Source organism: Xiphias gladius, chromosome 19 (genome assembly GCF_016859285.1).
Source record: "Xiphias gladius isolate SHS-SW01 ecotype Sanya breed wild chromosome 19, ASM1685928v1, whole genome shotgun sequence".
NCBI classification, from domain to species: domain Eukaryota; kingdom Metazoa; phylum Chordata; class Actinopteri; order Istiophoriformes; family Xiphiidae; genus Xiphias; species Xiphias gladius.
Genome location: NC_053418.1, coordinates 21,607,923 through 21,680,011, shown reverse-complemented (window position 1 = coordinate 21,680,011; position 72,089 = coordinate 21,607,923). Strand labels below are relative to the sequence as shown.

The window sequence follows — 72,089 nt, the reverse complement described above, 5'->3', positions numbered from 1 at the left end:
TCAGCTGTGTGGAGACTGAACACATGGTAGGTTAAAGGCAAACAATCAAACCCTTATTGATAACTCAGATTCTCAGGCAGGGATATTGTATAAACATTTGTATTGATTCAGCAGCTGAAATAAGTGTCAAAGTTCACTTTGTCACGAGATAGCTGCTGTCATTTGACTGAAACAACTTTGGTGAAATAGATACCTGGCTTTTTTTTAATACAGCACCTTAAATTTGTCAAGTAAAATAACTGGGTGAGATTATGTATTTCTAGAAATACAGAACAGATAAACCACTTTCATTACACAATTAAGTAAAGCAAAATTGTACTTTCAAGCTTGTGAAGATAATTTGTACAGCGTGAAAAATCTCTAAGATGAATTTTTGAAACCGTTATAAGTGCTTTGACATTTTACTCTCTGAAGTTTCATCAGGTTAAAATAAAAGGGCAGGGGCAGTGCTGAAGATTTTTTCCACAAAAAGCTATTATAAAATGCTGTAAAATCAGAAATGAAACAAAATGTCAATAATGGCCTCCAACACCAGATCCTAATCTGCAGATATGAAATTCTGTTATTTAAAAAAAAAAAAAAGGGAAGACAAAAAGAAATTGTACAAATCTGTTTCACTGCTGCATCTGAAAATCAACTTGGCAACAGTACGCTGAAAGAGTGAACGGAGTATTCACAGCTGAGGCCATAGTGTTGCCGTCACATCGAATTTAGGCTGGGTGATGGACAGATGAGATGGACTGGGAAGATATTAGGAGTGGGAGTAGGATATGACTGGGATGCAGATGAGGCTTGTCAGAGCAGAGGAGGAGGGGGTGCTGGTGGGGATGGGGGTGTGATGGGATGAGAGAGGGTGGTAGCTGAAGGAGGGGAGGGTGGGTGCAGGGGTTCATATCCAGGGAGACTGGGCGAGCAGCAGTATGCAGGTGGTGGCTGGCTGGTGCTCCTCAGCTTGGCCTGCCGCCAGCTTGGCCCCTGGGTGCCCTGCTTTGAATTCAGCCCTTTGTGCTGCCCCTGGGAGGTCAGACAAATTCACATCTCATCATACCCTGAGATAGCAATGATACAGGGTAATGACTCAGCTGCAATTTCAACCCTGTCGCCTCTGCTGTAAAAAATGTTCATCAAAACACCTTATCTCATGTAGCTCAGTCAGCTAATATCGATTTTGTATGGGTGAAAGACATTCCCAGTTCACTTTTATGCATGTTTTTAGTATGTGGTGCTCTTTGAAATCACAAGCAACAGCATTTTTTGAATTATAAGTAACTGATATATTATATTATAAAGAAAAAAACGAAAAAAACCATTTCAGTGCTGTTCTGCCTGGTCTGTTGAATTGACAAGTGGATATGTTCATATGAAAGCAGTAAAATATGAACTCAGCTCTCTTATGCTTCCACATGCAAAGTAAACAAGTAAACTGTTTAATTAGTGGAATTCTAATTTCAGTAAAATAAGCATGCATGCATACTAATCTGACAGTACACTAAGATTTCTCTCATTTCTGAATTAAATACTGACATCTTAACCACTGATAAACCTGCTTAGAAACTCACACAGTAATACAGCGAGTATGCACACAGACACATACACACTAACACACACACACACACACACACACACACACACACACACACACACACACACACACACACACACAAACACACACACACACACACACACAATTTTATGTCTTTTGGAAGGACCAGTGCATCAGTGGCCTGGGTGGCGGCCTACTTAGACCCAGTCAGACTAGTGGACAGGCTCTAATGAGAAGCAGGAGCAGTGAGGTGGGAGTGGGACAGGCTCTAGGGAAGGGTCACATGGGGTTAACTATCAAAGATGAGTGCAAACCTATCCCTGTGGAAAAGACTCTGAAGAAAACATCACCCTGCACATGCTAAGCTCCCCAAACTGGGAGTTCCTCCGCTTAATTAATCCAAGACACAAGATCCTCCCCCTCCAAGCGAAAATGCTCGCTTCACCACAGAGGAGTGAATGCTAACACACTTTAATGTCACGGTCATTTAGCTTGTAGACAATTTTTTTTTTTTTTGCTATGCTGTTCATTTTGATTTACTTTGATTATGTCAGACCTGAAACAGGCTGTGTTTTAAGGCTTTAAAGTAATTCCATTATTAGTTGATCATAAGCTCATCACTGGTTGCTTGTCAGTGTAATTTATGGTTTCTACAAAAAAACAAAGCAAAAAAAGAACTGAAGCATATTTGTGTATTTAGATGTTGAACAAAAGAATATCTGGAAGAAAGACTATAATATATATGGTTAACCACAGAAAAATATGAAAGTAAATTTATTGTTGGAGTTGGAAAGATTTGTGTGGGTGCATTGAGAAACACCCAGCAAATTTTGGAAACCACATTGTGATGGACAGTTAAAACCCACAGGAAAATAAGGACAGATGTGGAAGTCTAGAATTAAGCTTGTCAGAAACAGGGGCAGCAATGAAGTTGTCTAGACAGCTAATTTTTCTGATGAAAAACTGTCTACTGTACATTAATGCAACATGGTGATTAAAACCAACATTTACCCCAATTTGTCTCCACTGCAAAAATTGTATAGTAACCCAGTTTTTACAATCTGCATACAATATGTGTTGTCATTTAAACCTTTTTAAATCAATTATAATGATGTAATTCATAACTCTACTGTTAGCTGTCAGCAGCTGTCAAGTGTTTCTTAGCCAAACATGAATGTGTATGAGCTACTGTGGGAATCTTTGTTCTGAAACACATCCAAACATCTAAAGCATGTACAACAAATCTGAGTCATGAGATGTTCATCAGCATTGTAAATGTGTTTGCAGATTGAAATTTTCTGCAACAAACGTGAACAAATCTAACTGTCACCACAATTATTCTGCTAACTACTTTCTAAGGAATGAATGTGAGAGTGAACCAACAAGCACACACCTAAAGAACAATTTTCTATTTTTTAATTATGAATGATAGAAGCTGAAAGCAACACACTCACTACACTCACAGCTACAAGCTTAATTTGCAACTGAGCCTATCTCCCCTGCTCGGCTTGTTGCAACCCTGACAATGAGAACCTTTCGTCACAGCAACACATTAGTTTCCCTCCACTTGTCCAGACAAGGATTTCACTGGTAATGGCCCTGTAATGGCCTACGGGTCCTTGGGCATGGGCTTTAAAGGCTATATTATTGAACATTCACTCTTTGACTGACAATTTGTGTACATCTGTAAAAATTGCCAGGCAGCAACTGGAACCGCCCGCTCAATCAGCCAAATTGAACAGAAGACCGCCAAGAATGAAACCGATGAAAGAGAAAGTGAATGCCTCGCAAGAAGACATGGGGCATGTCAGAGACCCAGAATCAGTTCAACAGACAGGATTCTGTCAGCTTTCACTATCTGGAGCATGCTGGCTTTCTGTTGCAGTTGTTGCCTCGGAGCAAACAAAGCTCTCTGTTCAGACATGCAGAATGTTTTTAGTTACTTATCAAAGAAATATAAAATGGCAGACAATGATAATTAACTAATTTAGAAAGAAAAGGAAGATATCTTGGATGTGTTTGTTCAGTTTTGTCATAAAAAAACAGGAACTCTCTTCTCTTTACACAATTGCTCAGTACTGACAGTTTACAATATACTTATTGATCTAGAAACGTGAATTGTTTCTACATACCTGCTTCAGATTAGTTTATTTTACACCAGGGCTCCTCCTGCTGAGATCATGTACTGTTTTAGATTGTTTTAGGCTGAAGTCGTGTTGAAATTCAAGCTCCCAGACATCACGTATTAATCCCGTCTGACCGCTGTGATGCCATTTGCTGGAGGATCTTTGCTGTAAACACTAAAGATGGCTGGCACCTGTCTCTGTAGATACAGCGCAGCAGTGGCACCCCAGTGTACTTTGCATATTTATGTTTTAATTGTATTACAACCCGCATGCTCTATTAATGTTGTTCTGTTCCAATTGCTGGAGTGACACAAATATGCCGTGTTCCCCGTCAACCCTGGTGAGCGTCTGTTTGCTGAGGCATGCAGCCTACATGAGAGAAAGAAGGACTGCGTGATACTCTGCAAAAGACATGAGTAAATAAAAACATTCCAGTGTTTTGCATTATGTAATCTATTTTTTTCAGTATGAACTGTAAAGACGTTGCATCATAGCGCTTTAAAGATCACTTAAAGACGCCAGAGTAATATACTTGGAAGCCAGGCTGCTTCTTTTTTTTTTTTTTTGGAATGGTTAATGTTCACATTGAGGATTAATGACTTTGTACCTCCCTTAGATGACATTGAAGTGGTTTCTATCTTCTGCACCATCCCAGACAGTTTGAGCACGAACTTTGGACCAAGAGGATGGATTCCAGTGTTCCCAAGGCAAGTTGACAAGAAATGTCAAGAAGAGACATGCACCTTCAAAGGGCAACCCACAGGCAATGGGGTAGGTTTCTGTTGTGTGCATTGGCAGATCTCTGTCAGGGCTTGCTGCCTCCTCCTGAGCCTCCAGTTCCCAAACACCCGAAGAAGAAAAATCAGGCCATTCTGTCAATCTGAAGGTTGACACCGCTGCTGCTGTGTAGCTCGAAATCCTCGTGTTGTCTTGGGATTTATGAGATAATGAAACCTTTTTATCATCATGCATGCTAGGACATTCAAATCAACAACTTAAAGCAGTAGTTTGACATTTGGCCGAGAGTTAGATGAGAACATTTATACCACTCTCATATTTGTCCATTAAATATACATAAGGCTACAGCCAGCAGATGGTTAGGTTCGCTTAGCATGAAGACTGGAAAAAGGGGGAAATAGCTAGCCTGGCCACGTCTGAAGTAACACATTTCACCTACCAGAAACCAGAAGAGGTCTCCACTGATTGTCGGGAAACCTCATGGTAATAACAAGATTTCAGGAGGTTACTACTCCTGGCCATAAAAGATTCAAGACACATAAGCCCCCTGTAAATCTACAACTTGTCAATTTTACACTTTAGAGGTGCTGGGATGAGGATTTTTGTTTTTTGTTTTTTTGTTTTTTTATATCTTCGGACAGAGCCAGGCTAGCTGTTTCCCCCTGTTTCTTGTCCAAAGCTCAGATAAGCTAACCAGCTGCTGGTGGAGGCCTTTTATTTACCATACAGACATAAGAATGACTCTCATTTGACTCTCAGAAAGAAAGCAAACAAGCGTATATCCCATAATACTGGACTATTCCTTTAAAACAGACTCATTAATTCACACAGGGATCTTTGTTGCATATTAATCATACATCACTACCCACTCTCAAAAAGAGCCCATTTAATCCAGAAAGCCACAGCGTAGCTATATCATGAATTTGGCAACGTAAAGTGTTTCATAACAGAGTTTTACTTATTCTATTTCAAGACCCTGCTCAGTGGTTACTTCTCAGTGCTATGAAGCTGGTCACGTCTCACTTGTCAGCAGAGGAAGTCAACAGAGAGCTTTCACGGAGGCGTACACAGCGAGTCCGATGACATGTCTGAGGGTGGGGGTGAAGAACATGTGAACTCAGATGCTGCCATACCATCTTTAGGGTCGGACGCTCAGTGCCCCCGAGGAAGCCCGAGTGTGAGGACTTTTGAGATTCAGGAGCCTATTCAGATACACCGCCGTGAAGGTCTCACTGCACCAAGCAGGAGCCCTGAGAAACCTGAGCCCGATGCAGAGCCGCACATGCTGATGTGCACAGCAGAGAGAAGTGCACCGGCTGGGGTGAGGGCAGGGCTGAGGCTAGGATTAGGCCAGATATTACTCCTTTCAAAAAACACCACAGTACATGGCTGTGTTCTGCTCCAGCGGCTCCATTTAGCTGACTGACTGCAGTGTAATCAATATTTACTCGTAACGGCCACACTGGGAGGTCATGACCTTTAGTGTTCGTGACTGGTTATAATCTTGGGTTAGAGCTCATAGATCCTGATCTATTGAAGAGGAACAAAAACATTACTCTCACTGAACAGTTCCAATGAAGTGTTCAATGATGATGCCATGGAACAGTAATATAGAACAAAAATCTATTGCTGATAAATTATGTTGTAGCTTTGCTCAGTTAAATTCACAATCAGTGAGAACCTGTTTGCATTTCTTAAAATCTTAAAGCATATTATTTGTCTGTTCAAACCATCAACATGTTTTTCTACCCACGGTAAGGCCTTAAAGGTCACGCTGTCTTTATTACACCCAACATTTCATCTCTAAATCCATCTTAATTAAACACTGAGGGAGGACAATGGCCTTCCTTGCACTCTCAACACTTAACCTCACCAGGCACAACAATATTGTAAAAGTGCAAATCTCTCTCCAAAATGGCCCCACAGTTAATAATTAAGCCATGACATTTGGGGGAGACACCAAAAAATCCATATGGTGAAATTTACTAACCTTTTGAAAAGCTAGCGAAAGGAGGCTGTTCATCTGCGGTTTATTTGGGCAGTTTTAGACCTTATAATAAAACTGTCAAAAACACACCAAAAGGCCAGGCGACGCACAAAGGATGGTTGTCTGCTGTTAACTGGAGGAGAGCATGAGGTTAATCATTGCACTCCAAATCAAAGCTCTATTAGAGGAGCTTGGTCTCTTGGGGGATTGGACAGAAAGACACTACTGACAAATGATATTCATATGTAACAATATGGAATATAATTGGCATGATGAACTGATAATCATGTTAGGTCTCGCTACTATCAAAAGGTCACATCATGGCAGAGACACACTGACCTCTGTCTTTTAAAAATACTGATTATCAAGTTAGAATGGGTCATGCAGGAGGTCAAATGTGGCCCAGTGGTCATTAAATGATCTCTGTGCAATAGCCAGTGTGGCACTCAGCAGATACTGATTTACAGTTTTATATAGGACTTTGGGAATTACTTAAAAGTGGACGTAATTTGGTATGTGATATAACAGACTTCTTTTACAACTTGTCATAACAGTGGTTAAGCTATATTTTCAGAACAAATGTAAGTATTCTAAGTCCCTGATGGTCTCCAGAAAGGCTCTCATTGGAGTCATTAAGGGTATATAATAAATAAGGCATACACGGCAGGAAGTGTGCCAATTACAGAATTCCTGACAGTTTGGTTTAGCTCTCACTGGCTGTTGACTTTCAGATTTACTGTCCACGCTCAACTCTGAAGGTACACTGCAAGTGATTTATCAGCCTCACAGGTGAGTTCTTTCGAAACATCCAGGGCTTAAATATACAGCTCAGGGCTCACCTTGTCCTGCGCCGTATCCCACATCCAGAGGTAATGTTTTTGAGAGCTGCTATGAATGGCAACTCTGCCCAAAGTCATGTGTGATCCAGAAGAGACCGCCCCCTCTCCTCTACAAGTTCATCCAGACAGGAAAAAAAGAGTTACAGTCAAGTCAAACTTTAACAAGCTTTTAGATTAAACTGATAAAATTTCTCTTTTCAATACAAACATGTTTTTAGGAAGAGGAGTAACACACGTAAAAGCTGATCTTTATTCACACGATTTGTAAATTGCCTGAGTAACTTGAACTGCAGTGCATACTCTCCTCCAACTCTTGTGGTAAATATGATTGCTGCCTTTACCTTCCTCAGTGACAGATTTAATTCTTTGTCTGGTTTGACAAATGCACATCCATGAAACACACTGACGAACAAAAGTTTGCTTAGTCAGTGTTACCTTCTATTTGTAAGAAGGTAACTTAAGTCAAGAAATAGTTATAAACTCACAGGTATCAGGTATTAGCTGTGCATGTCATGATCTGGAAAACACATCGGTAGGCTACTGATCATCATACACTGCTCATAACAGCTAAATTCACTTTCCGGACAATTAGAATGTTTGCTTTAACTTTAATTTCTTTGAAGGCCTTATAGTACTTACTATGTATTACTTTGCTAAAAGTTCTGAACTGAGGACTGATCCATAAATATCACCTGGACTACTTTTTTGTTTGCCATTTTTTAAACAATGCTGTAGCATGACACCAGTGCTTCTTGGTCAGTCCACCACTTTGGACCACTCAAGAACTATTGGATGGATTTCCATAGAAGTTTGCAGTGACAATCAAGGCTCCCAGAGGAAATACCCTAACAACCTTGGTGAGCCCCTGATTTTTTTTTTTATCTTGCACTGCCATGAGGTTGACATGTGTGGTTTGGAGTGAAAGCTCTAAACAACTATGGGATGGATTGTCATAAAATTTGGTACCCCCCCCCGGTGGACGAATTGTAAGAACTCAGCTCTACTTTGTGTTTAGCGCTGATTAACAAACGTTAGCAAATAAGAATGTTCACTTTGGATGAACATGATGGTGATCATGGTTAGCATTATACCTGCTAAACATCAGCAAGTTAACAGTATCATGGTGCACATGTTAGCATGCTGATATTAGCATTCAGTTCAAAGAACTGTTGTGCCTTAGTACAGCCTCTCAGAGCTGTGGCTGTAGAGTTTTAGTGTTGATATTTTATTGCTCTTGCTGCTGTATAAGGGTATAATGACACATATCAGTGGCAGTGGTAGGTAACATAAAAAACATATCAAAAGGAGTCAACATTAAAGTAGTTATCTCATTGTTTAAAGCAGAAAAATTATATTTTTTTTCCCTTGGGAAGACGTTGAAAAGACCACAAATGACATGTGTGGTATTTCTTTTGATTGTGAGACAAAAAAATTTTTAGAGCGAGTTTTTTTAAGTCCATCATCAAACCAGAAAATCTCATGACTGCGACACTGATAAATTGCCAGATGAAATGGCAAATTGCAAAGTCCGGGGCGTCTGAGTAAGGAGAGAGTATGGGACTTTAGATTCCAACTTCAAGGGAGAGGCTCCTGGAGGTTAGGAGTGCTGGCTTGTGTTAGACCTTAAGGTCATCATTCCTTCAGCTAATGCCCCTGGCATCACCTTCCTCCTTGACTTCAAACACTCTGGCTACATTCCTAGACCATGTACCAATAAGCACTAATAATGCAGAAAAATGAAAACCAAAACAGATGGGCTCCAATAGTGGTGGGGATTACTGAGCCCTATCCAGGGCTCTATCTGCACCCCTGGGCCCAGAGAGGTGAATCCCACGCCATCTTTTTCTCAGCACAGCAACAAAGGTAGGATGTGAAAAACCAGTTGCAGCAATACAGTATGTTTACATGTCCCAGAAATGTCTGTGGAGATGTTCAAATGGTCATTTGTTTTTAGACATGAGAGGAATGGATTTAACGGATTACACCTGAACTTTCCTTTGAATTGTGACTTTCCTGTTTTTTTAGTTATTTATTTTTTTACAAGATTTTGCATACTACCATTGCACTTTTCCTCTCTGATCAGTGTGTAGATGTCTGCATTGCATCACTTGTGGTATTTCAGTAAATTAGTTTCCAACTGTGGAATCAATAAAGTAACAGTAAACCAATGTCAATGTTACATCTATGTTGGACCTGTAGCATGCAATACAATGCCTCATACAGTGGCAGCAGTGTTTTGCGCTGCTTACTGACACAATAAGGCAATGCACCGCTGTGAGGGCATACTTGGATGTTTGGCTCTGACCCCTCTCTATGGTCAAAACCACAGCATAGTCTGCCATTTGATTATGCACAAGCCTTCGAGGCTCAAAGAATATGTGTCAGACACTGGTTAAAAGTCTCCTTTAACAATTAACCACACACCATGGAAAGTGCCCAACGAAAACACCCAAAAGCTCCCCCCTGCTCCCACTGGGGACTCGCTGTGAACTCCTGTGAACTCTGTGAAATCATGAGAAGAAATCTAGACTGTACTGAACCCACAAACGTCTGAGTGGTTTTGGTCCTGCTAAGCAACAATTAATTGGGCTGGGTTTATTAAAAAAAAATCTGTTATTGGGGTGTTGTAAAAGTGATGTTGAGAAATGACAATTGGGAATGCCAGTTACAAGTACAGTAAATTTAAAACAATGGCCATTTCAAAATAAAAGTGTTGCATGGTTTGAATGAGTCACTGCCTGACCGATTCAGTGAGATGAGGTGATGGTGGGATATGCTGCCTTGTTGCCTACTCTTCAGCTACTGTCTTAGGTCATGTTGTGCTTTTAAGGGGCAGCTGGTGAGACTCTCGTTTTAAATTAACCCGAATAACAATTCAATCTCCATATGTTTTTCATGGATTGGGCAAGAGAAGCTAACAGTTAAGAGAGAAAATGAATCACAAGCCTCCAATTGTGTCTCAGGTGGAAAATTTCAGGATTTTGGTTATCTAATGAAAATATTGTCACTAGACTCATTTCCTATGTGGTGCCAGAACGGCAGAGGAGTAAATGTGTGAACAGTTTACTGAAGGCTGACTCTTAACTCTCCGTGAGTTTGTGTATGTGTGCATGTGTGTCTTCAGCTCAGGTTTCAGCACGACTGTTTTCATATCGAGGCCACACTTACCTCAGCCTCTAAGAGTCTCCTTTGGCTTATTCACGTCTGAGTGGCAGCGAACAAGCAATGACATAGGTTATATTCACTCATTGCCTTTTACTGTTTGGCAAATTGGGGGCTTGAACTGCAGAAAGCGGTAACAAGGAGGTAAAAAAAAACAAAAACAAAAAACCCGGAAGGGCACGAGGCTGTAGAGTGTGGAGGTATAACTAGCCAATAAAATGCATCCCGGGCAAATTATATTTTCGTTTTCACTCTATCAACTCCAATTCATACTGTCTACCCAGAGCCTGGGTGGAGTGGAGTAGAACCCTGGGTGTTATTGAAAAATGGAGATACACACTTATAAAAATAAAGGAACACTTTAAAATTTTGGAAACTATGCTTATTTGCTTTCTTGCTGAGAACTAGATGAGAAGATTGATACCACTCTCATACCTATGTGGTAAATATGAAGCTACTACCCACCAGCAAGGTTACTAATTGGTAGTTGGATTGATTTCTTTTCTTCCTTTTTTTTAATCTTTAGATAGAGCCAGGCTAGCTGTTTCCCTTTGTTTCCAATTTTAATGTAAAGCTAACCTAACCAGCTGCTGGCTCCAGCTACATATTTACCGTACAGACACGAGAGGGGTATGAATCACATTTAAATCTCAACAAGAAAGTGAGTAAACCTGTTTCCTAAAGTGTCGATGAGTGATGAAAGCAGACCGGTGTACATACTTAACTACTTCAGTCTTATCAGAGATTTGTTATGCGACAAGAGGTTGTGCAACTAACATTATCCCCTTTAGATTCAGAACTTCCATTGGCAAAAATACACTTTTATACACCACAGTTTTCTAGAAAAATATTCCAGTATCCTTGAAGCGACAGCAGACTGAGGACAGTATTTGGTAAAGAAATGGCTAATAAATAGTCAAGCACAAATCGGTCTTGTCCCTTTTGTTTTTGCATGTGCTTTAACCTGTGTTGCTTGACTTAAAGATCTGCCATCTTACCATTTTTCCCTTTTTCCTCAGAGGAACACAATGGAAATTGGCTTAAAACTTTATTGTGTTTTTATCCTTGACTATTTAATTGTATGTCAGAACTGGATGACTGCAATCCATTACTCTAACAGTTACAGGAATGTATATATTTGCACAGAAATAAGTACAATGATATTTTAGCAAGAATTATCATGCAGGAGAAATTATGTTTTGGGAAGGTTTAGTCTCACATTTCCACTTCAGTGTCAGAGGCGGAGGCCTTCTGTCCTCCTCTACACCTAAACACCTCTCTGTAAGCTCACCTGGCCTGCCCTGAAAAGGGAGAGGTTCAAAACAAATGTACTGTCTATCCCGTGCAAACACAATGTGTGTGTTGCAACCCCATCCATGTTTACTGTAAATGGCAGCCTTTGTTGCATCTGTTTACTCAGTCTTTCACATCTTTCAGACTTTGTTCCACAAATATACTACAAACCTGACGCAAACCTGTTCATTGTCCTTATACATCTTGCTTATAGACACACAGTATTTCCTGTTTCCTGTTCAACTTCACATAGTTTTCTCATATCTCTTATGAAGAACCTTCAGGCAACGAGGAAAAGAACCAAGAAGGTCACACTACTTTGTGTGTCAGTTGGGAGTATGATTCATTTTTCAGTCATTTGCAAAACAAATCTCATCCAATCAGGTTCCAGACTGAGATGATGTCACTGTGAGGTGCTTCTAGGGATATTCACGTACTGGTATGACAAGTGAAGATAAATGGCAGTGTAACCTTGCCAACAAGTCCAACACCTGGTTGTCAGATTGAAGACCTGATAGCGGATACATATATATGTTTAAATACCACAATGCGCATACATGGTCACAGATTTTACAATGAGCTCCTTCAGCTCAGGAATAGCAGCCAGGTCTTTTAAAGCCTGACATGAGTATGACATTAGGAATACATTGAGTCATAGTAACATGGAATCATGAACAATTATCTGCATGGTCACGTTACTACACAGACCGTGGGTGGAAGCTTGCCTGGCCACACTGGGTAGCTGTCAGGGAGATGAAGGAGCACCCAGATGGTACTTCCAAAAAGCCGCCCGACAAGCCCTGAGGTTATAGGTGGGGCTCGCTCTCTAGTCGTGCAGCTGTACAGGTATGTCACCTGAACTTTACTCCAACCTCACCCTCTCTGTTCATGTTCCTGCCTCAGTGTCCTCATTCTCTTACAGATAAGTCATACGTTGGAAAGGTGTATATAAGTCAAAAAACAACCGAGATTGGTGAATAAACCGGATGGGCTCACAGTTTAGTTGTCTATTTATAAGACAGAGAGTCAACAGCCACGCTAATGGCTCTGGGAAACTGTGCTTCGGCACAGCTAAATACCAACATCAGCATGCTAACCAGCTCACAACGACAATGCTAACATGCTGACGTTTAATAGGTATGTTGTCCATCTTAGTTTAGCGTGGCAGCATGCTAACACTTGCTAATTACAGGAGCACTAAACACAAAGTACAGCCATAGGAATGTATTGAGTTCTGCTGTAGTTTGTCGCTAGAGGAGAAATCAGGGACCAAAGACTAAAGTCATGGGATTTCTGATGTCATGGGTTGAGAATACTTGTATAAGGCCGGAGACTGAAGCAGGTGATATTTGAAATGTTCCGAATGTGAATGATCACTGAATGGCATTTATTTAATGTTATCAGGAGAAAGACATTGTTTATTCATCAAACCAGTCAACTTTGGTCAATTAGCAACTTTAACATTTTGAGAATGCACATATGACAATGACAACAAAAGGTTTATGGTCTGTACGAAATAAATAGCAACATTGCTCATTTACAGCTTGGCTGAAGAAAAAAAACAAAAGGGTTAATCTTCATATTAAAAAGGCATACAGATGAGTTGTGACACTCATGAGCTCACTAATTGCGCAACAAAAAAATGCTCTCCTTTTTAAATAAAGCTTTTCAGTTTTAATATGTACCTTCAAGAGCCTGTTATAGTTAAATAAATAGAATGCTTTCCATTTTTAACATGCACATCCAATTTGCCTGGGGAAAGTATTTACACTTCACTGATCCTACTTGTCCACCAAATTCTCCACTTTTTTTCTTCTCTAAGCAATTCTTTCTCACCACAAACTCTCATACATACACAAATTTACAGTCACTCTTGCAGACATGCTGCACCTATTTACTATTAACACAATATCTAAACCTATTGAAAGTGATCAAAATGCTAACGGTGAACATGGAAATCCATGTAGTGTAAAGAAGAAACAGTCCAAACACCACATCTTAACCAGGGAGGGGAGGGCTTACAAAAAGTTTTAGTTTACAATTGATCATGCACTGTATAAATTCACTGTTATTTGGTTTTAGGGTGTGTAATCAGTGGCTTCAATATCTACTTGTTTTCTTTAAGTGAACAAAGAAAAGAGTAATATCCTCTGTGACAGAAAAGCAATCCGACCAAATAATCTCTAACAATATTTAAGTCTTTTTTCCCCAGGAATCTTCACTGTCCTACAACAAGTGGTTTTACTATCTTTGAGTAAGCTTCCGCACATAACCAGGAGCTACTGCAAGGTGGTGTTTCTTCTGTCGTGTCCGTAGTGTAGATACTCCTGGCCATCGCGCTTCAGGTTGAGATGGGCAGTTTATTCTGTGCTGATGTTTTTCACTCCTCTGTTTCACGACGCAAAATAAGAGTTCTGCATGGAGTAGAGGCGGTCGATGGGGTTCCCCACGCGGGCCTGCATGGAGTTGACTTCCGACGATGCCATGAAGCAGTCACTGAGGCTGGTTAAGGACGTGTCGCTGTCTATGTCATGGAAAGCAGAATCATTACCTGCGGAGAGACGTTACAAAGATTGACATCAGGATCCGGGAGGCAGAGGCGTCATTCAAAAAACCCAGGACCCACCTCTGACTATGAAATCAATGCAGTATTCTTGTATGTGAGATTTATAGCAGCATTGGGAAATCATAATTACTAATAGTCACTTTGAGAAATTGCTGTTGTGTGTCATCAGAATTGTGAGAACTGTTTTGTGAGATATCATCAAAGCTCACTTTTTGCTGCCCTCGCTGGGACAATTGCAGTCTATGAGGGAGCATGTAAACAAGGGGCATCCTCCTAAAAGATCTGGTTAATAGCAACTGCTTACGCCTTTCATAAAACCTCAACATGTTATTTCTCTAGAGGGAATAGTTAACTTTATTACACTCTGGATCTTAATGATAGTGTTGCACAAAATGGGGACAGTGTTTTGAGACATATCTTTTAATGCCTTGCCAATATTGTTCTTTTCCCCAAACCAAAGGAGAGTGATGAGACTGGGGATTTGGGTTCTTACTACCGAGAAGAACTAAATGGAGGCAAATTATAAGGAAGTTATGAACTTCAGGAAATGGTCCCTTTGGGGCTTGTTGAGGACATCACTCTGAAATGTGTTATTCCAGTTACATCCTGTGGACTAACACTTGATTGACTGTTTTTTTTTTCTCCCCTCCGTGTTTGCATTTTAATTCTTCCCTGTATCACACAGAAATCTGAGACTTGTTGTTTTCCCATTCTGATTCATTAGCTCACACAACCCTCCATCATTGTTGGGATCGCACTTTATCTCAAGCTGTCCACATTGACCACGTTTTTACCAACATTGGAAAACATCATCAGTAACGGGGCATGTCTCAGAACCGGAGGTGGAGCGTTAAAACCATATTAAAGACATTTGAAAATGAACTTCAAAACCCGCTAGCTTATGAGAAAGCTTGTGTTATCTCATGTGGGAGGAGAAGCTGCTCGTACGTCTCTGTGAGCGGCTTAAATCAGGAGGGCTGTGACCTAAACACATGTCCCACGCTGGGGAGCTATGAGGTTGATCAAGGGACAGGCACGTGTGCGTTTTGAGAGCAGGAGTGGGCGTTTTGGGGAATGGCTGGAGGGGGTGGGGGTAGGTGGATGCTCACCATATGGGTTCATGTGGTCCCCGGGCATCTGGGGGGGGGTGAGCCCCTGTTGGAACGGGTCTGTGCTGTAACCGTTCTGATCCATGGCGACCAGCTGCTGCTGCGGCGGAGCCAGTGGTGTGAAGGAGTTCATCATCCCCTCCATCCGATTGGACATCACCTCTACAAAGCAATGAGAACAAACAGGGAAAACCATTACAGAAAATGTAATTTAAAAAAAAAAAAAAAACTTGGGATGAGTCTGCAGACTGTAACTGCCGCCTCGCACGATGGGTACACACAGAAAGGTGGGGCTGAAAAGGGGAAAACCATCGATGACGGAAGCGTTGATAATGGAGACATGTTTCTTTCTTGTAGACTCCCTTTGAGACCTGGGAATTTCACAAGCTCACCTGAATCCGAGTTTCCAGTTTTGCAGAATAAAAAAACCCTACAATAATGATAACAAGAGAGGGAGTCTGGTACTTGTGAAATAGCCACAATAACCTGGATTGCTTTCCTGGTAGTAAACCTAAAGTAGTCTTTCCACGGGCTTCTCCCACAATTCCCTTCCCGAACACTGCTCTTGGCTAACTGACTGGAGAGAGGGACACAAAGGTCTTCTGGCTTCATCACTGGAGCCCGTCCCTCAGCACTTTCCTTTGCAGTGCCTTTGTGAAATGACGTCTGCCGTTCATTTAAGAATTTCCAACTTTCTTTTGATGTGAAATGTTCTTGTTTATACAGTGACCTATTTGTAATCTGTTATTCAGTGTAATTATTGGATAAACTCGTATTTTTTTGATTCAGTGTTTACCATGGCATTGCAGGCATGTTTAGAAGTCACCAGAAAGAAGTAGTCATGTACAGCTTCTAACTAGCTTGGTGTCTACATTTAAAATAATACATTGCTATGATACAAAGAAAACTTAAAGACCCCTAGCAGACATGTTTTATGACATGTAAAAATTCTCTGTTTTAACAATTTTTCTGTTTTTTTTTTTTTGTGCAAAAACATTCAATTAGCTTGTTAAAAACTTCTTAAAATTACATCTACTCCCTCTCCCTCATTGAAAAAATCCAGAATCAATGAACATGTTTCACATTGGACAGTGATTGGCTGGCTAGTTGTGATGTCACAAAATCATGCCCGCTCATACGCGTCTTAAACTGAGATTTTAGGCGAGCAGAGAGAAACTTCACCCCCTTCAGCAGATGAATGTGAAAACAGCCTTCTAGTGTCAGAACTCTGCACATCATGTTGCACAGTGAAAGTTAAACGTCCAGGTGAAAGAAAAATAAGCAAAACATGTTTTTGAGTGGAAGGGGACTTTAAAATTCAGAGAATGTAAATGAGAAAAGAAATTGCAATGCAGTAAACATGCCGCTAAAAATTTCCCTGAAAAAGAGCTTTGAGACAATGAGCCTCCATTGTGTCTGGAGGGTATGTACAGTATCGTACCTTGGCCAAGTCTCTGAGAATTCTGTTGTTCTTGTTGTTGCTGCTGTCTTCTTGCCAACTTCTTCATCTGAAACGAAGGAGTCAAAGTTGTGAGGAACTCCCAAAACTAACATGCACTCTTTAATTTAAAAAGGATGCTCCTCGCCGTTCACCCTCGAATGAACTGCATAAAATCTGTATCTGAGTGCACTTCATTGTCAAGTATCAAAGGTTTTCACAAGATAATAATCAGATGAGGGGAGAGCGTAGACATTTAATGCAAGAGTGAGCTAGAGTTGCAACTCCTTGCTTTTTTTTGCATTTGTGAAAGGAATGCAGTGATAAACTTAACACACATAGTTGTGGTGATTTATTAGCTGGACTTTAAGATGGAATAAGGCTGCTGTATTCAGAGACAAAATATATTTTATCCTGCGTTAGCTGCTCTCACCTTAGCTCTCTGGTTCTGAAACCACACCTGGACCACCCGAACACTGAGTCCTGTCTCTGCGGCCAGCGTCTCCCTCACCTGAACATATCCAGACAAAAGATTTCCAGCGTCACACAGAGAAAACAAAAGACTTCACAACACCATGAACTCCTTTGCCTCCTTAACGTATCTGCCACATTTCCTAACAGGCACATTGCCTCTTTGATTTCAGTGAACGTTGAATGAATGCAGTGGTCTTTTTGGACCTCTTGGTTATTGCCTCTTCAAAGCTTTGGACCGGGTGCAGCGCCTGTTTTAGGGCCCGGGATATGGAGGCAGTCCTCCTATCTCAGTATGACATTTGATGCAGGCGGACTGCGTTACACCAGCCTGCCTCAGTTAACACAGAACAGAATGCTGCTTGCCACTTCAAAGCTCAGCTCTGAGGTCGGGGAGATTTTTTTAATTTGAGAATTTTATTTGTGAAACTACTGTAGGGCTTGTGGTCGGCAATCTATATCTCCATGTGTTCATTACTCCAAATGCAGACCAGAGAATATTTCAAAAAAAGTGCTACATTCTCCTTACTTTGTCGTAGCAGATTCTTTAAGATTTTTCTTACCTTTCTGCAGGGTTTTGAGGACACCTCAAAGGAAGCCTTGAAGGCCCGTCTCTGCTGAGTGGTCAGGATGGTTCGTGGTCTTTTGGGCCTCCTGGGATCCTTCCCATCATCCCCCTTCCCCTGGCCTCCTATGCCTTTCTCCGGCTTGATGTCCAACTCCTCATCATCACTTTTCTCTGCAGAAAGAGACATTTTTCTGTATTGTCAACACAAGCTTGAACTGACTACACCCTTTTACTCAGTGACAATCTGCTGATAAATATATTTTCGCTCTTCCCTATTCCAGGAGATTCACACACCACAAGTGCAAATCAAAGGAGACACATGTGTTTTTGATACTTTGTTATTAATTTATTACAAAAGGAAAGGGCCACATGTATGATTAGACTTATAGAAGTCTATGGCTCTTGCTTGGAGAGCACAGATGAAATATGCACATTTGTCATTGAACTGGACACTGTGTCACTTGTTATTTATTGCACTCAGCTTTGTCTGATTTACACTAAATCAATCTCTGATAAGAATACTACATTAGGTACAACATGAAAAAGCCAACATGAGTACATATGAGAAATGCAGCTCCCACGACACAGCAAGAAAATGCAATTTTTGCTCTGTTTTAGACCTTAAAAAATTGACAAAATATATAAGGATTGCTAGATTTTTACTAGCTGCAGCAAGATATTACAGTTTTGGGTAGTAATATTGTTGGAGTGTTTATGATTCTAGCCTACAACGTGCCATTAAAACAAAATAACAACTTGGTTTTATTAGCTTTTTAATATATGTTTGTGGGTTTATTTTTTAGATTAAAATCCGCTAGCTGTTTGAAGGCATCACAAACAACAAGTACGTGTTCAATACTCTCCCAGAGCTATTCATTACTTAGGGAGTAATACTCAATTCTTTGGAATGATCATGAAAATTTTTGTAATGAAAAATGCATGAAAACAATGTAAAACCTGTTAGAAGGCAACAGCCATATACTAACCTAACGCAAATTAATGAGTTATAATTACTTTTACTAACATTTTTAGAAAAGTTGAAACTGTAAGACCTTGGCTGAAAAAATGTGAGATGACATATAGTATGAAATACGCCACTTAATTCAACTAAGTGGCTAATATTCTGCAGGGACCCATGCATTTCAATATTACTTACCACAAAGGCCACAAAGCTATGTAAACATAACATGGAAAAAAATCAATTAATTAAAAGAAACATCAATTATCATTCCATGTGAGGATGAAAACAAGTGTTTGCACACCAGAAGCAGCAGTGCTGTTAACGAACCCTAATGATTTTGGGGTCTAGTGGCTGCAAGGGGAGGCACACACACACATGATGGCTCAGTGTCTCCTGTCATCTGGTTCTGATATGTATCTACATTTCTCCCCTGAAAACCTAAATTTCTTCTGCCACATGCTGAGGTTAACCTCTGTTCATGTCAACATTTTCTCCATCTTGAAATTTGGAGACATGCACAAAAGACATGCCTGCGCGATACACTGGGACACAACCGAATGAGGAAGACGCTGAGCAAATATTCCCACAAGTTGACAAAAGTTGACACAGGCACAGATGTATTTGACAAATTCTCCGCTTTTGTGCATGTCTAAATGTGAGCCAGATGGTTGTGAACAGTGAGGCTTGGCGAGATGCCTCATTGTGTGTGGAGGCTATAGGCGAGGAACACTAGAGCTGATAAGAGTGGAGGCGCAGGCTTTCTGTAGAAAGGCCCCAAATCCCTCTGTCACTCACCATGATACAGTGATTTAATTCTTTCCAGAACCAGATCCTGCCCACGCACGAAGAGCCATTAATACGGGGTGGCTTGGCTTCGTCCTGTTTCCACTTCCTACTGTATCATAAACCTATGCTCCCCGCTTGAATTAGAATGCTACAAAATCAGCCATTCAAAAACTGCAGATGGAGCTGTGTTGGAACATTTTATTGCCTGGGCTGCATGCAAGATCTCTGAAAAATCTCAGATGTCTGGCAACTAGTTTCAGGACAAATTAATACTGACTGTTTCTTTTAATATTGATGATATAGCGCTACAACCAGTAAGATTCACTTTCATCATGGAGGATGTCTATGTTGGCTACTGCTGTGATGGAACAGAGCACACAGAATACAACACCCTGGTGCCATACCATGATAGCACCACGGTGTTGTTCGCACTCTTGTGTGAGAGGGTGCAGAGGGCTCACCTGAGTCTGAGTCATCCGGGCTGACCGAGCTGAGTAAGTCCTTCTCCCTCTCATAGTCGATCTTGCACAGCAGCTGACCCTCCTTCAGGACAAACTCGTCACCCTTCCTCAGCTGACGGTCGCACACGCAGCAGCAGAAGCAGTTTAGGTGGTAGACGCACTCCAGAGCGCGCATCACAAACTCTGTGGGCGCGATTTTCTCCATGCAACCGCTGCACTTGGTCGCAAACAACCTGCGGGACGAGAAAAAGGGATGATTATAGGTGTGTTGATGACAGGGAAAAGTTTGTTGTTTAAAGCAACACTGTGTAATTTCTGAAAGAAGGAACAGAGCATTCATTCTTTTATATCTGAAAAGTTCCATTTATAAGAAATGAAGTGCTCTGTTGCACAGTTCAACATACTCAGGGGTTTGGTGATACAGCCTTACTTGGTCTGGTATGACCAGTGGCTAATGCTGGCAACCTTCAGATAGATAATACTGTGCAGCTAACATTATTGGGGTAATTCACTGACTTCAAGACTCTTGTCTACTTTTGCTGTTATTACGATATGTTTTAGCTTTTTTCGTTACCAGTACAACTGCCACTTGTGGCCGCAGTGGCGGCTGTTCAGCAAAAGTTACAGATTATAGTTTTAAAGTGGAACTATACAACTTGGGCAACAATGCATTCTCTTTCAAATGAAAAGTACTAGTAGTAATGCAAAGTAAGTCAGTACACTCAGGAGTTTTGCAGATACAACCTCTCTTGGTCTGGTATGACCGGTATCTTATGCTGGCTAATGTTAACTCATCCTAGCAAACTCAAGGTTGATATTGCTGTGTAACTCACATTACTGAGTGTGTTTACTGACCTGATAACTCCTCTCCTCTTGTGCTACTGTTAAACTATGTTTAAGCATTTACTATTTATCTTGTCATTGTCACTAGTGGCCCCAATGGTTGCTGTTCAGTGAAAGCTACACAGTCTCACTTTCAGTGCTTTTCTTTGGTGAGGTGTGTGGCTTTATTTTGTCACATAGCCTTACTTTAGCTGACAATCAAGGGGTTTGGAATAAGAGTCAAGTTGGCTGGCTGATTCTCTGGGCAGCCAAGGAGGTGGACTCCTTTGGCAGCAGCTCATCTGTTAAAATTTCTAGGGTGGGCCCCGTCCTGCATCATTCCAAGTGAGCTCAGTCATGGGCACCGAAACCCTCTCAGAAATCTAAAAAAAGAGGCTGGATCATGTTCTAGTGCATTGACCACCAAACCCTGCTGATCCCTATCAAGCATTGGCTGGCAATTTACACGTTTCTTTCATATCCACAATACTCTATATGCATCAGATACCATATCAGAGACCATGATTCATTGCTGACTACTGGGCTGCCCTCTAGTCTGTTCATATCTCATCTTACTGTCTAATATCATGCCTCTATGGTGCAACACCGCCTCTATCACCATTTCCTAGACAACACCTCCATCTTCTTTTATATCCTTTCAGGAAGATGTTTGCATTGTTTTATTGGTGACTGAGAGGCATTTAATTCGTCCTCTGTTGTTCAGAAGAAGCCACATTAAATGGAGCAAGAAGGCAGGGAGTGTGGTTGATCTTGTCCAGCCGTAAAGCTGGATTTATTAGTGGCCTCTTTGTTTGCCCTGGTCTGGAAGCCAGCTGGCAACCGCCTATCTATTTGTGGTGAACATCTATTTCATTGTGCAAGGCAGGGAGGCAGTGAGAGGAGCAATTGACATCATCTGCTGGTTTGGGACAGGGATGAGCGATAGTGATGAATATAATGTGTAAATATGAGAGGAGGGAAGCCAAAGGATGGTTTTGTTATGGTAATGTTGTTATAGGTGCTGATTGAGTAGCGATACGACGTGTGTGTGCACGTGTGTGTTCACACATGTAAGAGCAGTTGTAATACAAATGAAAATAAGATAGTGTGGTTTTTGTTGTCTATGCAGATTTCGAAAATAATTACAGTGCTATTGCTCATCAGAGCAGAATCAGCAAGGCTAAATTTTATGTTATCATAATTACATCACAAACACTTGATCGGTTATTTTACTAATTTCATTCATTACAATCAAAATCACAACCTGTATCAGGATCTGAACATGGCAGCTAAAGCATCTTATTTTCTTTTTAGCCATCTTGAAGCAGCAAAACAACAGAGATATCAGAACTAGCACTCTCAGGGTTCATAAAATCATTTAATCTTTCATTTATTATAATAAGTTAGGAAGATTATTATTCAACTATGGAAAAACCTCAAGGATAATCCCTTATAAAAGATATTCTGGTATGTTTCTCAAACAAGCACGGTTCTCGTTTAAGTGACCTGCCAACCTGGATCTAACTTCTAAACAAACCTCCAAGTTTGTTCACTGAAAAATAAAAGACAAGAACAACACTTTAAATTAAAAAAAAAAAAAAAAAATCAGAAAAAAATTAAAAGAAGTAAATCTCGCATTGACTCATGTCTGCAAAGATACACTGAATATTCAGGGACTTGTTTCCAGTTTTTAGAAGGATTAGCATGTTACATGCTGGGATCAGGGAAAAGAGGTGATGAATCTGTCAAGACAAGTTCCCAGCTCTAGCTCTAATGTTTAGCTAATGATTGCCAGCTTAAGCTAAGAAAGAGAGCAAAAAAGTTGAGGAAATTACTTGTTAGCACGGTTTTGATACGTCCTGGACTCTGCATTCACCTAAGACCGCTCTCTCAAATCTTCTCATCTAGATGAAAACATTCTCATTCAGCCCTCTTTCCTTTCTTCTTTCTCCTCGCCGAGTCTAATCTTGTAAGCCATTATTTTTCTATTTCCCCTCTCTGTCACTTTGCATTATTTTTGCTGCTGTAATTCCTATTCGTCCCTTCTGGAATCTTCCTGTCCTGCTTTGTCCTCGGGTCTAATCCGGACTTTCTGCCTGTTTTCAGTCCCCGGTCCCCATTCTCAGCGGGGTTCAGATGGAATAGCCATGCATGACGCCCCTTCTATGGCAACCACACCTCCACAGGAAGGCAACGGCGACTTTTCGGATGGGCAGAGAAGGCCTTTGAGAAGCTGGCAGCAGAAGTAAATCCCTCTCTAAGGAACAAGGAGAATTAGCAGGGAGCAGTGGACTAGGGATTTAACCCTACCCCTCTCCTTTGAAAGGCACAGTCAGTCCCACTCCTGCGGCTAGCCACAATCAAACAGAGGAGGAGCGGGGAGGTGGCAGTGGGGAGAGGGGAACACAAACTCCCTGAATGACACAAGCAGTGGATTGTGGAGGAGCCTAATCCCACTTTAATACCTTTCCAAGTTCAGCTGCTAAAGAATGCTCTTTAAAACAACACCACTGTGTGAGCAGTGAAGGTTGACCAGGGGGAGGCACGCCATTCAACCTCCCCAACATTACCTGATTAGTGGTTTGAGGACCGGGCCAGTGGGCCAGCATGCCAACGGGAGACAGAGGCGAAGATGTAAATGATGATTTTATATATAGAAAAACAAATCGACAGGGGCTGCTGATAACATTAGCTGAAAGGGAGGTTTCGCAGCTTTCTGTAAAGCTCTATGGGGATATGAAAGATATCAAAGAAGCCGTAGGTACGACTGGAATCAGACTTAAAGTGATTTAGGTGATCATTTACCACTTTCTGCCTCTACTTGATCCCAGTGACCCATCACACTAAGACCTGTATCCACCTAAAATCCACTTTCTGGACATTCAGCTGCTTTGGTAACATGACCCCCAGTGTCTCAGAGGCAGGCTGATCAGTACCTTTAAGATAGTCTGTTTATAAAAGACACCACAAAGAGGACCACCAGCATGACAACCCATGTCCCAGCCCTCGCTTTCCCTCCTCCCACACCTGAGTGCACAGATCAAGTGATGAGACCCTCCTGTGTGGATCAATGGCAGCATCTCAAGCAGAGAGAACTGTCAATATTTACCCAGGCCTCCCCAGAACTGGACTCATAAATAAAATAAAAAAAGAGCCCATCTCAGCACATACCTCTCTCCCACAGGAATCATTATGTCCCTCGTTTTAATCCTGTGTCCACATACCTGTAATCCCTTGTCTGTCCTTTCTCACGTTATCTACGGTTGTCTCTCCCTCCCCGAGACAGATTGTCACACTGTTGAGGCTTGTAACACTACAAGCTGCGTTTTTATCAAATGCAAGAAAAAAAAAAGAGCACTACACAGAAGACAAAAGCCAACAGGGGCCGACAGTTATTTGTCTGATGAACACCTCAGCCGAGCCAAGTGCAGCTGAGAGACTTCGCCCTCTCTGCTGCCCCCCCCCCCTTTTTCCAGGCACTTTGGAGAACTATGCACTCTCCCTTTGAACAGATTATAGGCAACTTAAAGTGTGACAACATCTTAAGCTCTCACCACATGTTGCCAATGATTTCCCTTCTACAGACACTACATTTAATGCTTCTGCCGCAGTGATAAGCATCAGGAGGACTGGGTGGGATAAAAGAAAGACAGAAGAATAAGAGAGACAGGGAAGCTAGGGAGAGTATGGAGCTGCTTATGGCTCTTGATAATCATGCTACATTTAGCAACACGTGCAACAGTCTCACCTACTCCCCTTTTGCTATTGAACAACACCATAACAATTTAGTGAAGAATAGCCTGGGCTATTATGTCACCGCATCCCTTCAAAGACAGAGGGGATGAGGATTATCCAGGCAGCAGCTGTAAGCTATTACTTTGAAGATGGGCTCTCGTGTTTGGGCAGGAAACCTGTGGCCGTGCCAATCATTGCTGAGGTGAGAGATGAGGCCTGGGAGGCAGGTCAGACAAGAGCCTCCGGGCAGGATGAAGGGCATGTGGAGCAGTCGGTCAGCTGTGCACGCTTGATATTTTCTAGTTGTTTTTTTTTACTGGCTACATTTTGGATCAAATTAGAAATTGTAAGGTTTCTTTGCTTTTAACCAGATGTGAGAGTTAAAAAAAAAGCTGTTCGACATTTTGGGAAATGCACTTTCTTGCCGAAAGTTAGATGAGAAGATTGAAACCACTTTCATATCTGTCGGCTGAAAACGGGCATGTTAAAACTTTCAAGCAATAGTTCAACATTTCTCTCATATCCGTCTGGTAAATATAAGTTCAGCTGGTTAGCTTAGTGTAAAGGCTGGAAATGTGGAAACAGCTAGCCTTGCTCTCCCCTACCTCTAAAACTAGCTAAGTAACCAGAAATAGTCTGGCACATAACCCATTTCAAAACCTCAACTTGTCGTTTTTACACTTTGGTTTTTGTACAGATTAAACAAACAAGCTACAACGTGTAAATTAGTGAGATTTGGAGGTGCTGGCTGGCTGCTTGCTGAAACCTAATATTTATCTTGATCTACTATGATCTTCTCATCTAACTCATGGCAAAAAAAAGGGTATTTCTTAAAGTGTCAAGCTACTGTTTCGAAGTTTTCACATACCTGAAAGCAATTTTTAAAACAATGCCTGCATTTAATGAATAACTCATTTCTTGTTCAAATTTTCAGGTGGAATCTTGTTCTGTTTGTTGTCTGGAATGACAACAAAAAGATCTGTCTCAAAGAGGCAGCAGAGGTCTCCGAACTGTTGAACAGCCACTTCTCAGCACCTCATGAGACATGCCTCAGTATGTGAAAATTGGTTCTTAGCAAAAGTATCAAGAGCTTCGGTCAAAGAGGAAAACATTTGATGTCCAGATGTTTCGCTACACACGGATGAACGAAGGCAAACCTTTTCAACTTTGTCTCAACATCATGAAAATTACTTTGTTATGTACGTATGGCCCTGTTGTCCTCTAGATGTAGCAGACACTAAATGTTGACCACACTGGCCTAAAAATATCTACCTGAATTAAGCTAATACAAGTGTTTGATTGCTTGCAGAGGGACTGACGATAAAAGTAGATTCCAAAAGAACAGTGCACTTGAACACAGTGGATTTGCATACTTAAATAAATCCGGGTAAGGCATATCCTCACTCATTCTTCCTATATTAAAAGGAGGTTAGGACAGACTTTCAGTCCGCATGAGTAGTAAAGTGCAAAAAAGTGGTAGTGATAATACTGTCTGCATAAATGATCTTAGTAGCTGACCTTGTTTCATAGTATCAGCATTTCTCTTTGGAGCACAGATTCATGGAGAGTAATGAAGCCAAATAAAACGTGCCATCCTTCTGCTCCCAAGGGCCAGCTCCAGTCAGCTCTAAAAGCTGCTTAATCACCATCTCATGCTTACTACATTAGCATAATAATGGCCTTTAAATTGAGGCTCTTTGTTTTTTAATTAAACTCCCAGCAGGTAAAAGTAAAACACATTAACGGGAGATGTGTACACCACTAATGGCCCAAAGGTGCCTTCTTCATCACACAGCTCTGGCCACGGGGTTCTGCTTGTTCCTCGCACCGAAGCGGAGCCCTGGCTGCCTGCGAGCTCACAGGGGAGGAACGAGACGAGCTGATTGCACTTGGCAAAGCGAAGATAATAGCCGAGTCGTGTTCCATGTGTTAGTGTATGCATATGCACCTGCCCTGCATCTCAGAGGGAACACACTTAGTAATAGCTGCTGAACAGAGCCATAGTGAATCTATAAAAAGATGCTGGTTACAGTTAGTCCGGAGTGCAGTGTTTCCAGGATCATCTATCCCACACATCCGCTATTGTGAACATAAATACGGCCATTTAATTTCTACGGCAGCATGAGCTGCTATGTGCTGGAATGTGCCGCTCCTCCGACTAGTCCCCGGCCAGCCAGACATCTCAGTCATATCTGTACATAACGCTATACTGCACAGCTGCACAAAGAAATCCTAACCCTTAAGTGGTTATTCAAATGATCTCATTCCAGGGGCTGTGTGTTTCACAGATTACTCAACACTTGGAATACAGTTTAGAAGGAATGTGGTGTTCATGTGTATTCTAATTGACTGCAAGAGTCTAAAAACATGCCAATAGCGTGCATATATCTTTCATAATTATTTGACACGTTTCCCTTAAAGCAAATTTTTCTCATGGCCAGTATTTTATTCAGAGGGTGGTATGTGAATGCATCACGCTAAATACAGTCAATACTGCGTGTTCATACAAAGCTCTGAAAGCAACAGCGGTACGCCGAGAATTATCTTGCAGCGTCGAGCGAGCCATTGCTTCTCCTTCACATGTATCTGCTAATGTGTCACTGGGAAAACAGCATCGGAATAATCCTCCCCAGCCACACAGGTAGAACAAAGCTCATGGAGTGAAAAGGACAGTGTATTGGGCAATAGAGGAGGCTAAGTACACATTTAAATACAAGAGTAAGTAGGCAGGCACACATGATGCTATTTGGACAGCTGGTGTTCCTGAGTATGTAAAGTGAGTGCAACATCGCATATAGGCTCTGTTTTAGAGCTCAGAACAAACAATACGGTTGCAAACGCTGTGCAATGACATCAGTGAGGAAATTGTGACAGTAGAGATGTATGGTTCTTTTTTTTCTTTCATTTTGACTATTTTACTTAATATTTTTTACCTGTTATCAAAGTTGAGTTGAACCTTGAAGAAATAAATTAGGAGGTTGTGAATTACAAGGCTGTTTTAAAGTACTTTGCACTGCCTTTCGTTACTCCAGTAAGCTGTTTGTAAGGGCCATCACTGCTGGAAATTTGACTTGTTTACAGCACGGTACCTGTAAAGGCAATGAACCAATGCCTGGATAGGTCCCATTAAAATCGTGTGCACCCATTTTATATATTTTAATAATTCTATGGGTGTCTGTTTTTCCACCCTTCTAAGCTAATCGGCGCGAGGTGGAGCAGAGCCTACTATTAAGGGCTTGGCCCGCTTGAGGAGCCACTGCGAGTGATTGCCGCCTCTGAAAGAGCTGGGAGAGAAAAGAGAGTGATGGCTACAATAAGTGTAATGGCTATCACATGTTACAGAGCTATGGCTGGCTATAACTGCCCACAGATACACAGGTTTGTTTATTTATTTTTTTATTTTTTTATGAGAGAGGTTGACTGAGGAGTTCACTAAAAATCACCGTGCTTATATCACTTTTGGAGAAATAAAAACAACTATGATCTCATGTCATGTCAAATAACAATGAGTTCAAAAAAGGCTAGATTAAATCATGAAGTGAAAAAGTGCGAGAAGCTTCGACCAACGCTCAGATACTTTACTTTCTTCATTGTAAGAACATAAATGGACTCATCTTACAGATTCAGCGCTGGAATAGTTAAAAAACAACATTTGGATTGGAGGGCTTTATAATTACTATTGACCCAGAGGTTCTGGGTCTAAGAAATAAAACAAACAGTAATATGAGGTGTTCTAAAGCACAAGTCTGCAAATATGCAAAGACAGGGTCTGGTGGAGAGCATCACGCTTTGGCTTCTTTTCTCCGCTCCTAATCTGTGGGCCTACACAATATTAAGACGGCTTTGGAGCCACTTGTGACCCAGCTGTGCACTAATGAAAAATTCCACAGCTCTGTGCAGAGGCCAGTGGAGCTTGACCCCTTTCCACCCTGAACCAAGCAATGTCCATCTTGAGGAGTTTACCAGGCCTGAAAGATACTGGATTAATAGGTAGAAAAGGAAAAAGAGAGACAATCTGGGAAAGATTGAAAAAAAGCACTTGTGTGTCTCCCCCCTTCTTCTCTTCCTCCAATCTTTAGTATATTGGTGTGAAGTAAAGTGTTTGCCTGGGTTTTAATGGGCAGAGATGATCTAGTGATCATTGTGATGGAGGCAGGTTGGATGAGGGGGGCTCTGTTTACTTAACAGAGATTCAGTCTAAGCCCAAAATTAGTTTGGAGGGAGAGAATGTGAGGCAACCAGGAATTAGACGTTGTTCGCATGATCCGGATTCATGTGTTTGTGGTCCTGCTGCCCTTGATTCTCTGTCCCTGTGTCTTAACCAAGACAAAAGTCAGCGCTTTAGATGTGTTCAAAAGAACACCAAGCACGATAAAAGTCTGCAGAGTGGATGAGGATATACAGTACACAATTATAGAGTAATGTACACCATGTTAACTACTCAGATATGTCAATAAGCAGTAGTAGTTTTTATAAGGATGTATATGTTATGGTCTGGTCTGTCTTTCATTATCTTATTCGTTTTTTCTTGGCATTTATTTATCCAGACTAAAACACGCAGATCAGCCACCCACTCGTCTCCTGCTAACATTCAGCCACACAGATACATAGCCATGCAGATAACATCTAGGAAAATAGCAAAGAAATAGAGAGGAAAATAGACAAGAAATATGATGAAAATGGTGCCAAAAAATTAAAAAAAAAAGAAAAAGATTTGAAGTCACACGGAGTGGACAAATGGATATCACAATATTCACCCTCATTTTTCTGGGATGAAGAAATTTTAAAGAAGATATCAAGAATTGTAAAATAAAACATGGCTGAGATTAGATCTTGACAATAAGAAAATGGTGCCGTCTGAAAGACTGTGGTAGGATACATCACCTAAGCAGGATTGATACCAAGAATTTCACCCCAGAAAACCTTAACCAGCAACTTAAATTCTCACCAGAACAAACAACAATAATTTGTCTCTCTAGGAGCATCCAAGTTATCATGCTCTCAAATTGTCACATATTTCAAAAGATGGCTCCACCTATATTATCCTTGAGGGAATAGATTATAGATCTAAATAAGGGGTGGAAGGGTGGGGGTGAGAGAAAATGAAAAAAGGCAAAGCAAATGAAAAATAAACATTGTTATTGAAAGACAGGATGCTTTAAGACCTGGGGGGCAGGGATTAACATTCAGATTAGCATTCAAATAATATATTTGAATTTCTGATCAGCAATCCTCTTCAAAGAGCTAAATCCCAAGATTAGCAGGTGTTATGCTAAAAAGCTGTGTTTTTTTGTCGGGAACGTAGCTACACTAGCCAAACAAATATGTCTTTGAGTGTGAAGGGCTGGCATGGATGTATGGCTGTAACCATGGCGACTGGCTGGTAGTTAGGAGCCTTGGAGAGGGGTGCAGTGTTGGAATGTGTCAAACAGACAGAGGGGCGCACATACACTGCAGAGTAAACCAAAAACCTGCTGTTTCACTAAAGACCATCAGCTACATTATTAAGACCACCTACAAATTCCAGGGGGCTTTGTGTCAAGAGGGAAAGAAAAATTTTGAATCATCATCATGTTTTTTTGTTTTTTTTTATATAGTCTATCCTATTATGTTTGACGTAAGAGTGCCTGGCTGAGGGAGTCAAACATAAAAGTGATGAATTTATAGAAGGAGAATTAAAGAAAAAAAAACTACTCAAGAATCACACTGTGTTCACCCAAATGCCAAGTGCTCCCCATTTTATCTGCCATGGGTCTCTCTTAGTTTGGAAGCAATGAAATGAAGATTGAGACTGTAAAATATAGCAAGCGGCGTTCACATACAGTACACGTTTTTCTAACATAGTAATATTTATTTCTATTTAAAATTAGACTGATTTCTGCTACTTGGACTTTATGTTCAGTTCTTGCACAAATATGGTTTCAATTTGTACAATATTTTCACATACACTCACAGATGTAAGGCCAATAATTGTTATATCTGAAAAATATATTTAAAAAACTGTGTTGTTTTACCCTCAGTGTTGGCAATAAACGACAAGTGATGGAAATTAATAGATTCACTTAATTTAAGTCAATTTAAGGTACCTGTACTTGACTTAAATTTTTTCCATTTAATGCCAGTTTAAACCTCTACACCACCCCAATTAAGAGTGGAAACTTGTACTTTTTATACACTACAGCTATGGTTACTATTTAGTTTACAGATTTGAAATACAAAACATATGATGAGGTTATAAAACATGGTGCATTGTTTAAACCACCAAACAGCATACACAATTAGCTCCACCTTGACCAAGTACAGTACAATGCTACTAATAATCCAATAGTATAATATAGGACTCAGAGGGGCTATATTTTTGAATTATGAACACTTTTATTTTTATTTTTATTTTAAGTATATTTTCTTTAAACTACTGATGCATCTTTCTTCAAATGGCATTTTCAACGCAGGAGTTTCTTCTTTTTTTTTATTGTGCAGTATTGCTACTTTTACTTACGTAAAGGCTATGAATACTTGATAAAAAGTATACTCAACAAATTTACTATCAAATAATTTACTCTTAACATATATATTTCTATTTCTACGATGCTACTCGTCATTTAACCCTTACAGAACTGTGGTTTCTGTATGCATGGTCATGCGTACACAATTTCACGGGATGCTCATTCTTATATCCAAAATATGTATAACAAAATTGTGTTGTTTACTCTTAGTGTTAGCTTTAAAATTAACACCTGCAGTACATAATATTTCTGCTGATAATTTCATCATTGTAATCTGCGATAAACATTCCACACTAGGTACAAATAGCTCCAAAAGAACAATAAATGAATTGTCTGGACTTGCTGCACCCTGCATTGTGTATGTGCATGTTTGTGTGTTTAATCTTGAAAGGGAAATTCTCTCTCCATCGTAGCAGCTAATGTTACTGTGAAACTATTTTGTTCATGTCTTAAAGTATTCAAGTATGCATTCTGCCCGAGGAGGTCTGGCAGAGGAGTTTGTCTGATGCCTTCTCTGCTTGTTCTCTCTACTTTCCTCTTTCTCTCCCACACACCCACACGTAGACACACACACACTGAGCATTTCTCTGTCATGTGGTTGGCGGAGTGTAAAATCTCATCTCTCCAGCTGGAAGAGAACAGGTTCGACAAAATTCCCTTTTCTCCACGTGGAGCCTTTAAGGCACAGAATGGAATGATGAAGCATGGCACGGCACGTCTGGTCTCTCCACAAACCAACCGACAGTGTATCTGCATGGCCCTGTGGCGCTTACCTCGAGTCAGCTCAGTGGTCTTACCACAGCCCTTTAGCGACTGCATTATGACCCCTAAAAGAGCACAGGGTTTGTTTTCCCTTTGCTTTAAGCTCAGGACTCAATAAATTGACAGTGTGCTGTACTGGACCGAAGAGAGATTCAGGCGCCTCAACTCGGACGATTCATACATGCAAGGCTTGGTTAAACAGCCTCATATGAATTCTCAAGAGAGCGTGATGTGGCAGCAGCTGTAGTTATGCATATTTGGCTGTGAACAAGGTCAATCTCACTGGTGCCCCTGCCACTCATTGTACACATGACTGGGCCGATATGGATCCTTATTTGTCTTCAGTTGCAATGACAATGTCTGCCGCCACAGTGACACCCGTGGTCAGCCCTCTCAGCAAGGAAAAAGGTTTGTATTCACCCACCAATTTTACACTCTCTTTAGGGCCAGGAGTGTCTTTGTGTGCTGGGGAGCAGCCCATTCTCTCTGGTTGTCTGAAAAAAGCAGCTGTTTCTATAATGCCGTGGCAGCACTTTATGCTACAGAATGATAAATGAAGGGGAAGAGGCAGAGCTGAGTTGCAGCTGAAGTGCACACACCCAGAAACAATGGCATAGGAGGGTCACTGCACTACATGGATATGCTCTCTACGCCTCTCTCTTTCAGCCTCTGCCTCTCTGGTGCTTACGCACACACACACACACTCTCTCTGCAGGTTAGACTCCTGGAGCTCACCCATAGCCAGAGGTTATGTGAGCACATTGAAGCGGGGGGGGGGGGTGGGTGTTAACAGACCGACGTGTCCCACCAGTCCCGGTGCAGACCCAGGGGAATGAGAGGTTGTGGTCTCTGTCCCACCGGGACCTGTCGCTCCTCTGTCCTCGGGGCAGTCATCTTCCTTTCCACCACCAACCTAATGACAGAGCCCCGAGGCCTCATCACTCCACCCCCACCAACCTCCGCCCCCCGCTCCCAGCTCCACACTCCTCTCTCCCCGTTGTCTTACCCAGGTGTCTGTCAGAGGGGTGTCTGCTCCGTGACTGGTGTAGCCGTCCACATAAAGGCCCCCCCCCCCCATGGCCCCGGGCTCTGTCTTTCATTTTGAAGTGGCGCAGGCCAGCTCTGCACCAGCCTGGGCCCTCGGCCCGCAGCCTGCTCCATTGTTTGGCCTCAGAGAAAGACTATTATTTCAACTCAATTTACTGTGAGTAAACACTGAATGATAAGGCCCCCTGTCCTATCCCTCACACACACGCGCTTCTCTGATCCCTCCCTCCCTGACCTGGGGCTGTAATATACACTGCCAACAAATCACTGCTCTCAGCCCATTGCTATCACTGGCTTTAGAATGGAGCTTACTAATTCACTTTCCAACACAGATCAGTGGACAGGGCTCATGTGTTTCAGAATATGGCTCCAACACCAAGCGGCATTTAAAGGGCTTGTGGCCCTATGGTGCACTGTTATAAATTTTAAGCAACAGCATTCTAACGTCTTTACCATACTATTTGCGTGCTAAAACTGCAATAATCAGATATAAATATGCAAAGATCTAAAGTGTGAAACACTGCTGCAACAGTATATTAAAATAGAGAATTTTAATCATTTTGGGCATCAGTAATATCAAAGACAAGCCATATGATGAATGGCTCATTGCCTCAGATAGATCAGTTGAGCTCAGAATAATCATGATGGTAGCTTTTTGTGTTTCCTAGACAATGGATTTCAGAGTGCCTCACAGCTGCAGGAATAAGACCAAGTGTGGCCAAGTGTATAGTTAATGGTATTAAGACTTACATTCAGCCAAAGCAGAGGACATAACCGAGGTGGAATTTTTCACAGACAAATGTGATGCTTTTCAGTCTGTAGAGCCTCTTTTGCTTTAAAAAATAAAGCCTCACAAACAGTGCTGTTTGCTCTGTTTTTCATTGTTTCAACACAGAAAAGCCCTCGATCCCTCTTCTGTGTGAGGAACTGTACTATGTCTTAATTATCCAGAATTATCAGCCAGCTTTAAATAGCAGTCGTTTGCACTGTCTCCGCCTTATGTGGCTAATATAATTATTCAGCAGCCTACTTTATCTTAGGCAGAAAGAGGCTGACACAGTAGCACAAACTAATGTGATAAAAGCTTAGCATATCACAGCTTGATTCGAGGATTTTAAAGGTAAGTGTTTATGACAAGGTAATAATGCCTCATGCAAAAGGCTGGGTTGTAAATTGGTTAGTTAGGGCATGATGGATGAGGGGGAGCCTAACCTTATTTCCAATAGAGCCTCTTGATTTCTAGAGCTGAGGATAATGAATTTGATTTAATTAGACCATCCCTCATCTAATTAAGAGTGGGAGAAATCTGACCCTGTGTGTAGTCTTAAAACAGACAGTACTTTGAACCATATGGAAATATGTAAACAAAGACTGCAAAGAAAGGAACGCTTCTATAAAGAGTCGTCACATGAACCAAAGTGTTATCTAGTTATCCAACTAGTTATCTAACCCATCCTTCATGAAATAAGTAACAAAAGCGTAATCAATTAAAAAAAATGATTACCATGTGAAATAAAAACAAACTATCTTCCCATTACTGATGGAGTTGAGAAAATGGGACTAGGGATTAGGCAACAGCTATAAAGGTCCAATTAAAGTAGTGATTCATCATCAGATTATTAATGAAGCTTGTGAAAGTCCTCTGTAGTATTGGTAATGGGCTGGTTGGCCTATCTCCCCCTAAACCCTCTGGGTAGACCTGCTCCTTACACTGCCAAGGTAATCTCTTTAAAGGCCAAGGAGATCCAGCCCTCTAGGTCCCTAAAGGCACCCTTTGCGTTGCTCCCACCGCTTTCTATACTCCACGCTTCACCTCACAGGCTTGACAACTCTCATTATGGCTCCAACTTTTCTAGGCTTCACCTTGGAGAGAAAAACTCTCTCAACTTGATCATTCTGACGGCCCCGGGTGTTATATTTGTCATCCTCTGACTAACTGGACGTGCTCACGAGAGCCGGGGATCTGAGGAGAAACGATGTAAAGTCGGCTTTGTCCAGAGCCACATATCCAGGGCAGTTCTGCTTCGCTTCGAGCTCTGATGATGTCCGTGGATGTGGGTGGATAAAATATCTCAAATCAGCCACTATTACTGCATATGCTAGAAAGCCTTACAATGCTTATCATTAACAGACCATCTCCTAGTGCCCATTGTTAGCTCACACTACACATCCCCGTAGATGCTTAGGTAGCCAGCAAACTGCAGATCCAATTACCTGTAATACACACTTCAGTTTATCTCACTCCCAGTCATTATCTAAATTGCCGACATATTATTAGGGTACCTGCTTGAGAAGTGTGTGTGTTTCTCTTTGTCTCCTAATAGGGCCCAAAGGGAGTGTTGTTTTGTATGTAACCCTCTGTAGGCTGTAAAGGAATGGGCTTTTATAACCGTTTTCCAAAACAGAGGCATGTGGAAAGCACAGCACATTTCACCATTATGCACCAAACACAAACACATCTGTCATGACATGGTGAGTGTTAGAATCAGGAGATTAATTATGTGATTGTAGAGAAAGGAGCCCGGCCCTCAGTCAGAGTGGTCCCTCATTACATTACCCCGGCCTCCAGAGGAACCCAATTGACTTCAGAGGTGCATGGCTCCTCCACGTAAGATCTAGACTGATTGAGAACTGTGACAACTATTAATGGTTGATTTTGCATGGCCTCAATATTATAGCTACTCTGATGTCATTCGTGACACTTGTATTCTAAATTCTCTTCATTATAACATTCAGGATTTAAGGTTCTCTCCCTTGACTCAGAAATTTTGTTTTCCAGTGAAATACAGAGTCTAAGTGAACTCAGAACAAGCAAATTCCTGAAAAACCATGGATAATCATGGTGCATTTTATTTGAAATGAAACTGCTTTTAAAAGCAGTCGAGTGCATTGCTTTTGACCGCCAAAATTCCTCTTAAGATCATAGATATTAAGAAGAAATAATACGCTAAAAGCAGAGAACCTCAAACTGCAGTCATGTGTAGACTGTTCTGCCACTGCATCTACAGTTGGTGGAGAGACTCTCCTTTCTATCTTTGCTAAACAGTCAGAATGTTTTGTTTGGTGTTGGCACTTATTTAAAAAGCAGGCCAGCACTGAGACTGTCACAAGCCCACAAAGGTAAAACTGAAGGCCAATCGCACCTTGTATCATTCAAATCATGTCCATGCAAGTAAGATGTACTCTTGACACTGGACGCTCCTCTGAGAGCCATATATGCAATAGCTGAATAGCTGCAGCTGAAAAAGTCTCACCCATAGGGACGCTCACAAGCAATAACACACCATATGAGAGACAGACACCTAGATTGAATAGAGAGACAGCTAGACAGGCAGAGATCAAGTCCAATCCCGCTCCCGTCATCTGGCTGTACGTTTGCAGGTCAGGCTTAGCTAATCTAATTCCTGGGCTTTCCCACAAAAAGCCAAGTGCCACTCAGGAGAAGTGCCAGAAAGAGAGAGGGAGAGGGTTGAGAAGTGGATGTGGTGAGGGCTGGTGGTGGTGGTGGGCTTGAATAATTATGAATCAGGGAGCTTAACCTTCTGGGGAGTTAATTTGAAGAGCACTGGGGACAGGGGAGTGGGACTCTTTATTTCCCTGGGGTGCCCCTAATGCCATTGTGAGGGAATGGAGAGATCAGGACACACAGCAATATCGTGTCTGTTAGCCACCATATGATGAGCTGACCCCAGAGCTGCGCTCACAATCACACCTGCCGTCATCAGGGCTAATTTGTTAAACATATCAATAGCGCTCTGCTGGTCTTTTCTCTGCCACACTGGACCATTGATTCAGCCGTCGCGCTGAGTGACAACACTCGACCCCCTTGACTTCACATCCCCCTCCAACAACAGACACATCAAATCACTTATGATTTATGGGCTGTATTTTTTTTTTGTTGCTAGAAATGTTCAAGAAAAAAAGCTGTATAATAATTAAAGCACAAATAAATCAATCAATTTTATTTCTGTTGGCACTCTTGCAACAATTTCATGTCAATCTGCAAATTTATTACACCTACTAAAAGCCTATTTACACACATAACATTGTTTTGCCTCCCCCAGCCAGCCCACATGCACAGTAAGCAGGGAAAGGCACTAAAGGACGAGGGAAGACAAAGAGGGGATAGAGTCACAAACTGAGGGTTAGATAAATCACAGCATGCAAAGAAATGATACTTTTGCAGCCCTTGGCTCTGCGAAGGCCACGAGCTGGAATTCTTTTATTTGGAGTGGGGGCCTCTGTCCCAGGCTCTCCCCGAGAGAGTCTCCTGTCGTGTTTGCAAGCATGGAGCTTGAGAGATTGGCTGGCTCGCTGCTGCTGCCTGGCTGGCTGGCAGAAAGAGCCTGTTGTATGGCTGTGGCAGCAGGAGCAGCAGCCTATGGCAGCACAGACCCCGACATCTGGATCTAGTTTGCTGGGAGCACAATCAGACAGGCCTTACTCTGCCAAGGGGAATCTAGGCCCTTTTATTCCTACTCCCATGGCCCGCTCTAATTGTCATCCCTCATTACTTACTCAAAGGTGGAAGTATGAATCATAAACTATTACGGAGAAATGACATTTCCTGCTCCGAGAGAAATCCTCCTCAGCCTCGCTCCCCCTCTCATCTCAGCTGATAAGGACAATGAATTTTATACATGGCTGAACTACAAACATCTCTCATCTCTGCTCATATAATTAAGATTTAGCTGAGAGGGTCTGTGTTCCTCTTAAACCACAAATGATGCAAGAGGGAAAGGGCGAAAGTGGCATCTGATCTGATGACAGTCCTCAGTTAGAGAGGAATGGTCGCTGTCCGGAACGTTATCACAAAAAAATGAGTCCATGTTCAAACTGAGCTTCAACAGTAGCAATTGCCAGAAATACTGAAACTAAAAGCAACATGTGTTGTTTTATATAAAAAGTACATATGGCAACAATACAGGGAGTTCCATAAAATTCTTTTCTAAATGAATCATCAGAAATAGTAAAAGTCTGAAATAGGAGTCTCATAATTTGCAGCTAATAGAAACAGAATTATAGTAGAGTTTAATGTGTGCAGAGCATCTTCAGAGAGTTTTTAAGTGCGTTCTCACCGTAAATAAATCTGATGTGCTTTACAAGATAATTGTATTGCATTTCTGTTATTGAGACTTCAAACTTAAGTTGCACTGCAACTTTTTAATATCGGTTTAACCCTCTCAGTCAAATCTACCACAACAAATAAATTGTCACACTTCTCACCATATAAATTTACAATATATTTGTACATCATTTGGAAAAGCGCCAAAGTAATTTGTTGATTGACTATCCTGAAAAAAGAGTCATAGTCGGCTAAAAAATAACAGCCCTCTAATTTAATTATCTAAAAAAATGTTACATAGGTTTTTTTTTTTTAAGAAGTCAATTTACCATCAGATCAAAGCAGAATGACTTTGATAAAACAAATATATAATAATGTAATTTGTGGTTGCTCACATCACAGCAACAGCCAAGCCTAGTTCATAATCTGGCCAGTAATGACAGCTATGTGTCTGCGCACGGTACCAGGCCAAGTGAGAACAGGTTTTGTTGATCTAAAGTAGATCATAGAGGAAGAGCCACAGTACCTACTCTGCCTTTGATATTCCCGCTGTTGTTTTGGAAACTCAATGTTGCGTGAAAACTGTATGTCCTGTGTTTGAGTGTGTTTGAGTGTGAGATGTGCCCTGTTTATTACCCCTGAAGTTGAATGTGTACTCTTCTTGCTATGACACATGACAGCGTCTGTCTGACATTCAGTCATTTAGTCATTCAACAGCAAACACCTATGGTGATGACAGATCCTTCAATCCTTTCTTCACGGATAATTTTATTTTTTATCTGAAACAGAGAGGCAGTAGTGTTGCGGAATAAAGAACTTCCTCTGTCAATGCTTTCTCAACCAAGATCAAGTTTCAGCACCATGTACTACTTTCTGTACATTTGCAGGAATAGTGAATGGTTCAGAAAGATGTGTATCAGCCCCTTCTCTCTTACACTGCTTTGACTCTTCTTTTTATGGCGGTCATCATTCACTCACCACCAGCTAGATGAGCCATTTTTCCAACTGAATGCTAAGCCTACCATCAGATTAGGCAGTCTCTGATTACAGCACTAATTGTGCACGTCCACTTAAGAAGCTGACAGCTTGGCGAATGAGGAGGCTTGCAGGCCTCTGCGGCACGACACTCATCCATCACAGCCTAACCGATTGCATCCCTCTGAAGGCTCAACACGCTAACACCATTAGCTCTACTGCTGGGCATCTAACTAGCACATCACTCACACGGCTACATGCTAACAGCATTACAGCTAATGCTGCCCCTCTAACTAACACATCCGTCATAGGGCTAGGAATCCTACGGCTCTACAGACACACATGGAACCACACTGTTTCTCCGAGACAATCACCCGCATTATTTTGCCTCTGTTACTTTTGTGGCTAATACCCTCATTTGTCTCTGAAGACACTGAATGCCACTGAAAGAAAGTCGTTTTGATACTGTTTTGCTCTGCTCACAACAGATCTGGGCGTATGGTTGAATATGCATGCCTCTGTGAAGGGAGCCATTCGAATCGGATTATGATTTCATATTTCACAGAGACAGTACACCACTAGGATGATTTTTAATTAGAACCAGAATCAGTAAAAAGAATGGGGCATGGAGACAATAAAATGAGGAATGCATTCATCCATGGGATGATTCTCTTGCTTTATTTAAGATCTGTGCCAATGTGCTAACAGCATTAATGAAGTTATAAAGAATTATGAGGGGAAATCAAATTTGCCTCGCCACTTGAGCGCCACTAAAATGCCAAACAATAAACTACCAGATTGCAAATTAGATCAGTAAAAATATCAAACACATTGCGGTGCAGGAAAATCCATAATTGCATTTAGTGCCTGGCCTCTCCTGGGGGAAGAGACACTAAAGATCATCAGCAGGCTACACGGGAGCTGCTATTGACAGAGCGGTAAAAATCGACAGGCTAACTAAATAAACACTCCAGGCTCCATTAAATATTCAACGACTGAGATTCGACAGTCTAGCGTGCCTGCCTCTCCCCATCGCCTCCACCGGCTTCTCTCTGCAGCACATCTTCTCCATGTCTTCCCTCCTCCTGTACCCCCCCCCCTTCTCTTCCCTCTCCTCTCCCCTGTGACTCCTGACAGCAATAAATGATGCAGTGCCTGAGGGCGCTGCTCCAGTGGGAGACCTGGGAGGATAGAGCGGGAGAGCAAAAGAAATAAAGGGAGAGACAGCCTATGACCAATGGCCATTAACCAAGGACTGAGACAGGGCCCTATGACATCCACTGACACCCTGCCCCCTCAACACACTCTCATTCTCTCAGGCAGACTCACACGTACGCATGCACTGAGGCAAACCTGAAACACTACAGCCTCCTCTCTCAGTTTTGTTGTTTATGTTCTAATACCACAAAGACAGCTGAGTGAGAAAGCTCTGTATTTACAGATCAGTAGAAAGGTGGATTCTCTTTCATACTGCGAACTTAATCATAATCAAACAGTTTATCCTGTGTGTTTGAAATAAAACTGGAACCTAGATGGAGGTGAAAAACCCCTCCACTCATATGCCATCTAAACTCCTGCAGCCTCTTGACAAGATCATATGCATTCATCTGCTGTGGCAGGCCGAGCAAGGTTATGCAAATGAGAGATGACAGTGTTATTGTGTGAGGAATATCAATGGAGTAATTACTGTTCTATGTCGGGCTATTGGCCCTCCGCTGCTGCGCCCAGCCAGCGCGCTTCATTTCTCAGCAGCCCTCTCAGGGGAGAGATGAGCAGCGTGCTCTGGAGAGCAGAGCTAATAATGGCAGTTCGGATACAGGCAGGGCTTAGACGAGCCCCGGGGTCCTGAGCTGCAGACTGCTAAACGTTGCAGGGGTCTCAGGAGAGCCCCCCAGCAAAGATGAAATGATTAAAAAAACCACCCAACCTGACTGACAAGCCGACCGGCCACCTATAACTCTCTGTGCGGTGGCTCAAATCAGTGCTCACTTCAATCATAACAGCGGGTGACCTTTTTGGACATTAGCGGGGAGCCTGACAATGATTCTTAGTAGAGAGTTTTAGAAGAGAAGAAGAAGAAGAAAAAAGCAATATTGGCAGATGAGAGGAAAACTAACCAACAGAAATGAGCTCACACATACTGAAACACGCTGAGTTTAAAAAAATTAATCAAATGAATTGAAGGGATTTGTAGGTCAAAAAAAAAATAGATTAAATAGAGATTGGTAGATACAAAATAATCCTGTAAGTACTTTGCTTCATTGACACTGTTTCTAAGATCATAATGATCTGGTCTGGATTCCTTTTAGTGTCTTGGCAGCCGTCCAATCAGCAAACTCCTTTGGCATGTAAACTGTCATCAAATTTAAAGCTCAAATTTGTTGGGGTGTTTAACAAAGCGCTCTCCTTAACGTGCAAAAGTGGCAACTGCATTGTAACATGTCAACTTTATCATCTTTTACACGTGAGTGATTGTCTGATAAATAAAAATGCAGAGCGGCCACAAGTTCACCCGATGGGGAGAAGGCAATGCGAAGAGAAACTTCAAAGAACAAAGGCTGGTACAAACCCTGGAGCTGTGAATTAACATACCAAGCAGGAGGAATGTTTCTCCCACACACCTTAGTGGTGAAGCAGCAACCTAATCACGTTCTCTTTCCTGAAAAAATAAAAATAAATCTCCAATTCTGTGATTGTGTATTTGTTCATATTTCAGTTAAGAAATTAAAGTTATTATATATGAAATCTGAATTCTATCTACATTTAGGGCAGCTAGGATACTAAATGTTCAGATTTCACATTCTATAAAGTAAACTGATACAATTCTTAGGAACTTTATGAAAATTAATAGGGAGAGAGGAGGGTAAGAAATACAGGGGTGTTATATTTTTTTCCCCTTTTTGCTAAAATGAGAATATCCTGACTGTTTTTGGGAGAGCAGGGGAGGGCCTTTATTTTTTTCCTCAAAACATATTTCTATTTTATTTCAATGTTCCCTTGTAGATTAATTGTTAGAAAAAGAATTAAATGACAATAATGAAAATTATTATCCCATTAACATACTCGGGTTATTACAGGAAGAGTATTGCAGGTTTTTTTTTCCAAGCCAAGGGAAGGATCCAGATAAAATATTTATAACACCTACAAGAGTTTTTTTTTTTTTAAGTGAAACATAATACTCAACCTCCCCTCCCCACACCAATAATTACATATAAAGTTACTTATAACTTTAGTGCTACAATATATAAAGTATAGATGTTTTAACCTAAACACCAGATAAAAACTTACAATCCCGAAAAATACAACTGCACCTTCTAATATCTGTGTCATGATCTGGGGCGTTGTGCTTACAAGACAGGGGCCTGATGAAAAAGGAGGTTCATGCGCTGCACTTGTACCTTCACACCATTTATTTCCAGGTCAGGTGCACCTCTCGCACTGTCCAGACACCTCATACATCTTGCAGGTAAGGACTTATCTCCATACTTATCTCCCAAGTAATAATTCCCACTTAAAGCTGTAGCCTCAAGCAATGACTGGACAGGACAGGAATGGCAGTACACCACTCCCTGATTTGAATGTGAACACATAAGAATTCAAAACAAAAACAAATATATATATTAACTCCCCTAAGGTCAAAAAGTGAAACTGATTTATTAACTTTGCCGTCTGTGTGATTTGGCGCCGAAGTGTGGGTTGGGGTGGGGGAATTGGGGGGCAATTGTGAACATACCCAGCTGAAACATTCGACTTAATCAGCCATTCCTGGTCGACAAGCACCAGATCAAGCCCAAGCTGAGCCATACACAAGGCTCTTGTCTGACGCTAAAATACTTTTCCTCATAAGACAGACAGACGGCTGCTGAGCAACCCCCACCCCCCCCAACCCCGAAATTCACCTGGAATTAATGAGTCAGATGCGATTTTCATGCAATCAGCGTCTTATTTTACTCCTGAACAAGACAGAGAAAATAACACAAGAGCAATATCGAGCGCCAAAAAAAGACCGTGTGTGTATTTGCAGGGTGAAATCAGAAGTGCTTCCCTCTCTTCCTCGCTAATATTGTTCTTTATACTTAGGCCTGTGTTTTTGGACTTGGGGGCTGTTTTTCACAGCAATAAAGAACATTCTGACAGAAACCTGCCTCTCCGTGACATGGTTCCTAGATGTCATAAATCTGATTGCATGACTAACTGGCTGTTTTGTTTATTATTCCTATTTCTTTGCTTAATGTCCTTTCAACAGAGCTTTGATCCTGCAAACCCTATGGATCCTCACCATAAACACTTACCTCCTGAAGACATTTTTATCACCCCAAGGCTCGATGCCAAGCATCTGCACGGAAGTGCAACAACAGATAAACTTGCCAGTTACCAGCAAGGGCAAAGAGTACAACAGACTCCCTGAGTGAAATGTTTTAAAACTCCTCCATCATCCTCTGGTTATGGCTTTGGTACGTTGTGGGCTGTAGATTTGGCATGAAGAGATATCATGCATGTCTTTTTTTTATCTATTCTGCTATTTAAACATGTGACTGCCTTACTATAGGTAATAAAGTCACCGCAAACCCTCATGTTTTGCAAATTACAACTCTGATGTCATTTTACAACACAAGGATAACCCATTATTCCATTTCAGGCATGTACCAATATAACTGATGCCCATATCTAACCAGATAAATCAAAATTCATGCAATTTCTGGTAAAAAAACTCACGATTATTTTCTCTTATTTTTGGAAATAATTTTAAACACACACTCAAACCTTGCATGTCGGAGCATACATACAAACACACAAACCACCCATGTACCCTCAATCATTGCCAGTGATGTCTCTATGAGCAGGAGACCACAGGAATTGTTTATCACTGCAGATCAGAGTGACTAATCAGAAACAGGCTGTTTCTCCTTGAACCTGAGGTCGATATGTTTCCTCATCCCACGCCGATACACGAACGTGCCACGGCATGACCTACGCCTCTCCTCCTCCTCCTGAGTACCTCACCAACCCAGGTTCCAGCTCCAAATCCAAAAGGACAGTCTGTGATTTTCTGCTATCCCAGCGAGACTACAAAAATTCATGCTGAGGGGTAGCAGAACGCAGGGAACTGTGTCTTACTCAAGACAAATGTTCCCTTTCGTCCTGGTTTATTTATCCCACCCTTAATCTTAATAATTAGCAGATAATGCATATTCTTTCCACTGTTCTCTCTCAGCCATGAGTTCATACTTAAGTATATCAAAGACAGTAACGAATAATTATGGTAAATAAAATAAAGAGCAACCAGAAAGAAGGAAACGAAATGTGATTGCTAGGCAAAGTAAGAATTTCCATTAGCATTCGCCAAAGTACCATTAAATGTTATGGGCACATCAAGGCCCACAGAGCATGTTGGTCAGCACAGTGGGAGTATGACATCTTACACTGTGCAGGGCCTCATTCTGGACCATGCAGACAGCTTCAAAAGAACTTAATCGTCAGGAACAGTGTGTAGGCCTAAACCACACGGCAAAAGCACCATTCCCAATGAGATGAATGTTTAACTGACTTACCCTTGGGGAGGGCATTATACTTGAGGTATTATAGTTAGTTACACAAAGTTTCTTTGATATAAACAACAACAAGCTGATCATAACATCTAGGTGAGGCCAAAAGCTGTTAACAGAGAGAAACAGGCTGACTTCTACAGAAATAATGATTAAGCGCCAAAGCACTGTGATAGAAGTGATGGAGCTCTGTTGCCCATGAGGGATGTTTCAAAGGCACTCGAATGCTTGTCAGTGCAGTTTATTACTTCCTTGAAATATCTGTAAAAGAGGAACCATAGAGCAAAAGAAAACTGTTTAAGAGCTGAGGGTGTAAATCTCTTTTAATGCTGCTGATCCCTGTGTTAGTGCCGCTTCCAGAAACCACTCACTGTTTCTCCTTCCCTATGGTTCCCTCATTACGCATCGTCTAGGAGAAATGGCTACCCTTCCACTTCGCCTTCTCAAATATTGCAAACTATAAGCGGTTTTCTAAGTTATAAATGCCGGGGCTGTGTCTGCCAAGAGTCTGTCGCTTATACGTAGCCCCCCCCCCCACATTTCTGTGGCTGTTCATTAAGAGAAGTCATGTCACAAAGCCAAAGTTGTGACATATAGAGACATGCCTTTGTAGTATGAACTTGATGTGGATATTTGTGATACCACAACAACATCTTACAGTGGATTCTTATGGCTACTGTCTGATTAATGTTCCAAGTCAACATTGTTCCTTGTTGCTCATTTTGATGAAGAAATAAATTTATTTTTTTCCTGTGTGTTTTCTTCCAGTAAGGATAGATTTTGACAAGACTCTTGAAGCCCTCTGTCTCTCCCCCAGGTTAGGTTAGTTCCTGGTGGGATGTTTTTGTGCGGAGAGGCCACCTCTCTTTCTTATCTTCCCGTCATCTCTGTGGGACGGCAGGGCACGACTCCTTCTCTGGCTCCAGAACCACAGGCTTCCCCCGGACACCAAACCGCTGCTCCACACTCGTAGTCTTTGAGAGGGTGGTTGTTTAGGGTGTGTCAGAGCTTATTAGTGCCAGAATGTGTGAAAAAAACAGAGCTGGTTGAAACAGAATTTGCAGAATACATTTTTATGGGTTGTTTTGCTCGTCTTAAGTGCAAGCAGCGCGGGGTTTACCACATGAGGCGGAGTAGGCGGTCAGAAAATTGGGACAATCACATGGAAGTATGTGAAGGTTAATTTGGTCTTTTTGTGATTGACAGCTTACTTAATACTATCTGAATTTTCTTTTTGGTAAACCACATCCCACTCGCTATTTGGAGATGGATAAAATGAATGACACTAAACTCAATTCAAATAACCATTCTTCTACAATTATTTCTGGGTGGAAGTTGATGCTTGTGTGCATAAATATCACTTTTCTAACCCCTAAATCAGGGGTTTCAAAGCTTTCTTTTTCGAGCACACTCGCACAGCCCTGTCAGATTTACTCATGTACCCTTTTGTTGAAACTATCCATCATGTCCTAAATGTGTTTCATTTGAATTAATTTAACATTGGATATTATTTAAATATTAATGATATAAAAGTGCATATAATAGTGGGTGTTTTTTTTTTTTTTTTCTCCATACGATTGATCGGTTTGGTTAAGTTTACAGTTGCAAAAGCTAGCTGTTCCAACCATTTATCAATTACTATTAGCTATTGCAGTCATTTATCCATTCCTTTTAGCTTACTGTTTCAACTTCTCTGCTACTCGTTTTCATTGACCCTTAGTTCCAGATGTGGGGTTCAGGTGTTGTAGCTGACTCAATATGTGGATATGTATTTTTTAAATCAAATTGTAATTTCTATTTTATCAAATTACTTGATCTGTTCCAAAATCTTTCCCAACTAGTCCTCCAACCTAAACCACTACAATCTGATCCGACCCATAGCGCCCCTACTGGTGGCAGGAGATATGCCACAGATAAACTGTTAAAAATTCAGTTGAAAAACCCTTTTATGATGTGACAATGATATGGTAAAGGTTTGGTTAGGTTTAGGCACAAAAAAGAAAAAAAAAACGTGGGTAGATTTAGCCAAAAAATCATGGTTTGGGTTAAAATAAGTAGCAGTCATTAACGTTAGAGGATGCTCATTGTCATGGTTACAATAATGAACAGGCAGTTACGGTAATGGAACGATTGTTGTCATGGTTAAAAGAAACAACGCTGACATTGGCAGGAAACGAACATCGCTTTCCTGTGTTAAGGTCTAACATTTTGTCGACCCATCCACCCAACGCGACTTCCTCTCTAAGCGGACTTTGTCGCTCCTGTCATAATTACTAGAGCCACTAGAGGGCTTTGTCACATGAACGTGAACATGTTTTGTGGCTTTTCGCTGAAAAGATGCTGTCTCACGTGGCTGCCAGCGGTCGCCTAATAATAAAACATAACTATGGGTTGTAATAAGCTGCTTGCACAAATGACCTATGGGGTCATTTTTTATTGGAGGACATTCTCATCTTTCCACGTATGGCTACTCAATTGCAGAAGTAACCTTGGTTGGGAATCACTGCCCTAAAGCACCATGACATGACCCTTAACACTGTTTCCTACCAGTAATGATGACCCCTTAGTTTCCCACAAGACATTGGCCTGATAATTAATAAAATGCATGCAATCAGTAGTCTAATTAATTAACAGGAGATTACACAATTTGAAAAGGGAAAAAAGGAAACTGTGAGAATTAGTCATTCCTATGTATAAGTTGTGGTAAGGCTAAAACCCATGATAAAATCATGAATGACAGCATGTGTGTTAATACTCCCTCACATAGACATACTTGTGGGCAACAAGAAAAATATACGCAGCATTTTGTGGGGTTAAACCTGCATGCAGCTTGGAGAATGTTAATAAAGATTATGGTTAATGTACTTCTAATATTAATCGCAAAGGCCAAGCGTGTTTTGCCGCTGTCTTTCAAGAGGCCAAGGCTTCTGCCAAGCAACATGAACTTTCATGTTTGTGTTGTAAAAAACAAAAAAAAACTTTCTCTTTGTCAAATTTAACTAAAAGAAAGTGCAGCTTAAATAAATCGGAACTCTCATGAGGAACAGATAGAAATTCCTTCTCTGTCACACAGAACAAGGCTGTAAGTGCTGTAATAATTTTTCTAACATGTAAGCCGTAAAGAGATGCTGATGCCAGAGAGCATGCTGTGACCCCAGCGACCTTGCGCCTGCTGCCTGGCTTCTGGTTAGTGTAAGCAGCATCCAGCTGAAAGCTACCAGAGGCCTTTATGTGTATATGTGATGTTTCCAAGGAGAGATGGACCAATTAATCTGATTATAGTCACAAATCCTCCAACATGTGTAGGCCTGTCTGCAACCATGTGCAGTACAGATGTCTGTCCATGTGTGTGTAAGCATGTTTTACCTGTGTGTGTATCAGATAATTTGATCCACAGACAGAGTGAAGGTATGGCTCCATGTATATGCACAAAATCTGATTCTTGGCAGAAAATTTATGACCCACAAGATTTATAAAATATCTTGAGTGACATTTTGCAAACATTTATCAGTGTGATAATTGGGAATTGGTTTTTCCAGGAAACGGTTGCAAGGGAGCTGAAACTGTATGCAAATACATGCTGTGGGTGAGTAGTTGTTCCTTGGAAGTCAAAAAGCGACAGTTAAAAGTACCTGAAATGAAATACTGGGCGAAATAGTAAACCATCTGTCAAAGCTTTCGCGGTCTGTTTAAAAACACAACACCCGAGCACTTAAGGGTTTTAAACAGCCCCTTTTCATTGGCATGGCTATGAATATGCCTATTCTGGGGGTGATCCGTTCTGTTTCAAGCTAGAGATCTGAGTCAGTCACAGCTCGGCGTATGTTTGTGCCACTCACGGCAGCCTGCGCTGTGGGGCTGGAGGAAGTGGAGCGAGGAGCTGACAGACAGGGCCTGATACTGCACTTCCACCACAGGCCAATCCCCAGCTAACCCCTTTGCTGACAGCCAGGATGTAGCACTCATCCACAGGCCACAGCCCAGGCTCTGGGGCCCAGGAAAGTAAGGAGAGCAGGGAGCGGGCCGCTCGGCTGATGACAGAGAGTGGGGGGGGGTTGACTGGTGGTTTGGGTGGCACGCACCGCTTTCTGCCTCCAGAGCAGCACGACCAAGAGCAGAATCCACAGACTGTGTCGCCTGCCAACAGCATGTCCAATGCTTGGCCAAGTGACAGACCCACTACATACACACACACAAGTGGGCATGCTGCAAACACATATGGCTACACAAACTCAAGCATATTCACACAGGAATGCAAAAAACACGATTAAATGCAAATTAAAGCTGGAACCTATAACATACTATGAGATAAACATGTTTTATTAAGAGGCTGCAAAAACACAGACATGAAGACATGTTCACACCACAAACACTCAAAGTGGCATTTTTCCTGGGCCCGGATTTTCTGGTTACTTTACAGATTAAAGTTTAAGAGTGAAACTATCCAACACAGACATAACACATGACGGCTTCATTGTATTTTCACTGGCAGAGTGAAAAGTACAAGTCAATGTGAAACATTCATCTAGAAAATTGTGCAGACAGAACCAACATTTTGGGAAGTTTCACCTCTCGAGCTAGATGTAATTGATAACATGACCTCATCAAAACTTCAGTTCTCTGATATTTGTTGAGAGACAGAGTCTCAGAAGAACTGAAGACTGCAGGTCAATAAATAATGCAGTCCTAGTCGGTGCTGTGCAGAAGCACAGTGGAGTGATGAAGGTTGAGAGGCCACCGGTGACCCCGGCTACATGCTGCGAGAGGGCTCCGCTCAGAGCCAGAGCTGTCTCTCCAGCTGGGATCACAACACAGTGTCGGAGCTCTGGTTTCAGAGCACAACTCCGGCCTGGGGCTGGGATGGCGCTCCCCTGTGAGGCTGGGCCTGCAGGGCTAACGTTCAGTCAGACAGCGACCCAGGGGGTCAGTCAACCCACCCACTCTCAGGAGGAGGCAGCGACAAGCATAGAGGCCAAAGACTGATGGAGGCTGCCTCAGACCACAGCTTTGCTTTTTTAACTGCTGAGTTTGGGTTTTGCATTAAGTCTCAGCCTACTACAGCTATTTCTTTTCGATGGGGTTTCCATTGAGCTGGCAACAGAGGCAGATTCTGTGCATAAGTAATGTGCTATGAGGCAATGAGGTTGAATCAAACAATACTATAGGCTAGAAGAGAAAATTTAGATGAATAGCGCAAACAACTCAGCTTTCACCTGCAGCGACACATTTTTCTCATCAAGGCAACAAAATAGAAATATCCACCCAGAGAGCACTATGAAATCACATATGCACAAGAAACACTTTGAAAAATCTTTATGTTTTATCCCCCTATCCATCCCTTTCATAGACACCAGATCATTTTGCAGCGTTCAGGAGTCGTGGAATTTCCCAAGAAGACGTATTGTAGCAGCTTTCTGGGAAATATTAATATCCAGCCCGCAGAAGAAAGGTAAAGGGAGAGGAGAAGGGATCAGGGGTGTACAGCAGGGGGGTGGGGTACAGAAGATCCGTATCATGGCACCTGATGATAAAATGCCTCTTCTTTTGCAACTCTTTGCAACCCCCTGTGCACAGTTTGCTCTGCTGTTTGCCACCTTTTTATGCAGAACATAGCGTCCGTCTCCTAAGTGACACTGGTGGTTGAAGTGGGTGCCTGGATTTGGTTGGGGATGTGTGTGTGTGTGTGTGTGTGTGTGGACTTTGGACTCCTAGCCCATCCTGGACTCTTAGTCCAGGATGGGCAGTCATGTTCACTGCCCACACTCCCCTGTCATCACGGCTGCACTGCAGATTCTCCACATCTGCCTTGCCTTACACCGCTTAGCCCTGCTCTTACCAAGCCCCCATCATCTCTGCCTCCCTCCCACGTCTCCACTCCCCCATCAGGATCATCCAAATATTTCCCCTCGCTGCTTTTTGAAGCTTCCATGGGTCATGGGACCTCATGCACAAATCATGCTGTCTTGCCGTGGGGGGGCCGGTCAGAGAGGACGGGAGTGAGTCAGACGCATAGAAACCCAATCTGCACTGTTTTCATACGGGGTTATTTTTCCTGCCAAGACAGCCATCACCAATCAGCGGCTGGTTCTAAACAGCCAGGGAGTTCTTGCTGTAGATGCCGGTCCTGGCAGCTGATCTCAACCATATTCCCCAGCCACGCCAGGGAGGAACGAAGGAGAGTAAATTCAGAGAGGCTGACAGCCTGCAGTGGTTTAACATGGGGGTTAGCCCCAAATACATAGCTCTGGGTTTATGTTGATGGATGGATAACCAAATCCGTCTCCTTGTTTGCAATAAAACATAGATGTTAGTTTTTACACTGTGACACCACACTTGCTATGGTGCTGAATTATGACCTACTCAGAAAGAGACCTGATAGATGCAAAAATTCTGTCAGCTACCAGTTTGGAACTTGTATTCTTGAGATGCCACGGAGAAAAGAACAAAGGAGTCAGCTCTAAAGCGTGTGGGCACAGGAGGTTTCAGTACCGAATTCAGAATTTTCATAACAGAGAATACTGAACAACCCTCAAACAGGGCTGGTAAACAAGACGGACAGAGAGGGACGAGCCAGTGTGGACCCTCCCTCCCACCTGCAGAGCACACCAGCTCAGGGTGAGAGGAGATGCTGGGCAGGAATCTGCAAGTGCTGGTTAAAGTAATCACATTGGTCTCACTGCATCTAATCTGCAGTCTAACAGACTTCCAAACAGTTGAATGAGTAAATAAAGTGCCCCAGAGGACTCCCGCTGGAGATGGATTACCACAAGGGTGCACACACAAAAGGAGCTCAAACCCCACAACCCGATGTGAGCCGCAGACAAAAGCCTAGCGCTGGACCTCGACCAGGGAACCGGCAAACTTTATTAATCTCATCCTAGACTGAACCTCCCGCTATTGCAATCCATGAACTCATAGATGGACGCATGCTCTGCTGTGACTGTGACTAGGTACAAACTCGAAAATCCCTGTATGTGTCTATCTCTCATTGCATGCATTAGTAGGCGAACATATGCATTTGCGCATCGGAGAATGTATTTATGATTGTGTGTTTGTGCAAGCATTTGAACATGCTGTACTGTAGTTGCACAAAGGTGTGCGCGCCTGCGTGAATGTATATGCGCCCGCTCGAGTGCATAGACCACATAAGATGAGTCTCATGCTCACTTGGCTGTGGAGGCCGGGTCTGGAGGGGACTAAGGGCCGTGGCATTCTGAAGCCCCATCCCACCCCGGCCCCATTCTTCCCTCTTTCTGGGTCTGACACAAATAAAAGGATTAGGAGCCCCCGTTTCCGTCAGACCCTCCATTCAAGACAAAGCTCTGACCAGCTTAGTGTCACACTTGATGATAAAAGTGCAAATCTCTGTCAGTCACTTTGGGCAGGAATACCGGTATTTGGGGGCTAATCTCATTTGATGAAGATTAAAAGGGGTTAAAAAAAAAAAAAAAAAGACAAAGAAGCGCGTTTTGCAGTATCTGTACAAAAATCTATACTGCTGAAATTCAGACAGCCAAATCTGACATGTAGCGACTAAGATGAGGTGCTGAAATGTATCTTTAAAATATACAGTGTGAATGTGAGGCAACGGGAAGAGCTGAGACTAGAGACAAAGAAAGAAAGGAGCAGGGAAAGGAAGCAAGTGTACACACACACACACATGCGCCCACACCCTCACAAAAACCTTGGGTGTATTTAGACAAACACACTGCTCTGCCCATTCCCATGTAGAGCTAGAATGTGTGACGTGAGTGTGAGAGTAAGCCTTGGGCACACAACAGTCTGAAAGCAGCACTTGCCACTATGATGCCAGTCCTCTCTAGTGTATCTGTGAAAAGCCTACGTGTTGGAAAAACATTCCAGAGTGGGATCACATATACACAGTTGGGGCCAGCAGCGATACTGCGAGCCAGCAGCAGAGGCCATGTCTCAATTTCTCATGCGCGTTTGACCAGGCTTCCTGAAGAAACAAGTGTGGGCTATTTCCAAGCGACAGAAGCATAAGGAGACAAACATACCTGGAATGAAATTAGAAATACTGCAAATATGTGAAAATAAAATAGCAAATGTTACACTTTCACCGACACGACGTAAATAATATTTGAAATGAATAATTTCAGTGCAGCAAAATCCAGCCACTGAAAATTTTCATTCTCCTGATTTAAACATGTAATCTAGCAAATTGAAATTGAAAACATTTGCTGAGTGTTTGTATTTCTCGGCTGGCTACTTTATGAAGCCTATTGCAGTATTTCACAGATTTAGCCAAAATCTAATTTGTAAATTGCATTTAATGGTTTGTGGTTGCCTTCCTTTTTGTTATGAAGAGTTGTCATGCTGTGAAAATAAACCTGAAGGCCCGAGGACTTGGAGCCAGTAATGAAAATCACTGCGTTGCCGAGCCGAGGGCTTTCTTTCCAACGTCACTGATTAGCATTCCCGATTGACTGACATGTTCTACTGGCTGCCTAACAGCCGGCTTTAGGAGATGAGGTTAAATTGTGGCTACCAACAAATTGCATGCTTGAGTTCCTCTGCACCCCTCTGCTATCATCCAGTGTAATGTGAGCACACCAGGCAGATCCCTTTGCAGATCCTCCTCCTCCCCTGCACTACAGCTCCCCCACACAAAGCCACAGAGACCTCTTTCCACATCCCTTGCCACCAGTCTGGCTTCTAAAGTGGTGATGGGCATTACCGTGGCTGAGCCTCTGTGGCTTCCCATAGCGTCCTGCAAAGTGCTTTGTGTTCCAGCTGCTGCTACACACACACATACACACCAGTATGCTTATAGCCGCCCCTCCACCAATGAAATCACCTGATTTAATAATGTAACTGCTTTCTCTTAAGATTTACTGAAAGCATCACAAAAACATACAAACAGCAGACTACTAAACCTTTTATGGATGTACCTGGTGTAAAATTTAGATCAGCACTTTTCACATATACAAGGGTACATGTAAAACGATATGTTTAAATCAAATATTTAGCACTCAAAGAGCTATCTGTGGAAACCAGAAAGAGAAAAACCAGAGAATCCAAGATGTTGCTAGTGATGCAAAATATAGCCCTGCAACAGGTCTTTAAATTGGTCTAAATGTGCCGAGGGGGGGGCAGTTAGCAAACCGTGAGATGACAGATGATGCATCCTAGTGTTCCTAATGCTGCTGGGACAGGCCGAGCCATGTTGACATAAAACCCAATACTTCCTTACAGAGGAACGGGGCCAGCTTCAGCTAGCTCCTTGCCGAGCACTAAAGATCCCAGCAAGCTGAAGCAATATTATCTGGCTTAGTGTTTCTAACATTAGATTTGTCTCTCTGTAGAGGCCTTCTTTTATTTACCCAAGAGCAGTGGCTAAAAACACATTTTTATCCTTTTTAGGGGGAATCGAAGAAAAAAGAAGAAAGTAGCTGAAAGTTCGAAAGTCTTCCACAAAAGAGCGTACACCCACAGATCAGCATATAGAGCTGCTTCTGAAATGCTTTAGCAGGACTGAGGACAATCTTTAATTAACTGCAAAACTGGCTGGAGTGACAATACAAAGTACATCCTGTTTTTTTTCTTTTCTTTTCTTCTCTTTTTTTGCGCATCTGAGTGTTCACAAAGTGCCAGGCCGCGCAGGAGTGTCCTAGAGTGAGTAAAACACACACACACACTCGGTGAGCTAACACAGAAACCCAGCCGTCAGCACCTATCCGGCACACACTGCTGCAGCGTCCCAAGCACAGCTAATTAAAAAACAACAATATCACAGGAGGGCACTCCAAACAGTTCTAAAAAGCACCTCTCAGCACACCGGGGGATCGTCCAGCATACATGGAAGGTGAGACAGGTTCTGGGAGCTCTGCTTTTATGGCTTCATCACTGCTGTTTTTTTTTCTACTACTCATACTGCCGTGACCTGAATTTCATTTTGCTTACGGCACGTGAATTTGAAAATTTGGAAAAATCTGCATGCTGATGTATTTGGATAAGTTACAAATGAAACATTCTAAAATAGCATTTTGCTGGGCAGTAAAACTTTATAGAGCATGGAAAAAAAATCCACGCTGGATGCAAGGTTTCTATGTATCAGCAGGACCCAAAAGTAGGCAGCATGGTGTATAATATAGTTAGTTAATGTTATGTTTTGTAGATGGAGCCCATGGCGGTTTCTAACAAGGCAGTCCATTACAGGGGTGTTGTCCAACACTTCAGTCAAGTGATAGGCCTTATTACATGGCTGCTTCCAAAGGATCTGCTTGGTTAGAGGAAAGGTCCCTCTGGGGAAAAGATCTCCCTCTTTCTAATGATGTATAATTGACCTCCAAACACCAGGCCACAACAAACTCTCTCAGGGTGGTGTAATTCCACTCTACCTTTTACATACCGCCTGTCTCGTTCAAGCTTGTTCCTCCTCTACGGCTACGGCTCCCGTCCAACTGACAGCTCTGCCTTCATTTAAAAAAAAAAAAAAAAATCAAACTTACTCTGAAATATTCTTTCAAAAAACTGCGCTATATTGCAATAATTCTCCTCTTCTAAAGGATATTCAATTTGATTTCCCCCTCCGTAAAATATGTCATCTAGGACATCTGTATGTCTCAGGTTTTTTTTGGACCCTAAGTCTTAAGCCATCAAAAATATTCCTTGTTCATAGAAAAATACTTATTCCGTATCAAGACAGGGATGATGAACACAGGTAAGCTGCATGACATAAAAAGGGGCAAACATATGGGATAAATGCTAATACAATTCAATCTTGTTACTATATAACTGCACTATATGGAGCAAGATGTGTTGTTGGTGGGAGTTTTAATAACACAGTACACAATTGTTTTCCCCCGTCTGCACTTAAACCTGTTCCAAAGGTGTGAAAAAAGACTGCTTGCCAATTCCTTGATTTATTATAGCCAGTGAGAGCTGATTACGGGGCATGAATCAGTTGCTGTAGGAATGTAATTAGGCACGTAGACCTCTGTAAGGCTAAGAGCTCTCTTCACAGCCCAAAGCAGTTTGTGGGCTGACAAATGCATCTTAAATGGATGTCATAAAAGTCAAAAAGGTGCCAATTACATCTTTAAGTATCCCATCAATGCAAATGAAATGAACAAACAACAAAAAAATAAATAAATAAAGGAATACGTGTGTCTGTGTGATGGAGGGACCCTCCAGATAGCTTTGAACCTAGGAGGGTAAAAAAATAAATAAATTAATTTTAAAAAAAAAGTGTCGGAAGCAGGGTGAAGAATTAAAAGACGTGATGAATAACAGTGTGTGAGAGCAGGACGGCGCCCAGCAGGTTGCTGTGTTTGGCTGGGGTGATCAGACTTGCCACACAAGCTCACAGCATTCAAAGCACCGAATGTAGCAGAGGAAAGGGGGAAATGGTCAGTTATAAACCAAATATGGTACTTCAAAGCATATCAGAAACAAAATGTCAGGAAAGAGTATTATTTGGAAGCAAAACAAATCCTGTCTGCCCGGCATGTTTATCTGGGGCGTCTTCTCTCAAATTAGAAAAACAAAAAACAAAACAAAAAAAACTACAAATGGACGGAGCTAAGTGAGGCATGAGAATGAGATCCCTCTCTCTCTGCCGGACTGTCTCAGCTTCCAGCCACCTCTGAGCCGTGACACCGTGACTCTGGTATCCCCTAGTTACTGCTATGAATTTTCCATTGTTATCAGCCGACTATACACTCCTGTCACAAAGCTGGATGAATGGCACGCATGGCAATAGATGTAACTCTTTGTCGCTTGCAAGGTATCTAGCAGAGAGCCATAATGTCCCGGTAATCGAAGTAGAATTGTTAAAAAGGCTGGACACAAAAAGCTGAAAATTTAGTGACAAGCATGAAAAGCGCTCATGCAATGAGAAACACAGAGCACCCCAGGGTCCTCCCAGGCCAAACAGCAACCCCTCAGCATTGTAATACTTGTGTTGCTAAGCCTCAATTTTTGCTTCCCTATATCTGCCATCTCTGCTGGTTTTATGTGATAATTTATTAATTCAATTTACTAATTTATCTTACTTCATGGAGGATGGCTGTCATGCTAAAGACGTTTTCGTGGGAAAATTTAACAACTGCAATTGAATTTAGGTTTAAAAAAAAAAAAAAAAAAACACTCCTTGCCATAGGCCTGATTTAAAATGTAAAATGTTATAATAATTCACTATAACAAAATAAAAACAAACGGACAATTCCTACATTACTCTCATTTATTTATAGCCTGATTTATAAAATCATTATTTTAGTAGTGGTAATATTAATAATGCTGTTTTTCCTTTATTTTCTGTGAATTCGGCAGAGCAAATTATCAAATTACCAATCTGCATTTAATGACATTAGTCTGCTGTTGAAATCGCACTCTACAACCAAAATAAGTTTGAATGTTTTTTAAGGATGTTTTCAAACTGTGAAACTTGCAATTTAAAACTAAATTGTTAATTCCTTTAAAATTGTGTGCATGCATGTGTGTGTTTGTCTTTGTTCTTGTGTGTGTGTGTGAGAGAGAGAGAGAGAGAGAGAGAGTCAAATGTCTGAACTTTTAATTGTTTTTCCTTACTAAATCCACGTTAATGTGTTGCAGGTAAATTGAATTCCTAGGGAGTAAAAAGCGCAGGTTGTTTTTCATTAAACCGTTAAATGGCCGCCCTGTTCCAAAAGCCGAATGCTAAAACACATAATTTCCTATCAAATGAAATAGCCCAAAATCAAATAAACCAAATAATAAAAAAAATAGCCTAAAACAACATTTAAAAAAGCCCAAAACTACAATAACAATCAAATAAATAGTGCAAATATAAATCTAATATTTAAGGCAAATCGAAGCATGTGACATTCAAAATAAGTGAATAATGGCTGATCGGAAAATGAGTCTAAACTGCGCTGTGGGCTCAGTTTATGAGAAACCTGTTGAAATGACGTTTTCCATATTTTGAAGCGGTTGGTGGAGATACACGGGGAAAGGCCGCAAGATGCAGCCGGGGAATGTACGACAGAGGGCGGAATAAAACCGAGACTGCACGCCTGCACATTCGCGGGCCCATGTGCGATCACTTTTTTGTGTACGTGTGTGTGTGTGTGTTATAAATGCACTCCTTCCGCAGAGCCAAAGGTGGAAATATCGTGGGCCACTGTGACAATAATAAAGCCAAGCATATGACGATAACGCAGGACCGCTAATGCCAGCGTCCTCCAGCCAGTGTGAGCTCTCTGGAAACTTCTCCGTCTTTCGGATTCATCATTCAAATCTTTCTGGAGATTCTAAACAAGTAAAACGCTCTGCTTTAATTCCACTCGCTCCTGCTGCTCTTTCGTTGATTTACATCATTTTGCAGGAAACTTCGCGTCAGTCTTAAACTACGGCTGAACAAGCAACGACAACAGGTTAATTTATGTCATATCTCCAAGTTGGTAGATTTTTTTTTCCCACTTAATGAAATCTTGTAAAGCTCGAATAAGACTTCACACTAGCTGAATGACTGCCGTCAGGCCAGCCAAAGCCATCACACTGTCTTTTTGTTTCTGGGTTTTTTTTTTTTTTAAAATCACTGCACACCAACCAAAGCAATGCGAAGAAATGCAAAACGAGAGAAGGCTTACTGTTGGTAGTCGTGTTTGCAGTAAAGTTTCCTTTCTCTGAAGTAACAGCTGGTGGTGAGCGGCTGTTGACACACGGTGCACTGCAAACAGTCCTCGTGCCACGAGGAGTCGTTGACTCTCATCAAGAAGCGGTCGGAGATGGGACGCTGGCATCCTTCACACACCGACGGGTGATGACACTCTGTCCCTGGAAAAAGGCAGAGGAGTCGGGGCCCGTCAGGAAACGAGAGAAGGCCTGGGTCGAGGACTGCGACGCCTGATTCGAAACTCTACAGAGTTAAAGGCCCTTGACACTGGGCTGCTTGAAGTGTATGGTATTGAATCTAATTTTACAGAGCAGCTTTCAATGCATGGGTTTGGTCTTTTCTCTCCAATAAGGCCATCACCCATCCAGCCTTTAGATGTCTGAGTCGTCCAGCATGCGTTTCCTTGACAATACCGTGAAACTACAACTACATTTGTCACCACTGTCTCTGCTCCTCCATCCCTTTGCAAACATATATATGACCCTTTGTCGGTTTTGCATGATCGGAGGTGAAAGAAAAAAAAAAAAAAACCTAGCAGGAAACAAAGCAGCGGCGGGCATGCATGCAAAACAATGGCATCCAGACAGGAATAGCAGTCTAGTCTTAGAGTCGCGCTCGCAGTTCCGAGTGGGTTGCAGAGGTTTGTACAGTACAAAAGAAGTAGACTCACCGAGCATGACTCCGAGCGTGGCCTGTCCCGATCGCAGGGGATGATCTTCGATTTTTATGCCGTCCAGCATGATGCAAGTCTCGGACTGTTCTCCCGTGGAGAGGCGCTCCAGTGACACCAGACCTGTTGCAATATCCATAAGAACACGGTCAGACTTGACAAGAAAAATCCCCGGCACACAAAGCTGTCTGTTGGGGAGAGCGAGGACGACCTGTTGAAGCCGTGTGCGCTCCGTGTGACACACACACACACACACACACACACACACTCTGCCTGCAGCTCGGGGGAGGGAAATGATAGAAAATGAGCGTAACTAGATGAAATGCAAGAAGTCGACTTTGATGCTCGCAATAGTTAAAAGGTAAGGGCAGTCTAAGCCGGCTACTCAAATCCCGGGTGTATGTCAGAGAAGCGTGGAGAGACAGAACGCAAACAACAAACGTGGGAAAACTGTCGTGAACAGTCACCTGTTATGATTAGAGGACCGAGGAAGCTTTATCTTCTTCGTCCTCAAGCCGGCGGGGGAAAGCTGGGAAATGTCTTCGCGGAGTAAGAGTTTCGTCGAGGAGTCAGGCGTAAATTAAAAAAAAAAAAAAAAAAAAAAAAAAAATAGGGCAGAAAAAGTTGACAACAAATCCAAAGATAGGAGTATGTGTGCAGATGTCCCGGCAGTAACTCTTTGGAAGTAACAGAGACGGCTGGTTGCTGCAGAAAGTCTGAGATCGAGATTGAGGCGAGTGGATCCTCCCACTCCTGCATGCATGGCTACATTTTTTTCATTCCCTCATTCACCGCCATTGGGATGCGATTGGAGCAGAGTACAGTGCGCTGCGCGCAGTCCAATAACAACACACACATGGAGTCAACCGAAGAGAAGACTAGAAGGAGAAAAATGATATTCTACAGAGGCCTGGCCTGACGCTGACCACGGTGTGATAATAATAACAATAATAATAATAATAATAATAATAAAGTCATTCAACTATAATTTAATTATTAGGATAATTCTCTCACACGCTTTCTAATAAAATTATGTTTTCTGTGGAGGTTATTTAACCCCCCAAAAATTACTTCAAATATTAAAGCGAGAGGGAAAAAAAACAACAACTTCCATATTCATCATGAATCGTTCTATATCCCTCAGTCAGATAAAATACAGATATGTCTATGTGTGTCTCCTGGAGCAGCACAGGCTTCCCCCCTTGCTCTTTTGTGTATTGTTTCTGGTGGAAGCCGCTGTCCCCTTTCAGCTGATGCACCTGGCGATCAGCGGTGATAACAGCTTTCCGTCCAGCCACTCTACCAGCCCAGTGCGTCCATCTTTCGCTCGGGGGGAAAACAGCTGCAGCAGCAGCAGCAGCAGCAGCAACAACAACGCTAACAGCAACAACAATAACGATGCTAATAATAATAATAATAATAAAATAATAATAATAATAATGAAGAATTTACAGACTCGCCCTGTATTTATTTTGCAGGACAACAGCAGCTGTAGATCAGCTCTCACTATCGGCGGATCAGCAACTGATCAGTTTACTCTTTGATCTGGGGAATGAGCCCTCGTGCAGAGTAAAATAAATCAGAACCAGCTTCTTAAAAAGGCAACAACAGCGTCTCAAATACACACGATTAAAAAAACAAACAAACAAATAAACTACGGTCCATGTGCGTTACAGGTTGCGAGAGTTAATACAATTCAGGAATGATCAGTTCATTTCTTTGTCAAATATGTGATCAAGACGTTTGGAAAGGTGCGGAGGAACACAGCGCACAAAAGCCGACCTGTCTGAAATTACAGGGCTGCTAACGGGATTGTGCTGCTTTTAATGTCACGCTGCATGAGAGGCTGATTGTTATCAAAAAAAAAAAAAAAAGAAAAGAAAAAAAAAAAAAGGTTATAGCTACAGGCCCAGGCAAGTCATAATAAGAAGACTGGATACATGGAGCAGGACCAAGAAAGAGTACGTTATAAGGAAACTTCAAGCAACAGTATTGTATGTTGAGATCAACTCATGCCTTTATGTGGAATCTGTGGGAGTTTTCACTAGAAAAAAAACACACACATACACAAAAACAAAACAAAACAACATGCTGCTGAATAAAGATAATGAAGACATGTCTGTAGCACCGAACCCAACACTGCATGAAGATGGCTGACAGGGCGGCAACGGTTTTTATAGCATAATAATAATAATAAGAAGAAGAATGATAATAATAATTGTAGTAGTATCTTAAAATATAAACATTAAAAAATATATCATATATCTCACATAAGTTATCACAAAACAGTCTGTTAAATGGAGAATATAAAACCAACAGACAAACAAAATACATTTCAAGACCTTGACTTGTGAGTTATGTGAAACCTCTGTACGCAGCGTCGACCTTCAGTCCAGAGTCCTGGCTGCGTGCTGCTTTTTGATGTCCTTTGTGGAGCATCAAGGCGATGACCTGTAGCCCAGTTTGGAAAACAGACAGCAGACTGTTGGCGTTGCCCTCTGCCGTTCACTGAGGGAATAGCTGCAGCTTTCTGGAAGGCGCAGGGGAGTCGAAAGGCACAGAGGATATTTCACTCACAGTCACCTTTTTTTTTTTTTTTTTTAGAGGGATATTACTGTCACAGACATGTTTAAAGTATATGGAAATACACGATGAATAGGGAAAGGATGATATTTTTCGTTAGAGGATTTGCTCTGTTAAAATGAGTCCATACTTGCCAGTCCTGAAGCCATCCGTCCCCGGCTCAGCTGCCCCCCCCCCCCAAACCCCTCGATTTCCAGCACTTCTATCAGCATGGGGTCAATCACCTCCGCCTCACGCTCATATTAGATTATCTCATCACTAAGCTGCATTATGAGTCGCGCACTATCAATACAACGTAATCAATACATTTTTTAAAAACATATAGAGCCTGCCCCCCCCCCAGTTCATTCAGCAGTTATTGGCCAGGTCACTTGTGTGAATGAGGACATCAAACATTCATTCAATAAATCAATCCGCCAACTTTTAGCCCGCGGTGTTTTTAATGAGCCTCCGCATGACAGGCCCTCCCTCGCCTCCTATAAGGCAGGGGGAAACGCTGCAGCAGGTGTGCAGCCCAGAGAGCAATGGTCCCTAAAGTTAAACAATTTACTTTAAAGTAACCAGCACTGTTGCATCCACCGGAAAAGGTAAGAGACTATTATAATGCGCCATTACAGCAGCAGTGCACATTCCTGCAGGCTGGATCACTGTGTGTCTGCCGCGATTTCGATTCGATGTAATGACTCTGAACATTAGGAAATAAAATGGTTTGGGCTGCAGGGCCTGGACGCAAATGGTTTCGGCGAAGGCGAAATTGCGATCCCACATTTAAAAAGCAGGGGCGGGGGTAAAGGCAAAAACTGCGAAAATGTGCGCACAGTTTGGGGGCACAAAGTCCGGGGGGAAGTGCATTAAGAGAACGCAGAAATCCAGCTACAACTATCAATTTTCATTTTTTCAAATTAGGCTATTTCGTCTATTTAAATGAATGTTTCATTAGGCGTTTATGTTAACTTCGAAAAGATTTAAAAAAAAAAAAAAGTGCCACAGAAAGGAAGATAACCGATCCTAAATGAATAAATGCAGTAAAGAAATCAAATTATTGAACGACTTCGTTCCATTTAAATCTCATCTCAACAAATGTCTAACTCAAACCAAAACATGGGTGTAGAAATATGGATAATTTTCCTGTTTTAACCACATTCCCATCACGCTGTTTCTAAACCGCGCGGGGTCCACTAATTTCCCAACGCAGGGAGGAACTCACACTGCTCCAACTGCGCCGGGCCTGCTCTGCTCAGACCGGAGGCTTCAGTCGAGGTATGGCCAAAATCGCCGAAAAATAACGCCCTTCAACGCAGAGCCAGTGTCTGTCAAAATGAGTGGGTGGACTGGAATGGACGCCGTGCCCTAACCTTGGGACAGGGCCGCGGCGGGTCGGCTTGGGCCGAAATGGGAGGCATTTTCGATTACGCCTCAGACCAGGCGCAGCGATAAGCATGTTAAAAAATAAAAAAACACCTTGGTGGGAAAACGAGAAGAACACTTCTCCTCCTCAAAGGAGAAACTCAGCAAAGCAAAGACATAATGGCTCCCTAAATTGCAGGGCCAGAGGACTTTGATAGTTAACTCACTTTGATCTTTTAATGGGTGTTTCTAAGCTCTCCATGATGCTTTTCTTTAAAAGCTCGAATGAAAGAAAAAGAAAAAAGAAAAAAAAAAAATTACACAGAAACCCGTAATTTGTTTGCTGCCGACTTGCACTTGAGCATCTTACGAAACAGACTAGGACTGACTTGTGCGGCGGGGGGAGGGTTTCTGATCCGTGAGACATTCGGCGAATTGGGCGAAAAATTGTGGTTTGATGCTCTTGTTTTAGCCCGCACGCGACTCTCTCGCGTGGACGGCTCTCTAGAATCGGGACGGTGGCTGCGGAGGGGCTTTTCCTCTCCCCTGGCCGCTGACGGACGTGGAGCGGCGGCGAGGCTTCCTGAAGGCACGTCGGATATTCGCGCCGGATCGCCTGTAATTTCATTTGTCTTTGCCGAGTCTTAATTTCGCTGCTTTCATACCTTAAAAAATGAATATTGTTATACTGTGATTTCACACAGCAAGCAAACATCCAGCGCACGGCTAGAATAACAAATAGGCTAGGAGATTGCCTTGGGCCCCGCAGGCCTGTGGGCCCCTGAACACTAAATAGAACAACTCGTTTTGATTTAAATCGGGTCTATCTGATATTGCCTTTTTTTTTTTTTTTTTTTTTTTTTTTTTTAAATTCTTACAAGCGTTATTTACATGGTATAATGTTTCTTGAGCTTATTTAAATTCACTGATGCACACATACAAGATAAACAGTGGAGAAATTTATGTCACATCGCCTTCTTCCCACTCACTCATATTTTTCTGCTTTTATTCTGCCTGAACCACATGCTCCCTCTTACCTTACAGAGACAGCCACAAAATATGATACTGCAGGATAATCCCAACTCCCCGAGGATTAAGCCAAAGTATAATACAGCACTGTCAACCCATGGCTAGATTTGTTTATGATATGATTTATTGGATTCCGCTTTTCTTTTCTTTTCTTTTCTTTTCCCTGACAAATTTATTGTGTTCTTGACAGATGGCCTGACAGGGCCCCGTGCGACAGCGAGCTGACATACAAGTTTGAAATGTGAGTCTGAAAACTGTTTACCTGCATTCGTAGCCTGCAGTTTCTTAACACATGGAGCTGTAATGTAATTAACATAGGATCTAATCATATAACCCTATTCCCAAGCAGTGATAGACTACTTAATACTGATAGAAATACAGATCCGATTATACAAATGTTTATACCTGTAGTACTACTACTGATATAATGACTGCCAATGTAATTTAAAAAAGTATGAGTGAACAATAATGAAATAATAACTGAAAACCATTATGCATGTAATTGTTTAAACTTACTAAAGATAAGTAAAAGCAAGTCCCTAGAACATAGATAGATAGATAGATCTCAATCTAAAAATCATTTCAAAGGTGAACATTGACCGTTTTGTTGCAGAAAATACAAGGAAATACCGAAATAAAACCTAATTACCACAATCAGAGATGTAGAACAGAAGTATTACTGTTGGAAGTCCACCATCCCCTGTTTGTTAATTCTATTAAAATTTATTTTTGGGCTGATGTTTATGATTATCAAAAAAATAAAATAAAATCCGCGCAATATGGGAGAAGAGAAAGAAAGAAAATACAATAAAGCCCATTTAATCACAGTCTCGTGAGCAGCTAACTGGCACAAGTCAGAGGCATTTTTTGTTCAGTGTTTTGTTGATTTTCTTGCCACTTCTTGTGAAGGACCAGCTCATCTAATGACAGCGAGCCGCGATGCACTCAGGTTTATGCACCTGGTCCCCTGACTCAAACACATACTGCTTCGCAGCTGTATGCTGGCATTGCCCGAAACCCCTGGAACCCACCATCTGAATTACAACATCATCCCCTGCTGGACGAAACCAGGCAGTACAACGTACTCTACTGCACCGCAGCAAAACTTCTATCCCCCCTTAAAAAACACCAGTAACTGGAGAACACCAAAATAAAATACTGTAAAATCACGATGACAAACCGCTACCACATGCTGTAAATACAGTACATTAATTAAAGAAAACGAACATTTACATATTCTTTCAAGTCACATAAATACACTGTTTTCGCAAACTTTTCATTGAAGTACAAAATACTGGGATTGTCTTTAATACTTTATATCATATGAAAGCCTTTCGCAAATTTTTCATCTTAAACATAATTAGCCTTTGTTTTTTTATCTTTATTAGAATAAAAACAAAATGTCATATAAATTACTGCACATCTTAAATACTTAAATACAAAACATTTACTACCAGGCTTTTGTATGTCAGTTAAATTTTCCTGTTTAATTCCTCTGTAACGGTTTTTAATTAGGCTAATAATAGATAGATAATACAAACACCATTTCTAGTATTTCTACTATTGATGTGTATATGCTGTTAATTTGCAAAAATTCTAAAGATGTGTTGTCTTAAGTTGTGTCAAGAAAATTAATAATAGTAATAAATAATACAAATTATTACCTGTCAAAATCCATTAGGAATGCAAGGATTGTTTTTTCCAACCCATTGACAGCAATTTTCTGACAGTGAGATGCCAGAAGATGATATTTTACCACAAAGTGTCATATTATGTATATTACTTGAATATGTTTTGAATATGTTATATGTCCTCATTGTACCATTTGCATTTTGTCTTTTCTCATTTGTCCTTGTGATATGATTTTTGTTATTTGTCAACTACTCTGTCCTAGTATTGTTCTTGTGATGTGTTGGACTGTATTTTTTTCTTCGGTCATAAAAAATGACTACAGTATATTATAAACACAGCATATAAAGCTCAGCAAAAGCTGAGTGTATGCACATTCAGTCTAATTTTGAAGCAATGCGTGAAAATGACTTCACAGTCGGTTCAATGTTGAATGTTTAATTTCTAATTCAGCAATGACAACAATCTTTAGAGGTGTAAAAATACAAATTATCATTGGATATACAAACACAAACAATATATATTTTTCGTTCATTCATGTTTTATACCAAAAGTGCATTGCACAAATTATGTCTTATAAAATATCATTATCTTTTTTGTCACATTACTGTAGAGTCGGTTTGTTTTCAATATTTCCATCTCAATGGACAAATTATAAAAATAACACGTTTCCTCTCTTTATAATTTACTTGCTTGTGTATTCACTAAAGCTTTTTCTCCCACACACAGTTTTTTTTATTGTAAAGTCACAGAAACTAAAATGTAAATTGAATGAGGTCTCTTCTGCATTGTGCCATACAATAATAATGATAATAAAAAAACAAATGCCAAATCTTTTGTGAAAGCCTAATGATTACTTTTCTTTTTCCAAAGGATTATCTTCAAAACATTTCAGAAACTTGTTCAAAGTTGGATCACAGATGGTAACAGATGATACATTATGAAACCCAGCAAAAACAAATGCTTTTTAATTCTATGATGTGGGAATCTCCCTTTCTGTTCTGTTTTACTTCACACACAAGCCGTGGCCAAACAACTCTTCATGTGAGCCTAAGCCGTTCAGACACATGAGGAACAACTTACTGTGTGGTAATTTTAAACAAAATTAAACCATGGACTCCAAATGTCTCCATGAGACCCACACCCACGTGTATATGCGACTTTGTCTGACTGATGATCGCCTAAAGAATCTAAAATCTTCCTCTAACAAGGACCATTCAATATTCCACACAGAGGTGCTGAGTGGAGGAGTTACACAGAAACAAAATAATGGTTTGCCCTTTGAGAAGAGGCTTTCACAAACTTTGAAAAACACGCATATATGTGCATATAAGCAACTGATATTATACCGTCACGTCACAGTGGGATACTTGTCATTTGTGGTTACATGACTGTTTTCATCATTAGTAAAAGTGTCACAGCTCGAGCAAGATTTGCAGTGCCTCTTGTCAGATGATCATACTATTCAGTGGATTTGTCTCCGCAAAAATAATGTTTCCTCTGATGAAAAAAGTGAGAGCTACGGGAGGCCAGGAGCATGATTTTAGGATGTGTGCCATTAACAACAAACATAGGCTTTCGATACCTGCTCCTCATGTGGAATGTATAAATTCTGTGTCTGCTGAATGAATTGCATGTGCTTGCAGACTCTGTGGCTGAAGTAGTGAAATATATTCTAAATACTTCTACATAGATACTGGGTGTAATACAGAGCTTGAACTGAATGGCTTTGTTTTCATGGCAAACACATATCTAGAGAATCAGTTCAACCTAGTACCAGCACTAATCCATGTGTTACATGTACTGCATTAAAAACAATAAGGGCAAAAAAAGAAAAATAAGAAATGGATCATTGCGATAGAAAAAAAAATTGCAGAAAATCTGGCTTCCGAGGAAAGCGGCAATAAAAAATAAAATCCTTATCATCAAACATCTGTGTGTGTGTAATTTTTTTTCTCTGCCTCAATCAAACACTCTGGAAGTGTTTTGTGTGTCCTGAATGTGAGTGTATCTGCACATGTATGAGTGTGTCATTAATAGGCTGCACTTCAGAGAAAGAGGTAGAAATCCACCAGATGTTTTGCAGCTGGGTGGATCTGGTAGTGAAGATCTAGACAGCATCTGTCACAGGCGAACATTTCTAATCTGTCCTGAACATTAGGCAGAGAGCACTAAAAACCCATCACTGGCTGTTCAGTTCAGAATGTGCTTACCGCAGGCTCTGCAGTTTGCCCCCGAGAAAGTTCAAAATTAAATGAGAGCACACAAAAAAAAGAAAAAAAAAAAAGAGAAAAGTAAAATTCATCAAGCTGAGAAGTAGAGATGCAATTTTTTAACTACGCCAGTCCACAATGATGTCTTCTAAACTCTAAACCTTTGAGAAGAGTATGGCTGATAAACATTTAGAAAGCAAAACAAGGACTAACAGTCTAACTGAAGTTATTAGGGCAGAGTGCCTGAGGCTAAAGACTAAGGCTTTGAACTAGAGGTCCAGCAGAGCTTAGTGAGGTCAAGATCTTTCAAACAGCAAGCAGAACAAACATCACAATGCTCTGGACAGACATATCTTCAAAGAACTTCAATTGCACATGAAAACGAATCAAACAGCCATGTATTTAGGCTATAGTATGCACTGGCATTTACATTGTAGCTTCCTAAAAGTGTAAAGGCTCTTGTTCAGAAGACTTCTTCTGAGAACAAACCTTTTCACAGATAGATGTAACCACTGAAACTCACTTTCTATACTCTTATTGTTGTTACTGCTTCCACAAGATACTTCCCTGAAATATAAACAATGAACTTCCTACAGTGGCTACACTGCTTTATGCCACAGCTAACTAGGATGTGTTCAGCTTATATGCCGAGTTTGCTTGGCTATGTTTTATGTAACTGTGGGAATCACTCCAAGCTGACCTTGATGGTCTTGAGATATTTCCCTTCCTGGGTTCATGTGCCTAGTTACCAGTTGGTCAACCTTGTGCCCTGTGAACTGACCCTGTCCTCCCTCCGAGGTTTGAAAGGAAAAGAAACCCAATCCTCCGGAGAGCGCTTCGACTAACAAGAAAACTGCTGGCCTGAATCTCTAAGAAGTGCTGTGTTTTCCCACTGGACCACTTTCAGCTTAATAAACATCTTAACTAGCCAGAGGTCCCACGAGAGCTGCTGGGAAATCCTCTGGGCAGCCAGAGCGCAGGAGCTAGCCCTTTATTGCATCCAGGTGGCTGTTAAAAAAATGCTGGCCGGCCATAAATGTCCAATAAAATGCAAGTGGCACCTTCGAGGGGTGGACAGGGTCAGTGCACCTGTCTATGGACGAAAGCTCCACTCGCTCTCCCATGTCTGATCAGTTTGATGTCGCACTTGTATTTTGTGCTACCATGTACATAAGGATTATTGAACAGGCCTACTGTGGGCACAGGCCCAGGGGCACAAGGAGTCAGGCAGCCCCAGCCAAAATGGCCAAAGAGAGACACAAAACTACTGCCAAGAGACTCATAATGACCTCAAAGAGATGCAAAACGAACTACGAAGATGCGCAAACTGACTACAAAGAGACACAGAAAGACCACAAAGAGATGAAAACTGACCAGTTTGTAGTCAGTTTTTTCTCTCCTTTCCATCTCTGTGTCTTGCTCCCATGAAGGAGAGTTTGGGGCGTCTGCATCTATGGACCCATTGTCTGAAAATCTATCCATGGCCATGTAAGCCACATGACAGCTTATGGCACAAACATCCACTAAAGTATACGTAGAAGTCACAGTCCATTTTCCTCTTGTCATGATGTCCTTGGCAGATGGATGAAAACCTCTCACCCTGTTGTATTAATGCACAGCTAACTGGTAAATTAGGGGGATGCTCGTTGAAATTCTTACCAATAACTTCCCGTTGTTTACGACTACTTCACACGTATGTGAACAGTGGCAGCAGCCTCCCTTCATCTGTCCAGCCTGGTCGCTGTCCAAAGGGAGAGTTAATTGTCCAACAGGTTGTGCAGAGACCTGGATGGTGTATTGGGCCTTTGATCTGACTTGAAAGGAGTTAATTGATTTCTGTGTTACAGGCGGTGTTAGGGGGAAGAAAAAAAAAAAAGATGCTTGCTGGTCATTTCAAAACATGTGCAGAAATATCTGAGAGAGAGAAAGAGAGGGAGACAGGGAGGGAGGGAGGGAGGGGATGAAGAGAGAGATCACCTCACACCCGACTCCATCCCTGCTCAATTACAATAATTTGACTCACATGGGCTGGCCGCTGTGGCAGAGAGGGGAGGAGAGCCGCTGTGTGGGGGAGGTAGCAGGGGTGATCCCTGCTCTGGGAGATCACTCATCTTACCTCTAGCTGAGGTACGGAAAGACAGATTTGATGTGCGGCTCCCTTCGGAGTGCAGTCTGGGGGCTTGTTAAGGTGGCAGTATGGAGAAGACCACACGTCTCACCTCTCACTTTAAGTCCCAGTGGGGCAGTCCAACTTTCGATGACGTCAACATGGAACGAAGAGACAAGAGACTGTTGGAGGTAAGCGTTAAATGGTGTATGAGTAGTATGTTTCCCTGCCTACAATCTGTGTGTCTCTGTTTCTTAATAGCACTTACTCATTAATTTTTCTTACAAGCTTTTCCAGTTTAAGATCATGGAAGACTGCACCAATCCCAGCATGCACAACCTTCGGGCCTTTTGGCTGAATCACATTATGAAGTACTACGTCTCTGTTTTTTTTGTTGTGAAAATACTAATCCACTGGACATTAAATGTGGCTTTACATCTTCTGTTCGTCTGATTTGCTGCATCACCTGCCTGAGAGTCTTATCACCATTGGTCCAGCTCTGGTCTGGACCTGCTTTGACAGGCCTCCTGCCTTCACTCCTTCACCTCTCTCTGTCTCTGGTCACCCCAGCTCAGGGGGAAACAGGCCTGTCAGAAGGAGAGTGGCAGGCTAAGCCCGTCTTAACACAGCACCTCAAACCACCTCATAAATACAGGCTTCCTTTTCCAATTTCCAAGCAGCCAATCCACCTCTGTCTACATGCTTACACACTGCTCCATGTCATGCGCTGGGGTGTGAGTTTAAAAATGACCACGGGACATCTGGTGGACTCACAGAGGGTGGGGCTTTGATGTGCTCCTCTGCAGTTCAGCTCAACTCTCAACTTCAGCAGAGCCAAATCCTCCGAGCGACGCAGCAGCGGTGACTGGGGAGCCTAAAGTGGGCCTGGTCAGTTAGAGATAGTGAGGGAATTTAAGAGATGCCTTGAAGCAGACACACCATATGTGAAAGGCTTAGAGACAACAGCCCCTAGCTACTGCACTGTCATTTAAAGTACTGTATATAAAAAAAAAATGTATCCATTATAATTTTAAAATATGGTCTTTGAAAATCAACATTTTCCATATCATAAAATGGAGAGAAAGGAAAAGTGAAAACATGTGAGGCAGCTTTTTGATGGGCGATGCTGGGCAAGGCTCAGGAGGGAGCTGTGGTTCTGAGAGCTAGATTGCTGTGGGCCCATCTGGAGTGTTGCTGCTTGACTCACCATCAACACAAAACTCCCAACTAATGATCAGTTTCACTCTAAAAGCTTACATCTGACTGGCAGAGCTAATGTGAGACTCAACTTGCTGTCCATCTTTGATAAAAGCAATGCCTTGAATGTTGCTAACTCTGAACCTAATGTTTTGTGCCGGTGAGATTTGCAGAAAACGGTCCATATTCCTAATTTCTAAGGATAAGGAGAAGACTGCTGATATTCTAAGTTTTTGCTTACCTACTTGTATGTAGCACTCAGCCCCAAGCACATTAGCTCCTAGTGAAGACGTAAATCTTTTAAAAACAGTCCAGGAATATGCAATTTCAACTTTAAAAAAAAAGCTAAATCATTTCCTAAAGCAGCTGGGAACTGCAGTTTTTAGCAAAGGTGACTCGAAACAACACTGAATAGGGCACTTGTAGGGGACTATTTTCAGGCGAGAATTAATACTCATTTGGTGCTTTAGTGAGTATTTAGAGCAGCAGGAGTTGTATGTGGGATCAATTAAAAAATAAACAATGTTCACTGAAGGAACCCAGTGCAACAGTGTGGCTCATCCATGTGTTTTTAATCATTTTTGGATGGAATGGAGGTCTATGGCACGCAGGAAAAAGATGTATTTAAATACGTAGTCAATGCTTGTTAGTAAGATCCCTTCAATGTTGGTTTTGTTCTTTTCAATGGATTGGTTAGTAATTGAAAAGTGCAGTTCATGAAACGTACCCAAAACAAAACATTATTGAAAATCATTATCTAAAAAACTTAAAATGGATCGAGTAATTAATATGAGTAGCAATATTACTTAATGTTTAAAAATTCTTCTTACATACATTAGCCAGAAGAGTAACGGTGGAAAATCTAAAATTAGCACAGCTCCACCTTTTGCGCCTATAGAATATATATGATTCTGGATACATATGGCATACTGTATACATGCACTTTAAGCATAGCAGGGAGGAGGGCTGTCGGAGCCTGTCAGTGTGCTCTAGGGCATCACTGACATGAGTGTCACCTTCATGAGGGAGCATGAAAGCTGTTCCCTCTGCACAGGATTCCTCAGACCGCCGCTCTGATTTCCGCAGCAGAACAGAGGAGTTAAAACAAGTGCTCGTAGAGGGTTGTCATGTCCTGTACACTTCACTAAACACCTGTGAATACCACAAGCCATTAGTAATTTTGGTCAGGA

General features: G+C 41.7%; 1 protein-coding gene across 2 annotated transcripts; it reads right to left on the bottom strand.

The window, feature by feature from the left end:
• Positions 1-13,106: 13,106 nt before the first annotated feature.
• lmx1bb (LIM homeobox transcription factor 1, beta b) lies at positions 13,107-70,509 on the bottom strand. Of its 2 annotated transcripts, XM_040154344.1 has the most exons (12): positions 70,477-70,509; positions 69,619-69,846; positions 69,255-69,431; positions 61,137-61,324; positions 58,795-58,917; positions 58,099-58,285; positions 20,049-20,281; positions 17,836-18,011; positions 17,235-17,312; positions 16,805-16,871; positions 15,364-15,525; positions 13,107-14,239 (listed from the first exon to the last, which is right to left on the bottom strand). In XM_040154344.1, exons 5-12 carry the CDS (start codon positions 58,862-58,864, stop codon positions 14,082-14,084), a joined length of 1,131 nt encoding a protein of 376 aa, XP_040010278.1. In that variant the 5' UTR covers positions 58,865-58,917; positions 61,137-61,324; positions 69,255-69,431; positions 69,619-69,846; positions 70,477-70,509; the 3' UTR covers positions 13,107-14,081. The 2 variants fall into 2 exon arrangements, with proteins under 2 accessions (XP_040010278.1, XP_040010277.1); XM_040154343.1 differs by lacking the exons at positions 61,137-61,324; positions 69,255-69,431; positions 69,619-69,846; positions 70,477-70,509 and having other exon boundaries at positions 58,795-58,933.
• Between the last annotated feature and the right edge of the window lie 1,580 nt (positions 70,510-72,089).

Excerpts from the sequence above, each read along its gene's own strand:
- lmx1bb (XM_040154343.1), bottom strand. The coding sequence starts at position 58,933 with ATGGATATTGCAACAGGTCTGGTGTCACTGGAGCGCCTCTCCACGGGA. Across the intron at positions 17,313-17,835 it reads CCTCAAAACCCTGCAGAAAG|GTGAGGGAGACGCTGGCCGC; the intron begins GTAAGAAAAATC and ends GGATATGTTCAG. Across the intron at positions 16,872-17,234 it reads TTCAGAACCAGAGAGCTAAG|ATGAAGAAGTTGGCAAGAAG; the intron begins GTGAGAGCAGCT and ends CCTTCGTTTCAG.